The 72,089-nt window shown below is 43.4% G+C and overlaps 1 protein-coding gene across 1 annotated transcript; it reads left to right on the top strand.

Moving 5' to 3' along the window:
* Positions 1-59,496: 59,496 nt before the first annotated feature.
* Positions 59,497-61,193, top strand: LOC125540625 (tyrosine N-monooxygenase-like). Its single transcript, XM_048704225.1, has 2 exons — positions 59,497-60,423; positions 60,564-61,193. The coding sequence occupies exons 1-2, from the start codon at positions 59,497-59,499 to the stop codon at positions 61,191-61,193; spliced, it is 1,557 nt and encodes a 518-aa protein (XP_048560182.1).
* The last annotated feature ends 10,896 nt before the right edge of the window (positions 61,194-72,089 follow it).

Below are 72,089 nucleotides of genomic sequence, written 5' to 3'. Positions count from 1 at the left end.
GGCTTAGGTGCAGCCTTAGGAGCTTCCTTGGGCTTGGATGCAGCTCTCCCTGACCTTATGGCATCTCCCATAAGTTTGGCTGCCTTGGGTGCTGGTGCAGCAACCTCTTCTTCCTCATCCTCTTCTACCATGATAGAGGCTCTCCCAAGCACTTTGGCTACAGTTTTCTTTACTCTCTCTCTTTCCTCTTCTTGCCCTCAGCAGCAATGGGCTCAATGGGAGCAGGTGCAGGCTTCTCAGTTGAGGCTCTGGCCTTTGACATTGGCTGCCTGCCTGCTGGCCTCTTGATTTTCATGCCTGGCTTTGAGCCTTGAGCTGGCTCAACCCTCTTGGAAGTGGCCTCTTCCTCTGCCACATAGTCTTCATCCTCAGAATCAGAAGTTCTCTTCTTCCTTTGACGTGTGGCAGCCTTAGGCAGATTGCTGAGTGTGCTCCTGCTGCCATCATCAGAAGAACTTGAGGGGCTAGTGCCCTCACTCATCACAACTTGCTGCTCTGAGAGGTTCTGGCTGTCACTTTGATCAGACATGTTGCAAACTGACTGCTGACCCTGTGAATAGATTATAGAAGAGACAGAGTGGATGAGAATCACAAAAAAGCAGAGATTTTTGCAAAAGATTAATTCAAAAACTTGGTTTTAGTTTTCCACAGAAAGCATCTCGGATCTACCGATTTTCAAACTCGGTGACACCGAAGCAGTTTTGGCACCAGAACTGGTGAACTCGGTCAGACCGAGTCACAGTTCGGTGGCACCGAGACTGCTAGGGTTTCACAGAATTCCAAAATCGGTCGCACCGATAAGTTATTCTCGGTCAGACCGAGTTTAACTTGTGCAATGGCAAAAGCCAGATCGGTGGGACCGAGTTTCTCAACTCGGTGGGTCCGAGATGGTTTCGGCGGAAACCTAACCCTAAAATTTTCGAATTAAACCTAATCTACGAGCGTTTTGACTGGATAGAAGTTTATCAATCGTGGCAAGATTCATGATGATCACAATGTGCTAGGAATCAGATTGAGGAATAGCACAATGATCAAGTCCATACCCTAGTTCGGCGTGGACTTGCTACGGCGGCAACGGCGGGGCAGAAATCCGTTGACGGCGGCGAAGACCAGCGACAGGAGGCTGCTGGCGGCGAGGAGACGATCCGGAGACCTCGGGGGCAGAGCAGGCTATTGCGCGGGCGAGGAGGTTTCGGAGAAATTTCCAAAATTCTGCCCGTCACTATATATAGCCCGACCCTGTCGGTGTGACCGAGTGGAACAACTCGGTGGCACCGAGATGCAAAACTATGTGCAGTTATTGCAACTCGGTGGGACTGAAAAGTTCAAATCGGTTGCACCGAGATCGAAAACCTAGATCAACTTAATGAACTCGGTAGGACCGAAAATGGAGTATCGGTCAGACCGAGATTCATAAAGAGGTTTTGGAAGTTTAAGTCTATGACGAATCGGGGACTCCGAGCGCTCCTCACACAGAGTGGTTCGAATCTGAGTTGATCAAATTTTGTGATGCAGCATGAATAGAGTTTGAGACGAGAAAAGCATAGATAGCTAGAGGAGGTTTTTAGGCATTCTTGTCCATCCACTTAGCGAAAGAAGAAAAAGCCAAACAATCAAAACAACAAGTGGATGTCCTCGAATGAGTAAAATATGCAACCAACATGCTCACACAATAAGATAGCAAATGAAATATGTGGCAAAGCATGCACAACCAATTCTAGCATCTATCAAGCAATTTGCGATGACTAGGTCATCTATATATGAGTATATTGACTTAGGAGTCAAGTGAGAACACTTGATCGTAGGTCATACTCATCGTTTAAGCTCAAGTGGGGTTACCAATTTTACATAAAGCATTGTTTTGTTCACATCTTTAGAGTTGCTTTAGCTCAAGTCTTAGAGCAAAGCTCCCCCTAGATGTGATATCCCCCCTAAGAGGGATGAACTAACCTTGGGTTTTGTCGATGATGACTTCATGTAGATATTGAAGATGTGGATGCTCAATGTTGATGTAGATCTCTTGGAGCTATCCATTTGAGTGAATTGCACTTTCAATACCTACATGGGTTAGTCCCACAAGGAACAAACAAGGATATCCATAGACATAGAGTGATGCACACAAAAGATGATGTCCATGAAAACTTTAGGTTACCTTGTCTTACCAACAAGAGGGTTTGTGACTCCTTGAACTAGTGCAAGATGTGGAAGTTGATTGCACTTGTTCTTGCCAAAATGATAAGAGTGAAGTATGTTGGCGGAGTCACCCTCGAGAACTCTCTAGTTCTTCTTCTTTTGGATCCACATCATCTTGATGGGAATCCTTGGAGTTGTAGTCGTACTTGATGAAGTGGAACTTGAGGTAGTCTTGGGAATCCACTTGACTAAGGTCTTTGGAGCTTCTTCAAATGCATCGATTTCCTCTTGAAGCTTGTCCTTGCCTTTTTGCTCGTAGTCTTGTGGTGGAAGATCATCTTGAGCTTGTGTCCCCATGAAGGAAGTATACTTCTCTTGTTGAGGGACAAACTTCGTCTTGGGGTATTGATCTTCTTCCCATTCAACTCCATTGGCATTGAACTTTCGTTCAAAACCAACACCTTGATTCTTCCGGTGCATTCCTTGCTTGCGCACAATTTCCTCGAATTGCTTACTCCCGGCAAGACTCTTGTACACTCCTTTCTCTATAATTCCCTTCAATAAGCTATTTTCTTGCTCAAGTGTAACTTGGCTAAGAGAATCATTAGTGGAATCAAGAGAACTACTAGAAGCAACAATATTGGATTTAGCATAATCATTGTTACTACTAGAGGAAGAATCTTTCTTGTTACTATACTTGACTTGAGGCATGTAAGTGGATAAGAGTAAACTCTTGGCAATGTAAGAAGAACTTTTCTTGCGGAGATCATCATTGATTGCCTTTAAGAACTCATGCTCTTGCTCAACATTGAGCTTTTCAAAGCGTAGCTTCTCATGAGCCCTTAAAAGTTCTCGGTGATCTTCGAATATAGTGTCATGAGCTAACTTAAGAGTTTTTAGCTCTTTAGTTAGAGCCTCAATCTTCTCCTTATCATTGTCATTCGTTTTATCTTGATTAGCATGATTAATTGGTCTTTCATCATAGTATTAATCACTAGAGTTGTCACCAAGCAAGTCATCACCTAACAAGTCATCTTCATCACTATTGAAATCAACATACTCGGGGTGTGTTACCTTAGGACCTTTGGCCATGAAGCATCTTCCAATTCCTTCATTTGGTGAGTCAAATATGTCGTAGGAGTTGGATGACACAAGTGCTAGACCGGCAACACCTTCATCTTGAATATCTTCGGAGTCAGAGTGATAACTTCTCTCGGAGTGGCTGTCAGAGTCGGATCCGGATACCAACTCACCAACATGAGCTTGATGTCTTCGTCTTGTATAGCTCCTTGATGATTTTTCCTTCCTTTCCGAATCCTTGCTTCTCCGTGAGTATCTTCGTTCATAACGATCATCTCTACTCCTTCTCTCTCTTGGTGGTGATCCTTTGCTTCTTCTTTTTGGAGAATCTTCTCTTTTCTTGTAGGGAGCCGTACACTCATTGGAATAGTGTCCGGGTCTTCCACAATTGAAGCAGTTTCGCTCTCGACTAGAAGATATTTTGTCATTGTAGGACCTTGATTTGGAGCTTCTATCTTTGCTTCTATTCTTGTAGAACTTGTTGAAGTTCTTCACCATTAAGCTCAATTCTTCATTGAAGTCTTGTTTCTCACTTGATGATGTAGGGGCTTCACATGAGGCTTTGTAGGCACCACTTGACTTGTTGTGAAGTTCCTCTTTATCCTTAAGTGACATCTCATGAGCAACAATCCTTCCAATCACTTCCGTTGGCTTGAGATCATTGTAATTGGGCATCATTTGGATCAATGTACACACGATATCATATTTTCCATCCAAGGCTCTTAGGATCTTCTTGATGATGAATTTATCGGTCATCTCTTCACTTCCTAAGCCGGCAATCTCATTTGTGATGAGAGCAAGCCTAGAGTACATTTCAGCGACACCTTCACCATCCTTCATCTTGAACTTGTCCAGTTGGCTTTGAAGCACATCCAACTTGGATTCCTTGACGGAGTCGGTACCTTCGTGCATATCAATCAAAGTGTCCCAAATTTCCTTTGCATTCTTAAGGCGGCTGATTTTGTTGAATTCTTCGGGGCACAATCCGTTGAAGAGAATATCACAAGCTTGAGCATTGTATTGCAACATCTTCAACTCATCCGCGGTAGCTTCACGGTTTGGTTCTTTCCCATCAAAGAAGTCACCTTGCAAACCAACACACACAATAGCCCAAACGGCGGGGTTATGTCCAAGAATATGCATTTTCATTTTATGCTTCCAACTAGCAAAATTAGTACCATCAAAGTAAGGACCTCTACGGTGATAATTTCCCTCGCTAGACGCCATACTCTCCTAGGTTGTGAAACCAAGGCTATGACCACCAAACGCTATGGAGATCAAGCAAATGGAGACCAAAGCTCTGATACCACTTGTAGGATCGAAAGTATGTCTAGAGGGGGGGTGATTAGACTACTTGACCAAATAAAAACTTAACCTTTTCCCAATTTTAGTTCTTGGCAGATTTTAGCTATTTTAGGACAAGTCAAGCAATCATCACATAATTCAAGCAAGCATGCAAAGAGTATATTGGCAGCGGAAAGTAAAGCATGCAACTTGTAATAATATAAAGGGAAGGGTTTGGAGAATTCAAACGCTATTGGAGACACGGATGTTTTTCCCGTGGTTCGGATAGGTGGTGCTATCCTACATCCACGTTGATGGAGACTTCAACCCACGAAGGGTAACGGTTGCGCGAGTCCACACAGGGCTCCACCCAAGGGCAACGGTTGCGCGAGTCCACGGAGGGCTCCACCCACGAAGGGTCCACGAAGAGGCAACCACCCACAAAGGGTCCACGAAGAAGCAACCTTGTCTATCCCACCATGGCCATCGCCCACGAAGGACTTGCCTCACTAGCGGTAGATCTTCACGAAGTAGGCGATCTCCTTGCCCTTACAAACTCCTTGGTTCAACTCCACAATCTTGTCGGAGGCTCCCAAGTGACACCTAGCCAATCTAGGAGACACCACTTTCTAAGAAGTAACAAATGGTGTGTAGGTAATGAACTCCTTGCTCTTGTGCTTCAAATGATAGTCTCCCCAACACTCAACTCTCTCTCATAGTATTTGGATTTGGTGGAAAGAAGATTTGAGTGGAAAGCAACTTGGGAAGGCTAGAGATCAAGATTCATATGGTAGGAATGGAATGTCTTGGTCTCAACACATGAGTAGGTGGTTCTCTCTCAGAACAAATGAGTAGGAATGGTGTGTGTGTTCTGATGGCTCTCTCATCGAATGAGAAGGAGGTGGAGGGGTATATATAGCTTCCACACAAAATCCAACCGTTACATAGTTTTCCAATCTCAGTGGGACCGAATAAATAAACTCGGTCTGACCGAAGTAGTAAACCTAGTGACCGTTAGGAATTTCGGTGGGACTGACATGCAACTCCGTAGGACCGATTCGGTTAGGGTTTGGGCATAACGTAATCTCGGTGAGACCGATTACACAAACTCGGTGAGACCGAGTTTGGTAATTAGCTAACCAGAGAGTTGGTCAGGCATACTCGGTGCGACCAATTTGCTCTTTCGGTGGGACCGAGTGGAACTCGGTGAGACCGAAAAGTTACAAAGGGGAAACACTTAGTTTACATTGCAATCTCGGTGGGACCGATTCGCTCTTTCGGTGGGACCGAAAAGTTACGAAAGGGAAACAGAGAGTTTGCAACCCCATCTCGGTGGGACCGAGATACTTATCGGTAGGACCGAATTGCTAGGGTTTGGCAGTGACTAATGACAATTGAAACTCGGTGGCGCCGGATAGGAAAAATCGGTAGGACCGAGTTTGGCTTAGAGTTTAGGTCATATGTTGATATGGGAAAGTAGTTGAGGGTTTTGGAGCATATCATTAAGCACATGAAGCAAGAGGCTCATTAAGCAACACCTCATCCCTCCTTGATAGTATTGGCTTTTCCTATGGACTCAATGTGATCTTGGATCACTAAAATATAAAATGAAGAGTCTTGAGCTTTTGAGCTTGAGCCAATCCTTTGTCCTTAGCATTTTGAGGGTTCCACTTTCACATCCATGCCATGCCAATCATTGAGCTTTCGTGAAATATCATCTTGGAATAGCATTAGCTCAATGAGCTATATGTTGTTATGAATTACCAAAACCACCTAGGGATAGTTGCACTTTCATGGGTGGCCTTTAGTACCGGTTGGAGCCACAAACCGGTACTAAAGGGGTCCGCTTCCCGCCGCTTGACCTGGCCAAAATTGGCCTTTAGTACCGGTTGGTGGCTCCAACCGGTACTGCAGGCCCCTCCTATATATATGGCACTTACGAAAAATTTAGTTTTCATCCGCCACCCGTCTTCTATCCAACTTCATCGCGCGACTACTTCATCGCCGCCGCCGCTGCGCCATCGCCCATCACGCGCCGCCCTCGCCGCGCCCCGCCGCCCGTCATCGCCGTTCCCGTCGTCCCCGCCACGCGCCGTCGTCCCCGTCGCCCCCACCGCCGCCCCGTACTACGTCGCCGTCTCGATCGCGCCGTCGCCCCCGCCGCCCGTCGTCGCCGTCCCAGTCGCGTTGCCGTCTCGAGTCGCCGCCCGTAGGCCGCCGCCCAACGCTCGTACACACACGCATACACACACAGACACACACACATAGAAACACATATTTTTTTTACTTATTTTCTGTTTTCTGTTGTTTAGATTAATGTTAGATGAATTACGTAGATAAGAATGTTAGAATGTTAATTAATGTTAGATGAATTAGATAGAAAAGTTATTAAATATTAATGTCAATTGTTAGATGAATTAGCTAAATATTAATTAGGTATATATATGAGATTTGCACTAGTTGAATTAATATAACTAGTTTATTTTTAGTAAGAAAATTAATAGAACTAGTTTATTTTTAGTAAATTCTTATTTGAATTAGTTGAATTAATAGAACTAGTTTATTTTTAGTAAGAAAATTCAGGTGAGATTTGCTGATCTAATCAAAATATTACTATATAGAACTACCTACTTTTTTATATAGAGATTTGATCATCTAATTAACATTTTACTATATAGAACTAGCTACCTTATTTTTAGTAAGAAAATTAATAGAACTAGTTTAGTTAAATTAATTAGTTGAACTAGTTAGTTGAATTAGTTGAATTAGTTGAGCTACTTTATTTAGGTATATTTTTCGTAAGTGCTTATTTGAATTAGTTGAATTAATAGAACTAATAAGTGTTTAATGTTTCACCTATGAACATAGGAATGTCGTCTGACGACGAACACAATTTCATTATGTGCAAATACTGCGAAGACCAGCGCGGCAGAAATTTTCTAGTTGATGATAGGCGCTTCAACATCAAGCTGGATGAGAACTTCGAAGTGGATACAGTAAGTCACAATGACAAGTCTTTTTTCGTAATTAAACATGACTTATGCTTCATTTGCTTCAACTTTTAATTTTAATTTTTCACTATTCTACTAGCGTATCCCCTGCCATGCAAGAATTTTTGTCTTAGATAAGATAGGTTTCAGTCCTAACAAAACTATGGAGGTAAAAAAAGTTTACTTGAAGACCGAGCATGGTTATACCTTCAACGTCAAATTATACAATGCAGACACATACACCTATTTTGAATGCAAAACTTGGCAAGCACTATGCAAGGCTTATGCATTTGAGCCTGACATGGTTATCACCTTTGATATTCGTTCGGAAGATGATATTGAAGGTAATAGAGACATCTGGGTCGATGTGCAGACACCTCCAGTTCTACCATTATGTGAGTTTCTCAACCATATTTATGTCTTCGAAATTGTTTATTCAAAAATAGTTGATAAGTAATTTTTATTGACAGCTTACTTCCAATCAAGCAAACATGTCCGGCGCTTGGTAGATAGCACCGTCCACTGTCCCGGGGCTGAACTAAACTGCGAGGAGAGAAGTCATTATGTTTCATGGCTTGAGGATTTGATGCTGTCAAGACATTTTTTTTCCTGCACTTAGAAATGTTAGTACTCAAAACATGCGACCAATAGTGTTATAACTGAACTACAGTGACATATATTTAGGAAAGATGGTAAGATTTCTACTATTTCTCCTCCGTGCATCTTTTGCATACATTAATTTTTTAAACTAAACTTCATTGCTAAGTATGCTAAGTTTGCATACAATGTTCTTCAACAGGGACTCCCGATGAATGTTGTGCTTGATTGGATCGAGACTAAAGGTACCATGAATATTGTTAGCTTACGGCCAAGATATCCTACAATGCACTTTAGTGCATTCAGGATTTCTAATAGCGAGGAATGCTTAATAGTAAAAGACTGGAGAAAAATTGTGAACGATCGCAGAGAAGTACTAGGGGGCAGCAATCAGAAGCGCAACCCACGATTAGGAGACATGTTCATCTGCATGCTCCAATATGATGAATCAGGAAAGCTATACATGTTCTATGCTATTTTACCTGAGAGAGAGAGAGCAGCTAGAGTGATTAGCTAGTTCATGCTCTTAGTACTTGTCCTCTCATGTCCGTGGTCTTCGTTCTGAACTTAATCTCAAAGAGTGATTTGCTTTTGTGGTGTTATGAAGGCTTATAATATCATTACCATGTTGAACTCGATGATATCTTTGCTTCTGGTACAAGTGAATGTTTCTTCTTTAAGCTAGTGTTGGTGGTGATTAGATAGCGGTAATGACTATATGATGATTAAATAGTGGTAATGAGACGACTATGATGATTTTTAGCTAGCTAGTATATATACTGTTGTTGGTGATGATCTATATGATGCAGGAGTTTTTATATTAATATGATGATGATGATGAGTTATTATATCATTTTTGAAAGAAACCGCAGATTAGTTTCAACTAGATGGATCCTAGCTAACTGATCAAGTATATGCCATATCCATATTACCTCGATCACTTAATTAGGTGATCTAGTATAATATGGATATGGCATATACTTGATCACTTAGCTAGGATCCATGCATCGAGTCGAAACTAATCTGCGGTACTTTCACCTAATGATTTAACAACTCATTATAATGTAAAACAATCACTAAATTAAATTGAAAACACAAAATTAAAGTAAAAATAAAAAATAAAACCAAAACACCCCCAAACATTTAGTACCGGTTGGTGTTACCAACCGGTACTAATGTCCTACGCGAAACCGGGCCTGGCTCGTGCCACGTGGTGGCACTTTAGCGCCGGTTCGTGATGAACCGGTACTAAAGGGGGGACCTTTAGTCCCCACTCTTTAGTGCCAGTTGTGGAACCGACACTAAAGCCCCTTACGAACCGGCGCTATATCCCGGTTCTGCACTAGTGGTAGTCTCCGATGCCTTCCGACTTCATCTGCGAATTCCTACAGGTTGGATATTCGGAAGAGGAACTCGCGGAATGCATCGATGGGGTCGTGCCACCAACCGACCAGGCCTGGAACGGGCTTGGTGCAGCCAAAAAGGATGAGGTCTTCTGGCGAGTTGTTCACCGGCGAACTGCTCTGACGGTGGTGCGGCCATGGAAAGGGCCGTTGCAGAAGGTACGTTTGCCTGATCTTACACACGGTGATTTATTTGGATCATGGAAGACAGTACGGCGGAACAAGGAGTGGTCGGGGTCAGAGCAACCACCGCCGCCGTCACCGGCGGCCGATCCGGCCATCAAGATCCGAGTGGCGAGGAGTAGTCGTTTGAATTCTTTGTTGGGCTATGATGGGTCCGATCCGATCGAGTCCACGTCGTGTGCCAAGTATGTGGCCCAGTCATGGGACCGAGTCGGGTTGGCTGAGGGTTAGCTGGGCCGCGGTCATCTGGGTATTTGGCCCAGTTTCATCAGGACATACGTGGCCCAGTTCATGTTGACAATCGACATAAGGTTGGATCGGTCGATTCCCCTCGAGTTGATCTCGTCCCCGCCTCTCGGTCGAAGGGGGATAGGGCTAGGACTTCACCGCTCCAGGCTTCCCAATCAGATACGGGAGAGCGTCGCGGCTTCCGACGTCACCCTGGCCACGCGCACGGATAGGTGGCGGGGGAGACGGGACCCTGCTGCCTCGCGGACAGCAGGAGCCGTTGCGACAACAGGCCGGCACTCAGGCCGACGACGATGCTGGCCGAGGGGCCGCTGAAGGCAGCCAAGGCACGGCAGCCACGAAGCGAGCTAGGACTGGTCCCATTGAGTACCGGGGTGGCCATGGCGTAGGCTATGGAGCGGGCCACGGATACGATGGAGGATACTATGGACGTGGATGGGATCAATGGAACAACGATGGAGGGCGCGGTTTCATCAGAAACCAATGGCAGCAGAACTTTAATCCACCACCCGGCGAGTTCATCGAAGGCGCCACAGGACCGCACTACCGCCAAAGGGGTGGTCGAGGTGGGGGTACAGGGTTCGGTCGTAACCCTCATCCACGCCGCCCCTATGTGCCCAAGACGGCTCCTAAGTAGATACTCCCATCGATGGGGACTAGCAGCAGGGTGGCCAAAGCGGTGGACGTCGCCGCTTCTTCCTCTGCAACAATGCCTGAGGCGGTGGTTAAGGCATTGGCAGCGGTGACTGTTCCCACATCCATACCTTCAGATGACAGAGATGCTCAAAAAGTAGCGTTAGTATTTCCCTCAGTTGTTGAGAACCAAGGTATCAATCCAGTAGGAGACTACACACAAGTCGCTCAGTACCTGCACTAACAATCAAGAACCTTGCAACCAACGCGATAAAGGGGTTGTCAATCCCTTCATGGCCACTTTCAAAAGTGAGATCTGATAAAGATAATAAGATAAATATTTTTGCTATTTTTGTTGTATAGATTGAAAAGTAAAGATGGCAAAATAAATAAATAGTAAACTAGAATTGTAGATCGGAAACCTATATGATGTAAAGTAGACCCGGGGGCCATAGGTTTCACTAGTGGCTTCTATCAAGATAGCATAAATTACAGTGGGTGAACAAATTACTGCCGAGCAATTGATAGAAAAGCACATAGTTATGAGAATATCTAGGCATGATCATGAACATAGGCATCCCGTCCGTGTCAAGTAGACCGAAATGATTCTGCATCTACTACTATTACTCCACAAATAGACCGCTATCCAGCATGCATATAGAGTATTAAGTTCATAAGAGTAAAGTAACGCATTAGGCAAGATGACATGATGTAGAGGGATAAACTCAAGCAATATGATATAAACCCCATCTTTTTATCCTCGATGGCAACAATACAATACGTGGCTGTTCCCTTTCTGTCACTGGGATCAAGCACCGCAAGATTGAACCCAAATCTAAGCACTTCTCCGATTGCAAGAAAGATCAATCTAGTAGGCCAAACTGAACCGATAATTCGAAGAGACTTGCAAACATATCAAATCATGCATATAAGAATACAGAGAAGAATCAAATATTGTTCATACATAATCTTGATCATAAACCCACAATTCATCGGATCTCGGCAAACACACCACAAAAAGTATTACATCTAGTAGATCTCAAAGAACATCAAGGAGAACTTTGTATTGAGAACCAAAGATAGAGAAGAATCCATCTAGCTAATAACTATGGACCCGAAGGGCTGTGGTAAACTACTCACACATCATCGGAGAGGCTATGGTGTTGATGTAGAAGCCCTCCGTGATCGAATACCCCTCCGGCAGATCACCGGAAAAGGCCCCAAGATGGGATCTCACGGGTATAGAAGGTTGCTATGGTGGAAAAGTGGTTTCATGGCTCCCCCAGATGTTTTCAGGGTATAAGAGTATATATAGGCAAAAGAAGTAGGTAGGTGGAGCTACGAGGGGCCCACAAGGGTAGGGGCGCGCCTACCCCCTGGGCGCGCCTCCCTACCTCGTGGCCGCCTCGTTGCTTCCTTGACCTCCACTCCAAGTCTCCTGGATTGTGTTTGTTCCAAAAAAGATCCTCGCGAAGGTTTCGTTCCGTTTGATATTCCTTTGCTGCAAAACACTGAAATAGGCAAAAAAAACAACAACTGGCACTGGGCCTCTGGTTAATAGGTTAGTCCCAAAAATAATATAAAAGTGCATATTAAAGCCCATTAAACATCTAAAACAGATAATATATAGCATGGAACAATCAAAAATTATAGATACGTTCGAGACGTATCAAGCTGTTATCGATGTGGTTAGCCGGGTCACTTTGTGATGGCATTTGGCTCAAACCTGGGCACGCATCAGATAACTGTCCTTTGCTTTCGGTTCCTAAACTCGTGGTGACTATATATGGCGTTTGCAACAATAAACTTATTTTCTTTAACTCCATGCACAGTCTCAGTGACCTCTTGCCCGGAGTGCCTGAAGTTCGGTCTAGTTAAGGTGACTAAGGGGACACTGCCAGAGGAGCAGGTGTCTCGGGAGCTCAGACGGATGGTTTCAGAGTCCTTCCATTGGGCTCCTGTCCTGGTGGATGATCAGGTATGCAGCGTTGAGTTCCCCAAGAGGGAGGATCTGGATCGTCAGTTGAAGCTTCGGTTCAGCAAGGTGATTGGGAGCAAGTGTGTTCTCGGGTTTGATGAATGCAAAAAACCTGAGCCGACGGGATCACCATTGGAGCAGACATGGCTCATACTGTCAGGCATACTAGAGGAACTGTTGAATGACTTCATAATTGTTTGGAGTCTTGGGTCTTTGCGTGGTAAAACTGAGAAGGTTGATATGCCTTTTACCCATATGGATGGCACTGCGAGGATGCTAGTCAATGTTATTGATTTGGAGTATGTTCCAGACTCTGTTCCGTGGGTGTATGATGGAGTGGCGTATGATATCTAGGTTGTGGTTGAGGAGGGTCATGAGACAAATAATGGCTCTACAAGTAAAGATGTGGACATGACCGACGATGGTGGTGACAACGGTAACAAAGAGACTGAAGGGAAGTCTGGTGATTTTCTTGGATAGAATATATCGGCGGCAAAGCCCACTCAGTTAGCGCAACCGAGGACTGATAAGGGGTCGGCCCCTTCGTCCACTCCTATAGCTTCTCTGCGTTTTGGATCGTTTCAGGCGATGTCATTACCGAGTCACTTATAGGGTGACCGGGTGGAGACGGAGGTGGAGGATGACATCATAGCCACGGACGTGGTGGTTGAGCAGCAGGTGGAGGAGGAAGCAGTTCACATAGGGAAGGAGGCCCAAGGGACTACTTCGTCTTCCTCGTTATCTTCACCGCTCACTTATGCTGAGGGGGGAGGGGCGGTCTTTTGAGGGTGCTCCACCGCTGATAGACTGGCACGTCACAGGAGGTGGCTTCCCGGTTTGGAGCGGAGGACCGTATGTCTGGCTTCAGCGCATTGACCTACAGGGTGGATAGTGCACTAGAGTGGTCAGCGATGATGCTATCTCCCATGGTTTCTGTCGCTGGGCACATGGTAGGCAGCCAAATTTCGGGCAGAGTGACTATGGAGGATGTGATAGCTTTTGGTGGGATCCCAGATCTGGCGTCCGGAGACAGGCGCTTTAGTAACCGGATTCAGTCTCAGCCAGATGCCGATGACATACAGATGGGGCGAGCGATGAGGGCTGCCAAGCTTCAATATATTGAAGCAAATACAGACATGTCAGTAAATACTAGTTGTTCCATTCTTCACTTTTTGAAAATGAGATTTTAGATAAAACCCACAACCTAGGGATATCTCTTCATAGCAATGGCAAAGAAACCGCAAAATCCATTAATGATTTGTTAGACTTAGAAGCTGACAAAGCCATAGAGTTAATTCGAAATATGGCAACAGTCAAACCTTTGAATAATTCGGACATTAATATGCTTGGGCTTACCACTTTACAGTCCCTACGTGAGGATTTGGTTCCCACGGAGGCAGTAGAAAATAAGGATGAGGATGTGGTTTCAGAGGGGTATATGGCCCCTCTACAAACAGGTGTCAGTTCTACCATTGCCACAAGTCATGACGACACATGGATGGTGAAGGATAAACCAAAAAAGCCTGGAAGAGGAAGGTTTATCCTACATCAACAGTGCATAGAAGTGCTAGAGTTAAACAGAATAAAAACTTCCACGATGATCTATGAAAGGGATTTCTTGGAATAGCAGAGGTCTAGCGGACTTGGCTAAAAGAAGATTCCTTAGAGAAACCGTGATAGAGCATAAATTGGATTTTATGGCTCTATTAGGAAAGGGAAGAGATAATTACACTTTGCAATTCCTAAACACAATTTCTGGTGATGTTGATTATGACTGCAACGTTTTACCTGCAAGGGGTTGATACGTCCATTTTGCATCATGCTTTTATATCGATATTTATTGCATTATGGGCTGTTATTTCACATTATGTCACAATACTTATGGCTATTCTCTCTTATTTTACAAGGTTTAAATAAGGAGGGAGAATGCCAGCAGCTGGAATTCTGGGCTGGAAAAGGAGCAAATATTACAGACCTATTCTGCACAACTCCAAAAGTCCTAAAACTCCACGGAATACCTTATAATAAATAATGAAAAATCCTCGCCAAAGATGAAGACAAGGGGGCCCATACCCCTGCCAGGAGGGTGGGGGGCGTGCCCCCCCCCCCTAGGGCGTGCCCCTACCTCGTGGGCCCCCTGGTGGCTCTCCGATGACCATCTTCTCCTATATGAAGTCTTTCGTCGAGAAAAAAAAATAAGAAGCAACCTTTCGGGACGAAACTCCGCCGCCACAAGGCGGAACCTTGGCGGAACCAATCTAGGGCTCCGACAGAGCTATTTTGCCGGGGAAACTTCCCTCCCGGAGGGGGAAATCATCGCCATCATCATCACCCACGCTCCTCTCATCGGGAGAGGGCAATCTCCATCAACACCTTCATCAGCACCATCTCATCTCAAAACCCTAGTTCATCTCTTGTATCCAATTCTTGTCTCCAAGTCCGGGATTCGTGCTAGTAGGTTTCTAGTAGTGTTAATTACTCCTTGTAGTTGATGGTAGTTGGTTTAATTGGTGGAAGATCATATGTTCAGATCCTTTATGCATATTATTACCCCTCTGATTATGAACATGAATATGCTTTGTGAGTAGTTACGTTTGTTCCTGAGGACAAGGGAGAAGTCTTGCTATTAGTAGTCATGTGAATTTGGTATTCGTTCGATATTTTGATGAGATGAATGTTGTCTAGCCTCTAGTGGTGTTATGTGAACATCGACTACATAACACTTCACCATTATTTGGGCCTAGAGGAAGGCATTGGGAAGTAATAAGTAGATGATGGGTTGCTAGAGTGGCAGAAGCTTAAACCCTAGTTTATGCGTTGCTTCGTAACGGGCTGATTTGGATCCATATGTTTCATGCTATGGTTAGGTTTACCTTAATACTTTTGTTGTAGTTGTGGATGCTTGCAATAGAGATTAATCATAAGTGGGATGCTTGTTCAAGTAAGAACAACACCCAAGCACCGGTCCACCCACATGTCAAATTATCAAAGTACCGAACACGAATCATATGAACGTGATGAAAACTAGCTTGATGGTATTCCCATGTGTCCTCGGGAGCGCTTTTCCTTATATAAGAGTTTGTCCAGGCTTGTCCTTTGCTACAAAAAGGATTGGTACACCTTGCTGCACTTTATTTACTTTTGTTACTTGTTCCTCGTTACAAATTATCTGATCACAAAACTATCTGTTACCACTTATTTCAGTACTTGCAGAGAATACCTTGCTGAAAACCGCTTATCATTTCCTTCTGCCCCTCGTTGGGTTCGACACTCTTACTTATTGAAAGGACTACTATAGATCCCCTATACTTGTGGGTCATCAAGACTCTTTTCTGACGCCGTTGCCGGGGAGTGAAGCGCCTCTGGTAGGTGGAATTTGGGAAAGAAAAATTTATATTGTGTGCTGAAATTTACTGTCACTTGTTACTGTTGAAAGTAATCCTCTGAGGGGCTTGTTTGGGGTATCTTCAGCCCGACCAGTAGAGCAAAGAGTTGCTCCTCAACCTACTGAACCTATTGAAGATGAAATTCCTTATGCGTATCCTTCGGGTATGATAGAAAAACTGCTAGCTAATCCTTTTACAGGAGATGGAACAAAGCATCCTGATGAACACCTAATATATGTGGATGAAGTTTGTGGATTATTTAAGCTTTGCAGGTATACCTGATGATGTTGCTAAGAAGAAGGTCTTTCCATTATCTTTGAAGGGAGACGCATTGACATGGTATAGGCTATGTGATGATACGAGATCATGGAACTATAGAAGATTGAAATTGGAATTTCATCAAAAGTATTACCCTATGCATCTTGTTCATCGTGATCGCAATTATATATATAATTTTTGGCCTCGCGAAGGAGAAAGCATCGCTCAAGCTTGGGGAGGCTTAAATCAATGTTATATTCATGCCCCAATCATGAGCTCTCAAGAGAAACAATTCTTCAAAAAAATTATGCTCGGCTTTCTGATAATAATCGCACCATGCTCGATACTTCTTGTGCTAGCTCTTTTATGATGAAGACTATTGGATTTAGATGGGATTTATTGGATAGAATTAAACGCAACTCTAAAGATTGGGATCTCGACAAAGGTAAGGAGTCAGGTATGACACCTAAGTTTGATTGTGTTAAATCTTTTATGGATGCCGATATTTTCCGTAAGTTTAGCACTAAATATGGACTTGATTCTGAGATAGTAGCTTCTTTCTGTGAATCTTTTGCTACTTATGTGGATCTCCCTAAGGAGAAGTGGTTTAAATTTCATCCTCCCATAGAAGTAAAAGTAGTTGCACCTATTAAAGTTGAAGAAAAGACTGTCACTTATAATGATCCTATTGTTCCTACTTGTTATGTTGAGAAACCACCTTTCCCTCTTAGGATAAAGGATCATGCTAAAGCTTCAACTGTGGTTCGTAAAAGCAATATTAAAACATATACACCTCCTGAGCAAGTTAAAGTAGAACCTAATATTGATAATGTTAAAGATCTCTTGTCTGATAATATAGATGGGCATGTTATTTACTTCTGTAATGAAACTGCTAGAATTGCCAAACCCAGTGATACAAATAAACCTAGACCTGTGGTAGGCATGCCTGTTATTTCTGTTAAGATAGGAGATCATTGTAATCATGGCTTATGTGATATGGGTGCTAGTGCTAGTGCAATACCTATTGACTTATACAAAGAAATTATGCATGACATCACACCTATTGAGTTAGAAGAAATTGATGTTACTATTAAACTTGCTAATAGAGATACTATTTCACCAATGGGAATTGTTAGAGATGTTGAAGTCTTGTGTGGGAAAACTAAATATCCTGCTGATTTTCTTATTCTTAGTTCCCCACAAGATAGCTTTTGTCCCATTATATTTGGTAGACCCTTCTTAAATACTGTTGATGCTACCATAGATTGCACAAGGGATGTTGTTACTGTCGGCTTAGATGATATGACTCATGAATTTAATTTCTCTAAATTTAGTAAACAACACCGTGAAGAAGAATTGCCTAGTAAGGATGAAATTATTGGTCTTTCTTCTATTGCCGTACCTCCTAGTGATCCTTTAGAACAATATTTGCTAGACCATGAGAATGATATGTTTATGAATGAAAGGAGGGAAATAGATGAAGTATTCTTTAAACAGGAACCTATGCCGAAACACAATTTGCCGTTGAAATCCTAGGGGATCCCCCTCCACCTAAGGGTGATCCCATGTTTGAGCTTAAACCATTGCCTGATAATCTTAAATATGCTTATCTTGATGAAAAGAAGATATACCTTGTTATTATTAGTGCTAACCTTTCAGAGCATGAAGAAGAAAGATTATTGAAAACTCCGAAGAAGCACCGTGCTGCTATTGGATATACTCTTGATGATCTTAAGGGCATTAGTCCCACTCTATGTCAACATAAAATAAATTTGGAAGCAGATGCCAAACCAGTTTGTGATCCTCAACAACGTCTGAATCCTAAAATGAAAGAAGTGGTAAGAAAAGAAATACTAAAGCTTCTGGAGGCAGGTATAATTTATCCCGTTGCTGATAGTCAGTGGGTAAGTCATGTTCATTGTATCCCTAAGAAGGGAGGTATTACTGTTGTTCCTAATGATAAAGATGAATTGATTCCACAAAGAATTATTACAGGTTATAGGATGGTAATTGATTTCCGCAAATTAAATAAGGCTACTAAGAAAGATCATTACCCCTTACCTTTTATCGATCAAATGCTAGAAAGATTATGCAAACATACACATTACTGCTTTCTAGATGGTTATTCTGGTTTCTCTCAAATACATGTGTTGGCTCAAGATCAATCAAAGACTACTTTTACATGCAGTTTTGGTACTTTTGCTTATAGACGTATGCCTTTTGGTTTATGTAATGCACCAACTACCTTTCAAAGATGCATGATGGCTATATTCTCTGACTTTTGTGAAAAGATTTGTGAGGTTTTCATGGATGACTTTTCCGTCTATGGATCTTCTTTTGATGATTGCTTCAGCAATCTTGATCGAGTTTTGCAGATATGTGAAGAAACTAATCTTGTCTTGAATTGGGAAAAGTGCCACTTTATGGTTAATGAGGGTATTGTCTTGGGGCATAAAGTTTCTGAAAGAGGTATTGAAGTTGATAAAGCCAAGGTTGATGCTATTGAAAAGATGCCATGTCCCAAGGACATCAAAGGTATAAGAAGTTTCCTTGGTCACGCCGGATTTTATAGGAGGTTCATTAAGGACTTCTCAAAAATTTCTCGGCCTCTGACTAATTTATTAAAAAAATATATACCATTTGTCTTTGATGATGATTGTGTAGAAGCATTTGAAATACTTAAGAAAGCATTAGTCTCTGCACCTATTGTTCAGCCACCTGATTGGAATTTACCCTTTGAAATTATGTGTGATGCTAGCGATTATGCTGTAGGTGTTGTTCTAGGGCAAAGAGTTGATAAGAAATTAAATGTTATCCATTATGCTAGTAAGACTCTAGACAATGCTCAAAGAAATTATGCTACTACTGAAAAAGAACTTTTAGAAGTTGTATTTGCTTGTGATAAGTTCATACCTTATATTGTTGATTCTAAAGTAACTATCCACACTGATAATGCTTCTATTAAATAGCTTATGGAGAAGAAAGATGCTAAACCTAGACTTATTAGACGGGTTCTCTTGTTACAAGAATTTGACTTGCATATTGTTGATGGAAAAGGAGCTGAGAACCCCGTTGCAAACAACTTATCTAGGTTAGAAATGTTCTTGATGACCCACTACGTATTGATGATAGCTTTCCTGATGAACAATTAAATGTCATAAGTACTTCTCGTAGTACCCCTTGGTATGCTGATTATGCTAATTACATAGTTGCTAAATTCATACCACCTAGCTTCACATACCAACAAAAGAAAAAGTTCTTCTATGATTTGAGACATTACTTTTGGGATGACCCACATCTTTATAAAGAAGGAGTAGATGGTGTTATTAGACGTTGTGTACCTGAGCATGAACAAGAACATATCCTACGCAAGTGCCACTCCGAAACTTATGGAGGACACCACGCGAGAGATAGAACTGCACATAAGGTATTGCAATCCGGTTTTTATTAGCCTACTCTCTTCAAGGATGCTCGTAAGTTTGTCTTATATTGTGATGAATGTTAAAGGATTGGTAATATTAGTAGACGTCAAGAAATGCCTATGAATTATTCACTTGTTATTGAACCATTTGATGTTTGGGGCTTTGACTATATGGGACCTTTTCCTTCCTCTAATGCATATACACATATTTTAGTTGCTGTTGATTACGTTACTAAGTGGGTAGAAGCTATTCCAACTAGTAGTGCTGATCATAACACTTCTATTAAAATGCTTAAAGAAGTTATTTTTCCGAGGTTTGGAGTCATTAGATATTTAATGACTGATGGTGGTTCACATTTTATTCATGGTGCTTTCCATAAAATGCTTGCTAAATATGACGTCAATCATAGAATTGCATCTCCGTATCACCCACAGTCTACTGGTCAAGTAGAATTGAGTAATAGAGAACTCAAATTAATTTTTCAAAAGACTGTCAACAGGTCTAGAAAGAATTGGTCCAAGAAACTTGATGATGCATTATGGGCCTATAGAACTGCATATAAAAATCCTATGGGTATGTCTCCGTATAAAATGGTATATGGAAAAGCATGTCCACTAGTAGAAAAGGGGCCTATTGTCCCGGTTGGTGAGGGCCTTTAGTCCCGGTTCCTGAACTGGGACTAAAGTGTCGGTACTAATGCCTTGACCCTTTAGTCCTGGTTCAATCCAGAACCGGGACTAAAGGGCGCGGCCACGTGGAGCTCCATCTTTAGTCCCGGTTGGTGTTACTAAAGGAAATTTTATGATTTTTTTTGAAACTCTTTTTTTTAAAAAAAATTTGAAAATCTTTTTGAAAAAAAATTTGAATTTTTTTTTTGATTTTCAAATTTTTGAATTATTTTAACCTCTAGTCTGTAATCACCACCCCTCATCACTTCTCAATTTATCCTCTAATCACCCCTCATCATTCCAAATCATCTAACTTCCCGAACGGTCACCCATCCTCCCACTCCCCCAACCTGAGCACGCTTAACTTCCGGGTTCTATTCTCCCTCACTCCAAGTCTGCACTTGTTGTTTTCCTGACAATAGTAAGATGTCAATCCTATTAACCTTCAGGAATTTTGCTTGAGCATGAAGTGACATATTTCACTGTTTGAGTTTGAAACTATTGTTTTAAAAAACAATAATTATTTAGTAACACTAATATTTCTTGAATAATTAGTTTGACCATTGTTTGACCACAGTTTGACCACAGTTTGACCAGATTTGACCAAAATTGAAATAACTAAAATAATTATTCAGTAACACTAATATTCTAGAATAATTAGTTTGACCTTTGTTTGACCACAGTTTGCCCACTGTTTGAATATTTTTCGATTTTTTCCACTCTAGATCTTAAAAGCCCCGTAACTTTTTTTCTATTAGGTTTTTGAGGATTTTGCAAATGTTTAACGGGGTTCCCCCGTTAAATTCGTATGTAACTTTTCGAGTAGATGATTTTTCATATAAAAAACTTTTTCACCCAAGTTAGTATGCAAAAGTTATGCCCATTTTTAGAAATTTCAGAGAGATTTTGCAAATAAAGTCAAAATTCACATTTGCAAAATTTCCCAACAACTAGACCACAAATCACATGAGAAACTTATTTTCTTTTATTTTTTTGACATTTCCATCGTTTTCTTTTATTTTTTTTAAATTGAAAAGGCGATCCACCAGGGGGGTAGAGTTTGAAAATGGGACCTTTAGTACCGGTTCGTGGCACGAACCGGGACTAAAGGTCTCAACCCCATTAGTCCCGGTTCGTGCCTCAAACCAGGACTAAAGATTACACCTTTAGTCATGGTTTGAGGCACGAACCGGGACTAAAGGTCATCGCACCCTTTAGTCCCGGTTCATGTCTTAAACCGGGACTAAAGGGCCCGAGTGAACCGGGACTAATGCGAATATTGCCCCGTGACCATAGCCCTGTTTTCTACTAGTGGTCACTTAACTCTCGAACTAGAACATAAGGCATATTGGGCTATTAAAGAGCTCAACTACGATTTTAAACTTGCCGATGAAAAGAGGTTATTTGATATTAGCTCACTTGATGAATGGAGAACCCAAGCTTATGAAAATGCCAAGTTGTTTAAAGAAAAGGTTAAAAGATGGCATGAAAAAAGGATACAAAAGTGTGAGTTTAATGTAGGTGATTATGTATTGCTATACATCTCTCATTTAAGATTTTTTGCAGGAAAACTTCTCTCTAAATGTGACGGACCCTATGTTATCGAGGAGGTCTATCGTTCCGGTGCCATAAAAATCAACAACTTCGAAGGCACAAATCCGAAGGTGGTAAACGGTCAGAGAATTAAACATTATATCTCAGGTAATCCCATAAATGTTGAAACCAATATTATTGAAACCGTAACCCCGGAGGAATACATAAGGGACACTTTCCAGAATGTTTGTAGACTCCGAAAGGAATAGGTATGTGGCACGGTAAGTAAACCGACTCCAAAACAATTTTTAAGGCAATATTTCTCCATTTTGGAATATTTAGAAAAATAGAAAATTAAGTAGCAGTCCAGGAAGGACACGAGGGTCCCACTAGGGTGGAGGGCGCGCCCCCTACCTCGTGAGCACCACGTGTGCCTTCCGAACTCCGTTTTCTTGCACGATATGTATTGTGGTCGGTAAAAATTTACTATATAATCTCCCGGGGGTTTTGACTCCCGTATCACGCAAAAATCTCCTGTCTTTGTTTCGAGCTGTTTTCTGTTAGGGTTGTCAAGGCCAGGCACTATGTCGTCTCCCTCCTCCTCCAACCATGAGGGCAACGATGCTTGGCTAATGAAGATAGAGCTGAAGATAGAAGAACCTATGGAGATCAACAAGGATGAAGGGATTAAGAAGGCCATGGAGGACCAAGTTCCAGCAATAGAGGACACCCTTCAACTGGATCATAATCTTCTTACCCCTACAGAAATCGAAGCTTTCAAGATGATTGAGTTGGCTCATATACAAAATAGTATCTCACACGTGAAAATATTTTGTTGAAGGAGCATATCATCGCACTCGAGGGCATTATCCGCAAGTTAGAAGACCTCCTACACTCGATGTGCGACTATCCGTCATCAACAACTCCACCTTCTTCACCAACAAAGGAGATATAATCACATGGGTATGGGCACTCCCCTTGGCGCCCACCAAGCTTGGGGGAGGTGCCCCGGTATTGTATCACAATCACAACTCCTATCTTTACCGTTTTCCTTCGTTCGATCCTATTAGTAGTATTTTGATCTAGTAGAATAAAGTTTATGGAATGATCTAGTTTTAAGTTTTGCTTTATGATCTCTCTATGTAATCGAGTCCATGAGCTATATAATAAAGATTAGTGTTGAGTCAAGGGCTTGATTTTCTTGCTATGATCTTGGGTGAATAAAAGAAAAGAGGAAAAGAATAAGAAGAAACAAAAGTTCATATTGATCTTATTGATAGTAATGAATTCACATAGAAAGAGTGTGATGATTAAAAGTTGTTGGGAGTTGGCAGACATAGCTTTTGTCATCGTTGCAATTAATAGGAAGTAATAAGGAAAGAGAGGTTTCACATATAAATATACTATTATTGACATTTTTATGATTGGGAGCACTCGTCAAAATATAACATGCTAAAGAATTGATGTTGGACAAGGAAGACAACATAATGGGTTATGTTTTCTTATATCTGAGGTAAAGTATGTTGTCATGGATCATCCAACATGTTGAGCTTGCCTTTCCCCCTCATGCTAGCCAAATTCTCAACACAAGTAGAGATACTACTTGTGCTTCCAAATATCCTTAAACCAGTTTTGCCATGAGAGTCCACCATATCTACCTATGGATTGAGTAAGATCCTTCAAGTAAGTTGTCATCGGTGCAAAGCAATAAAAATTGCTCTAAATATGTATGATTAGTGTGGGAGAAATAAGATTTATATGATCTTGTGATGTGGAAGTAATAAAAGCGATAGACTGCATAATAAAGGTTCATATCACAAGGGGCAATATAAAGTGACCTTCTTTTGCATTAAGATTTTGTGCATCCAACCATAAAAGCGCATGGCAACCTCTGCTTCCCTCTGCGAAGGGCCTATCTTTTATCATTATCTTCTACCTTATGCAAGTGTCATGGTGATATTCACCTCTCCCTTTTTCATTTTATCCTTTGGCAAGCCCAGCATGTTGGAAAGAACCTGATATATGTATATATATATATATATATATATTTAATTGGATGTAGGGGGGCATGAGTTATTATTGTTGACATTACCCTCGAGGTAAAAGGTTGTGGGGCGAAACTATAAGCCCCTATCTTTCTGTGTGTCCGATTAAAACTCCGTAACCACAAGTATTGCGCGAGTGTTAGAAATTATGAAGGACTAGATGATAGTTGAGTATGTGGACTTGCTTTTTTAGCTCTGACATAGACTCTTTCTAATGTTATGATAAATTGCAATTGCTTCAATGACTGAGGTTATAGTTTTTTGGTTCTCAATAAGGTTTCTGATTCATACTTTTGCATTGTGAATAGATCATCACTTGAACATAAGTAATCATATGACAATATCTATGTATGTTGATGTTATGAGAATAATCATGATGCCTTCATGTCCGTATTTTATTTTTATCGACGCCTCTACCTCTAAACATGGGGACATATTTATTGTTATCGGCTTTCGCTTGAGGACAAGCGAGGTCTAAGCTTGGGGGAGTTGATACGTCCATTTTGCATCATGCTTTTATATCTATATTTATTGCATTATGGGTTGTTATTTCACATTATGTCACAATACTTATGGCTATTCTCTCTTATTTTACAAGGTTTACATAAGGAGGGAGAATGCCGGCAGCTAGAATTCTGGGCTGGAAAAGGAGCAAATATTAGAGACCTATTCTGCACAACTCCAAAAGTCCTGAAACTCTACGGCATACCTTATAATGAATAATGAAAAATCCTCACCAAAGATGAAGACCAGGGGGCCGACACCCTTGCCACAAGGGTGGGGGGCGTGCCCCCCCTAGGGCGCGCCCCCTACCTCGTGGGCCCCCTGGCGGCTCTCCGATGAGCATCTTCTCCTATATGAAGTCTTTCGTCGAGAAAAAAATAAGAAGCAACCTTTCGGGATGAAACTCCTCCGCCACGAGGCGGAACCTTGGCGGAACCAATCTAGGGCTCCGGCAGAGCTGTTTTGCTGGGGAAACTTCCCTCCCGGAGGGGGAAATCATCGCCATCGTCATCACCAACGCTCCTCTCATCGGGAGAGGGCAATCTCCATCAACATCTTCATCAGCACCATATCATCTCAAAACCCTAGTTCATCTCTTGTATCCAATTCTTGTCTCCAAGTCCGGGATTGGTGCTAGTAGGTTGCTAGTTGTGTTAATTACTCCTTGTAGTTGACGCTAGTTGGTATAATTGGTGGAAGATCATATGCTCAGATCCTTTATGCATATTATTACCCCTCTGATTATGAACATGAATATGCTTTGTGAGTAGTTACGTTTGTTCCTGAGGACAAGGGAGAAGTCTTGCTATTAGTAGGCATGTGAATTTGGTATTCGTTCGATATTTTGATGAGGTGTATGTTGTCTAGCCTCTAGTTGTGTTATGTGAACGTCGACTACATAACACTTCACCATTATTTGGGCCTAGAGGAAGGCATTGGGAAGTAATAAGTAGATGATGGGTTGCTAGAGTGACAGAAGCTTAAACCCTAGTTTATGCATTGCTTCGTAAGGGGCTGATTTGGATCCATATGTTTCATGCTATGGTTAGGTTTACCTTAATACTTTTGTTGTAGTTGCGGATGCCTGCAATAGAGGTTAATCATAAGTGGGATTCTTGTTCAAGTAAGAACAGCACCCAAGCACCGGTCCACCCACATGTCAAATTATCAAAGTACCGAACGCGAATCATATGAACGTGATGAAAACTAGATTGACGATATTCCCATGTGTCCTCGGGAGCTCTTTTCCTTATATAAGAGTTTGTCCAGGCTTGTCCTTTGCTAGAAAAAGGATTGGGCCACCTTGCTGCACTTTATTTACTTTTGTTACTTGTTGCTCGTTACAAATTATCTTATCACAAAACTATCTGTTACCACTTATTTCAGTACTTGCAGAGAATACCTTGCCGAAAACCGCTTATCATTTCCTTCTGCTCCTCGTTGGGTTCGACACTCTTACTTATTGAAAGGACTACGATAGATCCCCTATACTTGTGGGTCATCAGGGGTCAGTCCGGTGGCATCCTCCTCGGGGTGAAATGCGAATCTTTAGATGTGTTTAATGTGGTTTCGAAGATTTTACCGTCAAATTTCGAGTACGGTCGAAAGTTGCTGGCTTCAGATGGGCTTTGGTTGCCATAGATGGTGCGGCCCAGCCAGAGCTCAAATCGGATTTACTAGCGGATCTGTTGAGAATTTGTGGTGATGAAAGACTTCCCATTTAGGTGGGGGAGACTTCAATATAATTAGAAGACAAGATGAAGAAATAATGACAATTTCTAGGGGAGATGGTCATTCATGTTTAATACGATAATTGAAAGTCTTGAGTTGAGGGAGATTGACCTCACTGGGAGACAATTCACATGGGATAATTCTTTACCAGCACCTACTTATGAGAACTTAGACCGGGTTCACACTAGTATTGAGTGGGAACAAAAATTTCCTTTGGTAATGGTTCATGCCCTACAGAGGGCTATTTCTGATCATACTCCACTGTTGGTTGATTCTGGGGAAGCGACACATGTGGGCAACAAAAATAATTTCTCTTTTGAATTAGGATGGTTTGAGAGGGAAGGCTTCCTTGATCTCATTGCAGCCGAATGGGCCAAGGAGTCGGGTGGGATATCAAATATTGATAGATGGCAAAACAATATTAGACACTTGCGCCAATTTTTTAGAGGATGGGTCAAGAATCAAAGTGGTTTATATAAAGTAGAAAAGGAGAGACTGATACAAATTATTAATGAGCTTTATTTGAGTGCGGAAACAACACTTCTTAATATGTCTGACCAGAATATTAAAAATGAGGCGGAGAAGAAGTTACAAGCTCTTTTGCGAGAAGAGGAGATGAAATGGGCACTTAGAGAGAAGATATCTAAGATAGTCCAAGGGGAAGATAATACCCAATTCTTTCATCTCATAGCTAATGGGAGACACCGGCAAAAGAAAATTATTCAACTTTAACAAAATGAGGGTACAATTGTAGGGCATGAGAACCTCAAACTGTACATATCCAATTATTATAAAAATCTTTTCGGAGTACCAGAAGAAAATTCTATATCCCTAGATGAGAGCGAGATCGGGGATATACCTCAGCTTAGCTCCAACGAGAATGAGGTGTTGTCTGCTCGTTTCACAGAGAAATAGGTGTTTGATGCAATATCACAAACGAAAAAAAATAAAGCCCCTGGATCGGATGGGTTCCTGGCGGAATTTTATAAGTGGTGTTGGCATATGATCAAGGGAGATCTTATGCCTTTGTTCCAGGACTTGTTTGATTATAAATTACAGTTATTCCACTTAAATTTTGGAACAATAACATTGTTCCCAAAGAAGGTGGAGGCAATCCGTATTGAGCAATTTAGACCGATATGTCTTCTCAGTGTAAGCTTCAAGATCTTTACCAAGGTTGGCACGAATAGGTTAACGTAGATAGCTCATTCGGTAGTTCAACCAAGCCAAACCGCGTTCATGCCAGGATGACACATCCTCGAAGAGGTTGTCGTCTTACATGAAACTCTCCATGAAATGCACACAAAGAAACTAAATGGTGTTATATTCAAAGTTGACTTTGAGAAAACGTATGATAAGGTCAAATGGCCCTTCCTCCAGCAAGCCTTTCGTATGAAAGGGTTCAGTGAGTCATGGAGATCTCAGGTGGATGCATTCACACAAAAAGGTAGTGTTGGGATAAAAGTAAATGATGACACTGGGCATTATTTTCAGACTCACAGGGGGCTAAGACATTGGGACTCCATGTCTCCCATGTTGTTAAACATAGTAGTCCTTATCGGTCGGCCTAAAGAGAATAGCCAAGTAGGACGACTAGTTCCCCAGGAGCAGGGGGTATCCATACTACAATACAATGATGAGACCATTATTTTCATGGAGCACGACCTCGCAAAGGCCAGGAGTATGAAGCTTGTGCTTTGCCTATTTGAGCAATTTTTTGGACTAAAAATAAATTTTAACAAAATCGAATTGTTCTGTTTCGGGAGAGCGAAAGAGGTACATGATGAGTACAGAAAATTATTCGGATGTGAAATGGGTTCCGTACAGTTTAGTTACTTAGGGATCCGAGTCCACCATAGGCATTTAACGAACAAGGAATGGAAATGTATAGAAGATAGATTTGAAAAAAGACTAAGCTGTTGGAAGGGCAAGCTAATGTCATACGGAGGTCGGCTGGTTCTGATAAATTCAGTTTTGACGAGCTTGCCAATGTTCTTTCTGTCCTTCTTTGAAGTGCCCTTAGGGGTGCGAAAGAGATTAGACTTCTATAGATCCTGCTCTGTTTGGCAAAGTGATGAGACTAAGAAGAAATATCTATTGGCCCAATGGGATATCATCTGCAGATCCAAGGACCAAGGTGGGTTAGGGCTTGAGAACTTAGAGGTAAAGAACAGATGCTTGCTTAGCAAATGGCTTTACAGGTTATCGGAGAAGACTGAGGGTATGTGCGTACAAATTTTGCGGAATAAGTACTTATGCACTAAAACTTTGGCCTAGGTTACAGCTAGACCTATAGACTCACCTTTTTCGAAAGGGTTAATGAGGACAAAAGTCACCTTCCAATGGGTGAAGTTCATCGTAGGTAAAGGTACGACCACTAGATTCCGGGAGGATACGTGGCTGGGGAAGATGCCTCTAGCCCTATGGTATGCATCACTATATAATATTGTGCAACAAAAGGATGACTTTGTTGCCACGGTATTAAATTCGGTACTGCTTAATATCCAATTTAGGCGATCCCTAGTAGGGGATCGGTGGAACGCGTGGTTACACCTTGTCCGTAGGTTGATGGAAGTTCAACTATCGGACCACGAAGATACGTCTCGCTGGAAGTTTGCTGCGAACAGGATCTTTTCGGTGAAATCTATGTATCTGGACTTAATTGATTCAGGGTCATTGTCTAGGTCTTTACACATATGGAAAATTAAAGTTCCGCTTCGAATTAAGATTTTCATGTGGTTCGTTCACAAAGGAGTTGCTTAAAAGAAGTTGGATCGGTAGCTCCAGATGTTGTTTTTGTGAGCACTATGAAACAATTAAACACCTATTTCTCGAGTGTCCACTTGCAAAATTATTATGGCGCTCAATTCATATAGCTTTTAACGTACATCCCCCAACGAGTATAAACACGTTATTTGGGACGTGGCTCAATAAAGTGGACTTACATATGGCGAAACATATTCGGATAGGGATATGTGCACTACTTTGGGCGATATGGAATACAAGAAATGATGTGATTTTTAATGAGAGAAACTTCACGATTTTTTTGCAGGTAATTTACAGACCTACAACGTGGATCAGTATGTGGTCATTACTCACTCATGTGGGCTCCAGTGAGCTTTTGGTTATTGCGTGCAACCGTTGGGAGACGGTAGCACATGCTATCTTCAGCCGATTTGCATATCGTGTTGATAATAGACTAGGTGTAGGCATCATAGTCTGATCTGTATCGCCAGATGTGGCATTTTTCATTTGTTTTATTTCGTTTGGCACTTTGATTATGGGATCCTAGTGACCAAAAGACTTTGTTATTTTATTGTTAATAAGATGGCTGCATGCATCGATTGATGCAGAGACCGGGGGTTTTGCCTCCTTTTCCAAAAAAATACACTAATTAACACAAGGAACATACAATCATCACAAGGATGAAAAGCAACGCATCCTAAGTTGCGTTTGTCATTCAGGTGGATTAACCTAATAATGCTTTAATTTTCCAACCAACCCTTGCTTATTTTTTCATTTGGCTAACACAGTCTTTTTTTTGCTTTTGGTACCATTTTCTGATAGCAGGTTACAAAATACATTGAGTAGTGTAAGAACCGCCAAGCATAGACGGACACACTTACTTATTATAAAGAAATGAACACAAAACAAATTACACATCCAACAAAACATGAAGAAGTGACCGGTCATATTTCCAACCATTTGGTTTGATCACTGATATGCAGTGTACCTTGTCGGCACTCGGCACCAACATCAGTGTCGTCTTCTTTCGAATGGTCAGAGCCCCTTCCTCCTCCATGCTTAGATCCTCAATATTCATTCCAGGTGGAAGCTCCCAGTTGAAGCAGTAAAGCATGTTGGCCAGGATGAATTCTACGTTGGCCACACCCATGTCCATTCCTGGGCAGATGCGCCGTCCCGAGCCAAAGGGCAAAAGCTCGAAATGTGCTCCATTGAAGTCTATATCCGTGACCTCAAAACGTTCAGGGTAAAACTCCTCCGGGTCCTTCCAAACATTGGGATCCCTAGCAATAGCCCATGCATTTACAATAACCCTTGTCTTGGCTGGGATGTCGTATCCTGCAATCTGAATCTTCCGTAAGGTCTCCCTTGGTACCAGCAAAGCCGCCGGGATACGCAGCCGTAGGGTCTCCTTGACAACCATTCTTAAGTAGCATAGCTTGGACATGTCTTCGTTTTGCACCCTCTCTTTCTTCCCTACTGCAGTTCTGATTTCTTCTTGTACCTTCTTGAGCACCCTTGGGTGCCGAATTAGCTCTGCCATTGCCCAGTTTATTGTTATTGCACTAGTATCATTGCCAGCAACGAAAGTGTCCTGAAACATATGTATTCACGTGAGAAAAATATATTTGACTACTAGTTGCACAAGAAGATGAACCAAATATTAATTCTTTTCTTTCCGAAAAGGAGTTGCATGATGCATCTTCCACAACGAATGCGATAATTATTATTACCATGAGGATAGCCTTTACATGATCCTTAGTGATCTTATTGTGCTTTTTCCATAAGTCGATAAGTTCTTCCAGAAGTGCTGATCCACAATTGTCATCAAGTTTTTTCCTGGTGGGGTCTTCATTCACGTAATGCTCGATGACTTGTTCGAAGAATCCATCGAGCTTCTTAAAGATCCTGTGTCGGCGGGCCTTGATGCCTGTAACATGGTCAAAGAGGCTGCCAGTGGCGTTGGCAAAGAAGTCCTCGGCAGAGAAGCTGCTCAGCATGTCCACGGCCTCGTTCATCACAGGGACCAATTGCCCCTTGAATTTCTCTGCAGCGCGGTTTCCCCCCAAAACAAAAGAGCCAAAGATCCCATCCAACGTAGCAGAGATGTAGTCCGGAACCGGCACTGGTTTTGTCCTGATACTGGTGAGGTTATTCACCAGCTTTTCTACCTAATCATTGACATGTAGAAATTAATAGGATTACCACAGTCGTTTCCTGTTAATTCTCAATATTTTCTTATCCATGGACTAATAATTTATGTTTAGTTATGGACTACACACTCTCTCTCTACATGGCAAAAACTAACTCTATGTATAGTACTATGGCTAATATTAATTCTGAAGAAAGCAACCGTACTTAACTATCAGATGTGAATTATGCAGCTAGGTTGAACATGAGATTAGTTTGTTTTCTGCATTAGTTGTCTTAGTTTGAAACTAACTACCAAGGATGCATGTCTCACACATGAACTGTGCCAAATGGGCTCAAGGTGTATGCTTCAAAAGGAAAAATGAATTCATCGCCCAACTATTAGATAATTTTACTTAGGGACATGATACATATGTAACTAACATGTGTCCCCTAGAAAACTATAACACGTGTCACATCTCCATATTTTTTTCTTTTATTTTGTATTAATAAATGATTATGACAAAAGTTATAAACCATCAGCGGTTTGATTAGACTTTACGATCAAAATGTTGGAAGACTATAATTTAACTAACATATGTTTATAGTTGTCCTAAAAATAGATATATCCTTGAAAATTATACGTTGGCAGTAGAGAAAAAATATCTACTTCTGATAATTATGCCTAAGCTAATCTCGCTCATAAATCCCCATAACTTTCCTGAGAGAAAAACAAGTTATCTTCAAAATTAACCCAAAACGTATCAGAGAAGATAGATAACTATATCGTTAACGAGTATATATTTATATTTGTTGCGGATGGAAACAGCCTCTAAAATTCTGCAGTACATGAAAATATATAATCATGGTCTTCATTTAAATTAATCACACATGATAAATCTTAATAATTTCCCTGCAAGAAAACCTTGATAGCCATATACTATAAAGTATTAGAGACATTAAATCACTATAGACACACCTGCACAAATCAAAACTCCTAATCATCACGAATGCATGCCTCAGGCTCGAAGCAAATCTGTATCTGTCCTATTCAATTTCTCTGTATTATCTAGAGTATTCATTTCTATGTTTCCCATTTTATATTTTTACTTTTATTTTTATCTCTAGAATATGAACAAGCAGAAGTCAATGAAATATATTTCCAGTCTAGATTTTCTTGGACATACTTTCGTACAAGTAGTATCATATTTATGTGATTCTTCAAGTACATATGTAAACAAACATCTACTATCAATGAGCATATGTTTCTTAGTAGACTAAGAACTGGTATTGCTAAGTTTTTTCACATTTAGTCTTTATCTAATAACTAATTGAGTACATATGCACAAATCTGGGAGAATCATATTTGTAGACATAATGCTGCACAAAAGTATGCACTGTAAATAAATAAAAGCATATGGTCCATGTAAATAAGCCACAAACACTCGCAGATTTAGTGGACCCTTTTGATACCACATACGAACAATCGGATCGCTCACCATCTGAGTTATGTGTACTGAGTTAATATCATGTACTATGAATATGCTAACTTAGTACAAAAAATCTAGTAGCAGACACATCATCACAATTTAAAAGGCACAAACTGATTTAACTTCAATTACAATTGGTCCATCAATTAGTTTCAATCCAAACTTCTAGTGTGCATTATCAATATACCAAAATGCAAGGTTATCCTCAGCCAAAAAAGCTTCTTATTAGCTGCTGTCCGTCTCTTCCAGGGCAGTTTTTATTGTAATAAACTCCAGAAGGTATTTGTATAATTTTCAGTATTCTAATATTATGATATATAGATTTTCGATGCGTAGGACTGGAAGGCTTAACTTTAAATCATAAAACTTTTTGTAGAACTTCTTTTTTAGATGAGCACTGGTGTCTTTTAATTCAGCATAGTTCGGATGGTGGATATAAAAACACAGTATTTATAATCTCATAATATTCGTGTCTGTGTCACTCTTTCTTTCTTAGTCACTCAAAAATTTCTTAGTGTCCATATAGTAATTCTTGGTGCACATATGTGTGCGAGTAACCCAGCTTACTGTACTTGTTTTTCTCTTACACTTCCGATAAATTTAATATCGTGCATAAGTTCACATGGAAAATACAAGATCGATCTACATAGTTTCAATTTGGAAGTTTCTATGTGCGCGCTCCCACATGGGCGATAAGTTGATGACTAATATAAGATTTTCATACAATTTCACTCATTCACAAAACTAATCACGTACGTACCTGGGCATCGCGAGCGTAGCAAGCGGCCTGCACGCGACGCTTGCTGAGAAGCTCGAGGATGAAAAGCTTGCGCATCTCCTGGACATAGTCGCTGTAGGGGGAGAAGATGACGTCCTTGTAGCCATACGACAGCAACCGTGGCCCTGCCGAGGGGGACCGTCCGGAGCAGTCGACGTTGTGGGTCTTGAGAGCCTCGCGTGCGGCCTCCGGCGAGGACAGCACCACCGTCCGCACCATGCCCAGCCGCAGCATCATCACCGGCCCATGCCGCTTTGAGAGCGCCAACAGGCTCCGGTGGGCCAGCGGGCCGATCTGGTGCAGGTTGCCGAGGATGGGCAGCTGCCAGGGCCCTGGTGGCAGCCTAATGCTACCGGACCTGTTCCGGCTCCTGTGTAGGAGGAAGAGCAGGGAAACGAGTGGGAGGATGACTAGCAGCAGCTGCCATTGTTGGGGTAGGAGCTCTAGAAGCTGAGAAAAGAAAATCTTGCGTGATGTGTGGCTTTGGCTGAGGTCTCGGGTGGTTTAAATAACCCGGCCCAATCATTGAAAGAAAAGAAAATTAATGGTTGGAGTAGTAGAAGATGGCTTTAGACACCGGTTAATGGAACCTGCCACAGTTCTGTTAAACAAAGAAACAAAAAAAGACAGTAGCTAGCAAAGTAGTTAGAAGGGAGCGTAGTACTAATAAAATGTTCAAGGACTTGTCACTTGTGCCGTCTTGATGTGATGATGCCCACATGCACAAGAAAACAAACAAACTAGTGTCGACTGAAACTGGCATTTTTAATTTGCACAATGCTTAAATCAAAGGTGCACATCTCAAAGAGGAAAAAAACGAATGTAACAAATTCTTGCAAAGATGTTCAATGCTTAAAAGTTAACTCTTTAGGTACTATACATTTTTCCTTACAAACACATATTTATTCAGCAAAATGGTTTTTAACTTTAGTTGAACCTGCTGGCATATAAAAAACTCAAATATTTGTGTGTATGTTTGGATGGTGGATATAGAACCCAGTATTTATAATCTCATATATTAGTGTCTATGTCACTCTTCATTTCTTAGTCACTCAAAAATTTCTTAGTGTCCATATAGTAATTCTTGGTGCACATATGTGTGCGAGTAACCCAGCTAACTGTCCTTGTTTTTCTATTACACTTCTGACAAATTTTATGTCGTGCATAAGTTCATATGGAAAATGTAGGATCGATCTATATAGTAGGAAGTATTTTTTGTGTGCGCTCCCACATGGGTGATAAGTTGATGACAAATATAAGATATCGATAAGATTTATTCGTTCATTCACAAAACTAAGCACGCATGTACCTGGGCATCGCGAGCATAGCAAGCGGCCTGCACGCGGCGCCTGCTGAGCAGCTCAAGGATGAAAAGCTTGCGCATCTCCTGGACGTACTCGCCGTATGGGGAGAAGATGACGTCCTTGTAGCCATATGACAGCAACCGTGGCCCTGCCGAGGGGGACCGGCCGGAGCAGTCGACGTTGTGGGTCTTGAGAGCCTCGTGTGCGGCCTCCGGCGAGGACAGCACCACCGTCTGGACCATGCCCAGCCGCAGCATCATCACCGGCCCGTGCCGCTTTGAGAGCGCCAACAGGCTCCGGTGGGCCAGTGGGCCGATCTGGTGCAGGTTGCCCAGGATGGGCAGCTGCCAGGGCCCTGGTGGCAGCCTAATGCTACCGGACCTGTTCCGGCTCCTGTGTAGGAGGAAGAGCAGGGAAACGAGTGGGAGGATTACTAGCAGAAGCTGCCATTGTTGGGGTAGGAGCTCTAGAAGCTGAGAAGCCAGCATTGTTCTAATCTTGCGTGATGTGTGGCTTTGGCTGAGGTCTCGGGTGGTTTAAATAGAAGGTTCCTAAGCCCATTCTTAGTTGGCGTTTTAAAGGACCTTTGTATCAGTTGGTCTTGGTCAAGTCATTTTAACCCCAATCATTGAAAGAAAAGAAAAAACATTGGTTGGCGAAGTAGAAGATGGCTTAAGACACCCATTAATGGAACCTGCCACAGTTCTGTTAAACAAAGAAACAAAAAAAGCCAGTAGCTAGCAAAGTAGTTAGAGGGGAGCGTAGTACTAATAAAATGTTCAAGGACTTGTCACTTGTGCCGTCTTGATGTGATGATGCCCACATGCACAAGAAAACAAACAAACAACTAGTGTCGACTAAAACTGGCATTTTTAATTTGCACAATGCTTAAATCAAAGGTGCACATCTCAAAGAGGAAAAAAACGAATGTAACAAATTCTTGCAAAGATGTTCAATGCTTAAAAGTTAACTCTTTAGGTACTATAAATTTTTCCTTACAAACACATATTTATTCAGCAAAATGGTTTTTAACTTTAGTTGAACCTGCTGGCATATAAAAAACTCAAATATTTGTGTGTATGTTTTTTTTGAAAAGGGGAATATATTGCGAAGATACCAATTACACCCAGCCTCTGCACCAACAAGATGTTACAAAGACATCTAGGATTCACACAACCAAAGGAGAAAATAAAAAGAAAGGTCCCGCCACAGCGATCGCCTCCTTAGCAGCAGCACACATACCACCACGTAATACAACACACGAAAAATATAAAAGGTCTCCAAAAGCAACGCCTCCAATAAGGGAACAGTGCACAAGCACTGTCGTTGCCTGATCCAACATCTTAGACTTTCACCTTGCAGAAAGTCTGCGCTCTCAAAACAATTCCTTCAGCAAGACAATCGTCAGGCACACCCAATGACCAATGAAGGTCAGACCTTAAGTTTTCACCCAGAAAGCCCCGACTTGGTACCCGAATAGTACCACCAAAAATAAAATCCTCCAATGTTGCCTCCCCACTTATCACTGTTGCTCCTGAGAGTTATCTGACACCTGGCAAACTCCGTCGCTACCAAGGCTTCGTCTGTATAACTGATCCTCCGACCTCTTCCACCATAACCTTCTACACCGCTATCTCCACCAAGGAAATCAAGAAACCAACATGTCTGAAGGTTTCATCAACCAACAGAGCTTCGGGCCACAGCTTCAGGACCTCATTGGCTGATATGGATGTGCAAGACCGGAATCTAACCGATCCAGATATCCCGAGCAAGATCTTCTTAGGGCGTTCTCGAACACATCGATAGCCAGATTGAGGCAGACCGATCACGCATGACGTTGACGTGATGCGGAAAGAGCACGGGGACTGCGACCTCAATCATCACGGCTGTAGGCCCCAATGCCGCCCCGATCTAGCCTACCACAGCCAGGCCGGGTGACGGCACCACCATAGTGCCTAGCAGCCGGCGCCATCGGGGAACAATGCGCCAGCCTATAGGCACGTCCTAGACTCGTCGATCCACCCAAGCCCAAATGGGTTGCGCGAGATCGACGCTCACGTCCGTAGCCACAGGGGTGACCCTGCCGCGGAGCAGTCGTGCATCCATTATTAATGTAATCCCGCGCTCGCCTCAAGAACCTGTCGCTCCACTCAGCCCGCGGATCACTGCCAGATCACGATCCACCATCTTAGAGAAAGATAGCGCCGCCACGCGCAGGAAGAGGCCTCCGTCTCGCCCCACCTGGCCCGCAATCGCCGCGTGACAGATCCGATCCGGTGGCTAGATCGTTTGGCACCCAAGACCAGTGGCCATCCTCCTGCCACTATGCAAAGGGCCCACCACCCCCTTCACTGGCTATGCCCGGCAGTGGCCTCGGGGGGGGGGGGGGGCAACGAGAGGTAGTATCAGGGGAAGGCAGCAACGGCTGGGTGACTAGGTTTTATCCCCCGGTCGCCTGGAGGGAGCGATGCAAGGACCGTTTCGGGTCTATCCTTCCGCCTCGCGTGGGCAGCTGTGGCTCCTGCGTGTGTATGTTTTCGATCATGTTACAAATGTATTTGCTATTTTAACTTCTCACTCTATTAGCTTGTCAGAACCTCACATTTTGCTGCTCATGTATATATATGTTGTCACAATCATGGGGCTTAATTGAAATGTTTAGCATTTTGGCACTGGTCGTAGCATTGAACTGAATTTGTATTGCTCCTATTCTAGATACAACTAGTGTTCATAGTGTTATATGATTTATATGTTTGTAATGTGTCATGACTTGTTGTTTACACCAAGTAGCCATCGGATGGTTTGAGCATCTCGCGCGACGTCACCGCCAATCTTAGCACCTCCCCCTCGCTGGATGGAGCTCCAGCCGTGCAGGTTGCAGCTTCCGCCGAGGCCAGTTCTGCCATGCCTCCGAAGCCAGTTGCAGCTCTCTCTGAAGACCATTCTTATGTTTGGTGCTAGGTCACTACCCATCATAGCATCGCCCCCTCGCCGGATCCAACTCCCGTCATGCCGGTTGGAGCTCCCACCGAGGCTGATTCCAGCATGTCGTGCCACGTCGCTGCCCATAGTAGTACCACCCCCTGCCGGATGCAGCTCTCGCCGAAGCCAGTTCTAGCACCTCGTCCGCCCATCGTAGCATGACATAGCCGTCCTTCCAACACAACAGCATGGGCTGGCAGCAGCCATGCCTTCCGATTCTAGCTTTAGGTGAAGGCAGTTGCAACACCACGCGTTGTCGATTCTAGCATGACCCTCCTTCGCTCGGAGCTTGCAGCGCGGCATGGTTGCCGTCACGGCGCCGGCCAAGCATCCAACGAGGCAACACCTCGCTTCGACAGCTCTCGCATCAGTGCAGCGTGCAGGCAGTGATCACCGACTCCTAGCGCCATTGTATATCTCCACCTCGTCGGATCCATGGTAGACTTGCTGTGCGAACATGAAGGAGGGGAGAAACGTTGTGACAGTAAGCGGTGGTAAAAGCGAGAACTGGTTGGAGAATAACAAGCAGTGGATGCATGTCTCACTGTCTCCTTTTGCAGATCAGGTAAGCGGTGGTAAAAGCGGTGGGTGGACCCACCACGCATGTGCGACATGGCACGAGGCGACTGGTACTAGTGTTCCGCCAGCCGGCCCAATTTAATCATATCCCTTGTTGAAAAGAAATCAGTGTATTATTTTTTTAAAGAAAAAATTAGTCTATTCGGTACTATATAAAAGAAAGTAGGTCTATATTTCTGTCCTTAATTCTGACCTACACCAGCTCCATTCACCCTGTGACACTTGGCGCTGAAGTGAAGCCACATGTGGGCCCCCGGAGTTATTATCCAAAATTTGGGAAGCAAGCGCAATGCTTGTTGAAATGGCCTTTAAGTATATTCCTTAGGTAAAACTTCTTGGAGATAATGGTGTTGCTTATTTATTTCCTAAACTTTTTCATGCCAATAAGAACTTTACAGGATTTAAAATGACATTTTTAAGCACAATATTTTTCAAAGGTGCGTTATTGTTTTAAATGCTCGCCGTTTTATGGCTCTTAGATTGTGAGCTATTTTGCTGCTCCCATAGATGATTTCCTCTTTGATTCATGGGATTCTCTAAAGACATGAATAGAAAAAATATAGATTTGCAATGTCATAGTCATTTGAATTCCGTAGAAACTATTTATTTGATTGCATCACATGAAAAACAAATGATTCATTGCAAGAGATTTGAGTGGATACACAATTCCACGTGAAATGAACTGTAATGGAATCGATATTGCTTTTCATTAACATGCTACTCGTGTTCGAGTGCTATTTATGCATGCCTAGGAGTATTTCATGTCGCTGTTATGTTACCACTGACGACGTGTTAACACTTAGGTGGATTCGTTTGGAGATGACGTGACTCACTTCATGTTTTTTCAAGCACCAACAAATTTTCCTTCAGTGCATAGTTATCTTTCACGACATAACTCTTCACAGAAAACTAACATATGCAAAGTTTCGTCGTGGTTTTCCATAGTTTTTTTTTGGAAAAGGGGGGTTCCCCGGCCTCTGCATTAGAAAGATGCATACGGCCATCTTATTAACCAAATAAAGTAGTGCCAACATGGTTCCAAAGGTCTTCAAAAATAAAAAAAAAGCACAGCAAGCTCACACAGAGCCAATAAGGGCTAGAAACACCAACTAGCCAAGAAAAGATGCCACAACCGGCTGGCTAAAACTAGATAGGGAAACTAAATGCCTATCCTATTACATGACCGCCATCCAAACCGGTTGAAGATATCCCGAGCTACCATCTCCCAGCGAAAAGACCCAGTAAGCAAATGCTCCCTGGCCTCCGTCTGGGTGAGTAGCGACCACGAACGGATCAGTGCCGTAGTTCGGAATATAACCTGCAAAAAATGTATACATGATATTCTGTTAAAGACCAAATCATTTCTGCAAGTCCAGATAGTCCACAGCAAAGCACAAACTCCAACCCGAATATGTCTCGCTAAGTCAGGCTCAATCCCATTAAGCCATGTCCCAAATAACGCATTAACAGAATTCGGTGGTTTGATATTAAAAGCAATGTGGACCGTCTGCCAAAGTACCTTGGCCAACGGGCAATCAAAAAAGAGGTGTTTGATGGTCTCATCCCGATCGCAGAAACTACACCTAGTAGGTCCTGTTCAATTACGCTTTATCAAGTTGTCCTTAGTTAAAATAACTTGTTTATGGACAAACCACATAAACACTTTTATTTTCAAAGGAACTTTGACATCCCAAACATGCTTGGACGTAGGAATGGAGTTCGAATTAATAACATCAATATACATTGATTTAACCGTGAATACTCCAGACTTAGTCAATTTCCAGCGTAATTCATCGAGGTGTTGTGAAAGCTGGACTTCCATCAGTCTCCTAACTAGACGGAGCCATTCTTCCCAACGATTGCCCGCTAGCGTTTGTCGGAACTGAATATTAAGGGGGTAGATTGAAAGACCGATGCGACGAATACCTCACGTCGTTGCACAATGCGGTACAAAGACGGATATTGGATGGCCAAGGGTGTCTCGCCGAGCCAAGTATCCTCCCAGAAACATGTACTCGTGCCGTTTCCAATAACAAACTTCGTCCTATTAAACAAGGATTGTTTGACTTTCATCAGGCCTTTCCAGAAAGGTGAATCGGTCGGCCTGACTGTAACCTGGAACAAAGTTTTTGTCTGGAGGTACTTGCTGCGAAGGATTTGAGCCCACATAGCATCATTCTCCGATGAGAGCTTCCACAGCCACTTGCTAAGAAGGAATTTATTCTTAACTTCTAGATTCTTAATACCTAGACCCCCTTGGTCTTTCGGTCTACAGATGATATCCCATTTAGCTAGCCGATATTTTCTTTTAAGCTCATCACCCTGCCAAAAGAAACGCGATCGATAGAAGTCCAGTCTCTTCCTAACACCAACTGGGACCTCAAAGAACGATAGGAGAAACATTGGCATACTCGTGAGCACCGAATTAATCGGGATTAACCGGCCTCCGTATGACATGAGCTTACCCTTCCAGCAGCTCATTTTCTTCTCAAATCGGTCCTCGATGCACTTCCACTCTCTGTTTGTCAGCCTACGATGGTGGATTGGAATCCCCAGGTAAGAGAAGGGTAACTCTCCCAACTCACACCCAAACAATTGCCTATAAGCATCCTGTTCATCTTTGGCCCTACCAAACAGAACAGCTCGCTCTTATGAAAGTTAATCTTTAACCCGGTCAATTGTTCAAATAGGCATAACACAAGCTTCATATTTCTTGCCTTGGCCAAGTCATGCTCCATGAAGATGATTGTATCATCAGCGTACTGAAGGATGGATACACCTCCATCACTAAGATGAGGTACCAATCCACCTACTTGACCATTTTCCTTAGCCCTTCCTATCAAAATTGCTAACATATCCACCACAATGTTAAACAAGATAGGAGACATCGGATCTCCTTGTCTTAGGCCTTTATGTGTCTGGAAGTAATGACCTATGTCATCATTAACTTTAATTCCCACACTATCTTTTTGCATAAATGATTCAACCTGTCGGCGCCAGGCTTTATCAAAACCTTTCATACGCAATGACTGTTGGAGGAATGGCCATTTGACCTTATCGTACGCTTTCTCGAAATCCACCTTAAAAATTACCCCATCTAATTTTTTGGAATGAATTTCATGGAGTGTTTCATGCAGGACGACCACCCCTTCAAGGATATTTCTGTCCAGCATGAAAGCAGTTTGGGACTGTTGCACCACAGAATGCGCAATCTGTGTGAGTCTGTTAATCCCGACCTTGGTGAAAATTTTGAAACTAACATTGAGGAGACAGATCGGCCTGAATTGCTCAATTCTCACAGCATCCATCTTCTTGGGAAGCAGTGTGATAGTCCCAAAATTCAAGTGAAATAATTGAAGCTGACCAGAGAACAGATCATGGAACATAGGTAGTAAATCCCCCTTAATAATGTGCCAGCACTTTTTATAGAACTTTGCCGGGAATCCATCCAGTCCGGGAGCCTTATTGTTTTTCATCTGTGCAATAGCATCAAACACCTCCTTCTCCGAGAATGGGGCAACCAGAATATCATTATCGGCAGCTGATAGCTGAGGCATGTCCTTAGTCCTGGACTCATCGAGGGACACACAATTATCCTCTGGAGGTCCAAATAACTGCTTATAATAGTCGGTAATATATGTTTTTAGGTTATCCTGACCTAAAATAGTGCCCTCGTCTTGCTCAAGCTGAAAGATACGCTTCTTTCTGTGCTTGCCATTAGCTATCAAATGGAAGAACTGAGTATTCGCGTCCTCTTGGACCACTTTGCGGACTTTAGCACGCAAAGCCCACTTCAGTTCTTCTTCGCGAAGCAGTTCTTTCAACCTCTTCTCCGCCTCATTTTTAACCTGAAGCTCAGCTGGCGATAAAATAGTGGATTCGGCCTGAATGTCCAGGGCCTGTATAAGAGTAAGGAGTCTATCCTTTTCAATCTTATACACACCACTGAGGTGCTTAGCCCAACCCCGTAAGAAACTTCTCAAATGCCTAATCTTATTCTGCCAACGCTCTATCGCAGTCTTGCCTCCTACACCTCTATCCCATTCCCTGGCAATCAAGTCCAAGAACCCCTCACGTTCAAACCATGACATCTCGAAGGAGAAGGTGTTCTTGTTACCCACATGGTTCGGCTCCCCTGAGTCCACGAACAATGGGGTGTGATCAGATATTCCCCTCGAAAGAGCTTGCACCGTAACCAGAGGGAACTTTTGTTCCCACTCCACGCTCGCAAGAACTCGATCAAGTTTTTCATAGGTTGGGTTGGGCAGAGCATTAGCCCAGGTGAACTTTCTACCAGAAAGCTCTATCTCTCTCAGATCCAAGCTTGGTTTTCCATAGTGTTTCCCAAGCATCTTGGTAGCTGTTAATGTGAAGTTGTCCTTTGTATTTCCTATATGCCCTTTAAACAACCTTGTCAGCTACCGGGTTGTAGTGATTAGAGTTTGACCAGTCTTGCTGTATCAAGCCTAGTCTTTCGCAAAAGTAGTCTCAGCGGGGTTGGGATGGGTGGGCAGCACTACAAGCCAGCTCAAGAGACAAACCACTTTTACAACCTGCCACACTTGTGTCACTTGTATTGCCCCATATGTTAAGATACCCACGGGCCAACATCTACCTTGATGTGTCAACTGAGCAATACAGTAAATAATGTAGCTAACTCTGACATTTTTCTACGTGCGTAGATATGCTGCCACACTTTAATATTATGGGACGGAGGGAGCAGTTAGGATTTGTGCTGCTCCTGTTCTTGATGAAACTGGTGTTCATGGTGAATCTACATCTAGTCTCCCGCAGCTCGCCTGAGTCATTATCTTAAATTTAGCTAGCAGCTCAAAGCTTGCTGAAAAGACAGGATTAGGAGTTTACGATGGCCTTATGTGGTTAAAGATGACGTCGTGCTGCTTCTTTGAGATGACGTACCTCCTCTATGCATTAGCTAGCTGACAAAGCAAAACTCACATGCATGCATGTCTTTCTGCCGCCACACTTTAATATTCTTGGGAATAATGGAGGTTAAATTTCGTGTTTTGACCCTTTTTGCAAACAAAATCGGGATCTGACCCCTGTTCGAACTTGTTTTGAGATTTGACCCTTTCGCTACCGCCGTAGGTCATGGCGGTAGGCTTGCACAGCCTACCGCCACGGGGAGCGGCGGTAGGTTAATGGCGGCCGCCGTCAGCCCCGTTGTGTGAGGCCACGCGGCGTAACGGTCGTACCGCCACAGGACGTGGCGGTAGTACAGCTAAGGCTACCGTCAGCAGGCTCGGCGGTAGTGCCGTAGGCTGTGCCTTCGGTACTGTGACGAAGATGGCGTTTCCGCTGGCGGTAGGGTACCCCAACCTACCGCCACGTGCCTTGGCGGTAGGGTCCTACACACATGCCTTCGGTACTGTGACGAAGAAACCGTGACCGCTGGCAGTAGGGTACCACAACCTACCGCCAAAGGTCCTGGCGGTAGGATGCCTACACCTACCACCGTCCCATTCGGCGGTAGGGTATGTGCCAGTTAACTTCTAAACTGGTTCTTTGTCTTATCAATCAAAAATAAATAAACATCACAACAAATATTGTTTGTAATTCAAAATAGGATGATCGCACACATTGTAGATAGCAAATTAACATTTCAAATAGTTTGAACATAGTTTGAAAGTAGCAATTCGACATCACCAACAAAGCTTGAAAGTACCAAATAGACATCACTAGCATATCATACAAGTTCTTGCTCACAACTAGTTGCACTAAACGATATCACCAACACGACCTATCACTTGCTCCTGCCCCTCTTAGCGATACGCTCCTCGTTTCTCTTCGAGCGGGTTTCGTCCGGCTTCTTCGTGCGACGACGAGGAACCGGTTTTCTGAAACGGGGATGGGCTCAAAATATCCTGGTGTGGATGAGATACCCTCTTCCCCTGGCTTGGCTGCGTCGGTTGAGGCCCGTCATTGTCGTCGTACTCCTCTGCGTCCTCCTCCTCCTCTTCTTCTGCATCCTCCTCCTCCTCTTCTTCTGCGTCCTCCTCCTCTTCTTCGTCGTCCTCTGTTTCTTCCTCCTCTTTCTGCTCAACAACGCGGGATGACGAGGCAACATGAGTAGAGGAAGCTCCGCCGGCGTGGCTTGATGAAGCAATGGCACGCATGGACCCTTCATGAGCAGGATCATGGACGTTGGCCGCGTGAGCGCACCCAAGCATACCCACTATCTTACGACAACGGGTGATGAACTTCTGCAATAGTGAACAACCAAAAACATAATAAGGATCAACTCAAGCTTCTGCAATAGTATAACATGGCTAAGGAGCTCGATGTTACCTTCATTGTATCCCTCATTTTGGTGTTGGATTCCACGGTTCCGGCTTCATATGAAAGGGCGTTCGAGCCATCGATAATGCTTCTATTGAGATCTGAAGCCTGCACATGTAACCAATATGTTAAAGGCTCAAAATCGCTCATGGCTCAAAACAAATGAGATCACCACTTACCACTCTGTTCATCAGGGGTGCATACTCTCTGAAATCACCTTCGAGACCTCTGAGCCGGCCATGGTAAGCTTCGTCCTCGCTGTCATCCTCCTCCAATTCGGCGATATCGTCTTCCGTCCACTGCGGCCTCAGGCGTACACGGTACTTGACACCATCGTCATACCACTTCAGGTGGCGTTCACGGTAGGTGTCCCATTGAACCACTCTCCTCTCGCTGTCTTTGCGATACCTTCTCTCGTCCCACATTTTCATGTACTCCTGGTGCTCGTGCCCCCAGTCTGTGATGGACTGACAATTCTTTCTACTCTTCCTGCAAGGCATAGGAAGCAACGGACGTCATGACAACGTCAAACATAAACGAAAACACATCAAGTAGAGAACAATGTCCTCACCAGTGAAGGTCGGAACCGCCGGTGTCTGTGGGTTTACCCGGTGGGGTATGTTGCAAGATCCCAAACTGTGTGGCCACACGCTGTGGTAAGTGCCTCGACGGCATACACACATATCAAGGGCACAATGCACCGCCAGGCAAGCCGATCCTCGTTGCACATCGAGTTGAGCTCGAACCCCCATTCTCGGTTATGGTACGGAAACTAGTTCACCTACAAAAGGATCTTTAAGTAGAATGAAAGTTGCGGAACGATTGATAAGCTACTTGGTATACCTGGAAATCTGATAGGTTGTCCAGCTCGTTGCTGAAGAGCTTATACAGGGTAGTGGCCTTACCTGGAAATCCGCAATGGGGGGAGCATCTGTCAGAATGTAAACGAAATTGTTTAGTAACTAATTTTGTCATAATAAACAATACATCAAATTGACGATAGACATTACCACTCCGTTCTCCATAAAACGGGCGCGGTGACCGTTGTCGAAAGCATGATCAAGCATCGTGTACTTCACGCCGATTTCTGGCGCAAGGGGTGGCCGTCTATAACAATTAAACAATAAGAAATGATGTCATTTTCAACCAACTTGTATCATTTTGAACAAACATGAACATATCAAGTCCAAATCTAAATGAATCATATTCAACCAACATTCATCATTTATCATATATTCAACAAATATAAATGATCAATGTAAATAAATTATTCACCAACATTCATCATTTATCGTATATTGAAACAATTAGAAAATTGCATATACATCATTCATCAAAATCCATCATATGACCATTTGTTCAAAAAAATGCATATACATATTTCAATCACATGATATTTCAATCACATGTAAGCAACTACTTACAATCCCTCCAACATCAATCACATCACCACTTGTTCAAAAATAATGTTAATCTCCAACTACCTTCGTGATGAACTAGGGTTCATATCAAAACTACACATAATCTCCACAACTAGTTATTAGAGTTTATATTCAACTATATACATCATATATAATCAACCTAAGCAATCCTAGGGTAAAAACAAAGTAAAAAGATAGGTTTGTTTGCACCAAATAATGCATCAAATCGAAAGCGTTTCGAGTAGAACTAATTGGAGGGATTGAGAGAGCTTACTTTTCCCGTTTTGGAGCCGTCTCGATCCGCAAAAATGGTGCCCAAACGAAGGAGATCGGAGGGGGGAGTGGAGGGGATGAGAGAGAGCTTGTGCTCTCTGTTCTTGCGCCGCCCCGCGGCAAGGGGAAGAAGATGGGGGCGGGTTTGTGGGTGGGCCCCACGAGCCGGCCGCGCGGGCTTATAAGGTTTCAGCTCCTACCGCCAGAGCCTACAGCGGTAGGATTACAGAGCCTACCGCCGTGGGCTCTGGCGGTAGGGTGGACGGCAGGAGACGGTTCCGTTTACTTGGGGCTGACGTGGATAAGTGGGCTACCGCCGATCCCTTTGGCGGTAGCATGCACAGGCCTACCGCCGTGTAGCCTAGCGGTAGGCAAAAGGGTCAGATCCCGAAATTTTTTCGAACCGGGGTCAGATCCCGATTTTGTTTGCAAAAAGGGTCAAAACACGAAATTCGGCCTATAATGGACAGTAGAACTAGCAAGTTTGTCATTATTTTCTAGTATTTTCTAGCTGGACCTTCCATTCATGGATGTCTTTTTAATCCTTGAATGTCGTCAAGTACCCACTTTGCGGCCTATGGTGCCAAGTTTGTAATATGAAACAGAATTGTAGTTATATGTCCCACCGGTCACCAAGCAACTATATTCTGCCGGTCAATCATACGCAAGTTGGCATGATCAATCATCCCCGCCAAGTATAGAAGACACAAACAAGCCAGCAAGTTTGCACTAAGTTTTGCGGCCCATATTTCTACTTAACTGTAGTTGCCCGTGAGGGCGTTGGGCATCAAATTTTAATCCATTTGGTCTGAGCTGCCAGCCCTAGAAGCAAAATATATTTGTGGTGTCATGTGCTTCTCTTGCCTCTGTGTTGCTAGCCGTCTGACCCTTGGGTGTCTCTGGTTCCTCACCTCTAGTGTATGGGGGTAATTTTGCCAATGCAAGGACCTTGCCACTACGAACACATCTAAAAGGCAGGTGAGTGAGCTCACTGAGTCATAAAAGCTACTTACTTACCATTATATCGATTAGGGATATAGTGTTAATCTCTTTCCACAGCATATTAAAATATAAATATACCTAAACCATAAGCGCTGTCCTTGCTCTAACAAAATTATATAGCCCCTCCATTCTTTGTATTAGGTGTATTGACGAAGACACTTATCCGACAGTAATTTTGGACCAAAATTACCCTGGTTACAATGTTAATTAGAGAAGTAATTACCCGTGGCAGATTAATGATTTTTGCAATTCAGGGGAGTACAATTGGCATCTAGTGAAGATACCTATAACAATTCAATATTTATAACCAGAGTGCCCTTACATTCGTAAACAATTCAATTTTTACTTACAAAATACATCTAATGAAAAGAAATGCAGAGAGTACATTGTTAGCCGGTTATATTCTAAAAATAATGAAAAGCAAAGGTCAAACTTAAGTAAATTTAGACCAGAAAAAAATATACAAAATGTAGGGAATCACAAGGCTGCCTCAGGAACAGTTCGCACACTGTGTGCTCAGAACACCTCTCTCCACATGCCCCCCCCCCCCCCCCCCCCCCCCCCCAAATTTAGGAACAAATAGTAATAGCTCTGCTTCAAAATACATGCCATACATTGCTTTGCTAGGATCAGTCTTTGACCAAATATAGTATTAATATATTATACATGTGAGTTAAAATTGATGTCATTAGGTTTGTATTCAACCAAACATACCTGTGCGTTTCATTTGTATCACATAAATGTACATACTAACTTGTACCAATCTATCAGACGCTTGTCCTAATGAAATGAAGTAGGCAGTGTATTTTGAAACGGATTGTGTATGCTCACTAGGTTGCACCAAGTTTGTAGATCCACAATCTTTGCACACATTTATACAAAAAATTGTACTATGGTTTTAATAGTTTTTCTGTAGCTATGTATTCCACCTTCACCAAGAAATCATATTCTACAGTTCACTGTAGAATCTACTAGAAACAAAAAGTTAGCAAGTAACATAAATCTGACATTGAATATGCAGCTGGTGTTCAATTTAAAGTTTACTCTGGCCCTGTTGTCTTAAGCCATACTATACACTATGAACAAACTAAGGAAGCTACTCACTGCTTGCCGACTAGAAGCGTGTGTATTAGTGAATCTCCTATAAATCTTGTTAATAAAATGTCCTTGTCATCTGTTAGAAGGGAGAAAGGGATTTGGTGGAATCGTTGGTGTATTGCTTGAGCCTCGTGGGCATACATATAGGAGTACATGGTTAACTTGGAGTACAAGACAAGCCGGGACATATCTTAGTCTATCTCATATTTCCTAACTAAACATAATACTCAACATCCCCCCGCAGTCACAACGGTAGCGATGCAGACGGTGAGACTGGAGAAGAATCCGAAGGCAAGCCGACGGACACCCCCCACAGTCGTAAGGGTCGATGCATCGCTGAGTCGTGGCTGGAGTGGCAACCTGTTGCTCAAGCAAGGCGGTAGCCCTTTGTGCCGTTTGTCGAGGTAGTCGAGAGCGTATGTGGTGTAGCCGTAGTCGAGGTAGCCGTGCGAAGAACGCCGTGGTCGGGGTCGAGTCGGGGCTCGCCGGTGTCGAGGTAGTCGCCGAGGAGCTGCGAAAGAAGAGCAGCGGCGGCGGCGGCCTAAGGAGGCGGCGGCGGTGCTCGAAGTAGGCGATCGTGAACTCGACAGCATGACGAAGACCGGCGCGGAGGGTGACGTTCCCGCGCTAAAGGAGGCGGCGGGGCGCATATCAAGTGGAAGTCAACGCGCCTGGACGTCGGTGGACTGCGGGCCGCAGCATTACGACCCAAAGGGCCGATGCAACGGCGGCGGGCTGGTTGGGGCGACGGTGGGGAAGACCTCAGGGCGGTTGCAGGGATCGCGTGCCACGCTCGCTACGGTCCGACGGGGCGACGCAGCAGCACGAGGGTCAGTGCAGCCTCGGGGACGGCCTGGAGCGGACGGCCTGAGCGCGGCGGTTGACCGCAGGCCGCGGCACTACGGTCCGAAGGGGCGACGCAGCGGCAGCGCGCGATATGGTGCAACCACGGGCCGGAACAGCCTCAGGGCGGCGACGGAGACCACATGCCGCGACGCTACGACCTGAAGGGGCGACGCAGCGGCGGCGCTGATCGGTGCAGCCACGGGGAGAACCACGGGGCGGTGGCCCTACGGTCCGATGAGGCGACGCAGCAGCAGCCCGTTACTCGATCAGTGGAGGGATGCTGTACTCATAGACAATCTTCACGGAATCCGGCCACATGCATCACGCAGCGGTACAGGGTAGGGCCGGATATATGTGGGGCAGGCAAGCTGATGCATGTGCACACGTTGTGCAAAGAAGAAGATCCATGCACGCATGCAAGGAGCAAATCCAACACAGGCAACGATCGGCGGCCGCATGCGCGGAACCAGTCACGCGTGGCCATGCAGCACGCCCGCGCAGGCGCGCGACAGCAGGCCAACGCACGACTGCGCTAGCGGCTGCCTAGCAGCATGCTGACATGCAGCAGAGCTCGGGCGTTGTGCGGCTACCGATCCAGCAGAAGACGATGAAGTAGATGCGCATAAATGGAGGTGAGTGACGCAAACCGATTTTAGATCGGAACGTAAAAAAGAAACGCCAATCAATACAACCTGCGAGAGAGAAAAACCCCGATCAACGGATCGAGAAAACGACTCTCTAGAGCAGCCGGTCGACACGACCGGCAGACGAACCCTAGGTACGTGTGACGCGGCCCCCGGCGGCGGTCATGGAGGCCGACCGCCCCAGGGGTGGCGCGCGGATGTGGAAGCGGTGACGGCTGGGGTTTAGGATCGATTAGGCTGATATCATGTTAGAAGGGAGAAAGGGATTTGATGGAATCGTTGTTGTATTGCTTGAGCCTCATAGGCATATATATAGGAGTACATGGTCAACTTGAAATACAAAACAAGCTGAGACATATCCTAGTCTATCTTATATTTCCTAACTAAACATAATACTCAACATCATCAACCAATAAGATGTCGTACAATTACTTCAATTGGTTGTATCTAAGTACGACATCTTATTGATTGAGTATCTAATAGGAGTGGGAAATAAATGTGAGTTCTCTCAGTTTCACCTTGAAGCTTGTGCAAGGGCTGTTGGTGAAATACCATACAACTTTGCTCTCTTCTCTCATCTATTACGTGCCACATAATCGCTATGTCCTAGATGATAAATTTACCAACACCTATCTTATAACTGTTGGTGAATGCTCATAGTGTTTCATGTTGCCTTGGGTACCATTGATGACATGGTGCTGATTAGGTGGACTTTTTTAAAATGACATAGCTCCCTTCACGCATTGAGTCTTTCACAAAATAAATAAATCGATGGATTTAAGATGGGTGGGCGGCACCACATGATACTAGCTCAAAGGAGAACCCACTGACAAGACGGCAACCGTGATGTTTTAATTGGTATTACTCAAAGGTGCACTTCTCAAAAGGGATTTTTTTAATATAACTAATATGATAAAAATGTTTAATGCTTCAAATTTATGCTTGAAGCATATATTTTTCCATACCGAATAATATATTTGTTTTTAAATTTCTATTTTAAATCTTCAGGCGTATGTAGAACTTTTTTTTATGCATGTCTTTTAACTATTCACTATGCCAGCACATTATGACATTTTGCTGCAAGTGTTGATACATTGCCTGCTCTCATGGCGTGCAGCTAGCAAAGGGAAACTCCAGCGAGGATCACCATATCGCCTGCAAATGTGTGAACCGGGAGGTCTAGACACTTTAAGCCATACAGCAAGAGTCATCATATTTGTCCGGACCGGTCCGGACATCCGAAATCCCTCAAACCAGCACTAACCTGGGGTAGGTTCAGGAGAGTTTGTACATCCAGCTCGCCTATTGTTAGTTGGACCACATGTCCCCATAATCCATGTGTCTCACTCTCACCTCTCTTTCCTCTCAGTCCGCCTAGCCCACTGTCAGTCATAGCCTACATTCTAAATTTGATGACTACGGTTGGATAGCCGATACCCCGCTCATTATCCACGGAAACATCCGGTCATTTCCGCGGACATTTGTTGTCGTCTGTTTTGTGGTCCCCGTTGTAGTTTCCCTAACAAGTATAGGATTTGTGTTCCTCTTATTTGAGATGCAGCTCCCCTGAGTCATTAGCATAAATTTAGCTAGCTGCTCAACAGCTCAAGGCAGGTTTGGTATTTCCGTTGGCCTTAGGTGGTCATTGATGATGTGTTGTTGCTTCTCGGCGATGACGTAGCTCCCATATGCATTTGCTAGCTGCCAAAGCAAAACTCACATGCATGCATGCCGTTCAGCTGCCTTTAAATATCGATTTATGCTGGAGTTCCGTTCATGCATATCTTCTTAATCAATGCAAATTGACAAGTTGTTACGAGCATCATTTTTGTAAAACAAAATACTACTACGAAGGACTATGGACTACGAAGACACGGATGTGAATAAACTATATTCTGCAGTTCAATCATAGACAAGTTGGCACGATTGATCATCTCCGCAAAATCTAGGAGAAACAAACAAATTAGCGATTTTGTACTAAATTTTGTGGGCCATATTACTACTTATGTAAATAGTATATGAAGACGTCCGGTGTCAATACTTACTCCATGTGGATTGAGATACCGGCTCCCTAGATTCAGAATATCTACTGGGTATCTTGTCTCCATGTTGCTTGCCCTCCATGTCTTCTATCAATTGGGGGGGGGGGGTCTCAGCTTCTCGGTCTCATCATTGCTGTGTACTTGCACTTTATCGAATAGGGGTATGACGTTGAGTGCGGTGATTCGGTGCCAAGGTGCAGTAAATTCAATTAAAATATTTTTTGTGAATTAAATCTGAATCATTTTGCATCGAAGATGAAACAATGTGCTAGGAGCTAAAAAAATTCTTGGTAAAATGACATTCGAGGACCTTCTCCACAAAAAATAAATTTGGTCTCGGAGAAACTTTGAAAAAGAACACTATTTGGAGAAGATTTTAATTTTTTTAGGTGTAGAGCCCCTCGAATGTCATTTCTCCTAAAACATGTGCACGCACCTTGCATATTGGAGCATCTTCAATGCCAAAAAAAAATCTTTTTTTTGAACTTTTTGAATTTATTGTTCATCGGTTGCAGATGAGCCTGGGCTCAGACGGGAATACTATATGGCGCCAATCTTTCCACATCAAATGGAAATGGCAGCTCTACCTAAAATATAGGAACTATAAATCCTCAAACTGAATCCATGTGCTCCCTCCACCCCTTTTATCAGGTGTATTTGTGCATGGTAACCAAGACATTTATTTAGGGTAATTTGGCACGAAAATACCCTTGCCTGCAACATTGTTAAATGCCTGTCCTAAGTAGGCCTAGTTCTTTCTATAATGAGCATTCGCGTCCGGGGACTTTGATCCAACTTCAGCCGATGGGGAAACGGCAAGGGATGCACCGGTATCTGGACACGTGATGGACCCAGTAGTAAATATTCCTTTGTGGAAGGCTTTGGTTATACCTGGGTGGCAAAGCGAAGTTTCTGGTGGGTAGGTGTCTAAAACAACCCTCTGCAAGGAAGCACGCCGACTTAATTTACCATAAAATTGGACGGAAAAACTACTAAAAAGATCACAAGAAACCCAGCTCAAAGTGAATGGAGAGAGAACCCCTGCGCCTTGGAAGGATCTGAAGCTGTTCGGACACTCATAGACAAGTGAACTCCAATCCAGGATCCCTCGAAAAGTGAAGTGAACTAGCCAGGTAGAACAGTCAGGTTAGGAAAAGAGTCTTTCATGTCAAGGTGAACATAGACAGACAAGGTTAGTTTGTTTTCCTTAATTCTCAGAGAAAAGACTCGTTGCTGGAACCGAGAGCACTAGCGATTGCTTTCTTTCTGACCTTCAGCCGAGAAATTCCATACCTTCCACCGACTTCTCTACCAAATGAAGGAAATATACATCATTTGCAATTTCTCTGGGCGATACTTATCTGTACTTGGTTCATGCTCCCTGATACTTATGTGTACAGTCTTCTCATAAGTCATAACTGTTGTTTCCTCTACTAGAGCCTGCACACTTTACTCTATAATAGATCACATGCAGTTGTTGTGAATGGTTTAGAAGAGTATTATATATATAGCTGCAACATTTTTAACATTCTCTTCAATCTAGTAAGCTAAAATATTTGTAAGCGTTAATGTGTGGTTGTATTGATTTCTTATATCCCTATTTGTATATTTTGTATTTAGAATTCCAAATATATATTAATTTAATTGATCCATGGTTAAACTTAGTTGGCATCGTGCATGTTATTTCTCTCTACACAGAATTGTGCGGTGCATGCATGTTCTTGCAAAATATCAATTCTGCAAAATATTGTACTGAAAATGCAACTCGAATTAAAGGAGCTTGAAGAGGCACCATGCATGATAGTAAAAGTTAAGTGGTGCGGAAAGAACCATGACGAGATTTAAAACACGGAAGGGATATAAGGGGCCTTAGAGCATCTCCACTCGTCTGGCCCCCAGCGCACCGGCCGGGCACTTTTTGGGCCCTTCGGCCCGCGCTTTTCTGGCCCTGGGGGCGATCTAGTTTCCAGCCACGCCCCATGTTTCGGCCCCAAGACGCATATAAATTCAAATTTGACATTTTCCGCAACCCAAGAAAACGACACAAGTTTGGTGATCAACGGCTGCCACATAGTTCGGCGATCACCATGCCACAGTTTGGCGATCAATCATACTCGAAAGTTCGGCATTCAAAAGGAAGGACAATGCATCAAACAGTAGCGTTGTCCTCCGGCGTCGGACTGGCAGGAGTCGGCGTGCGCGGGCTGGTCAGCGTCGGCACGGCTTGTGTTCTAGCCTTTGTGGAGGCATCATCGCTCGAGCTTGGCGGCGTTGGGTCGGCGTGGGACTTGGCGCGGTGGTCGATGGCATCTGGTTCAATATGAGGTCGCGCTCCGCCAGCTACAACGCCTTGACCTCCACGTCCATCGTCGACTTGTCCGCCCCCATAAAAAACGCCAGGTCGGTGTTCCTCTTCTTCGCAGCGACGTTGGTCCGGAGAGGGCAACATTGGTCCAGAGCAGGTCGAGCTTGACAGCGCTGCTCGTCATCAACGCCGACCACCGCGCCTTGGATTTCTCTTCCCTCTAGGCGGCGTGGTTCTTGGCGTTGGCGATGCACTGCTCGATGGACGCCTGCAGCCGATCGGTAGCCGGTGCGACATCTGGCCGTCTTGGCTCATTTTTTGCGTCAGGGCGTCCCTCCGCGCTCCCGGTTGTGGGCGCGTCCGGCTTGTACGTATCCTTGGCCTTGGCGAGGGTGCGCCGGACATCCGCCCACTTCTCGCACTTCTCGATCCGGGAGAACACATGGAGGTACTTGAACTCTTTGTCGGTGCTGTTGTCCTGGCGGTACATGGCGAACATCCGAACCATCTGCGCCGAAGAACAAATGTCGGTGATGCACACGAGGAAAAAGGAGCGAGAGCCGGCGTCTGTGCATACCTGTCCCTCAAATTTGGCGCCGCTTTCCGGGCAAGGTGCGGCCTCCTCGACGATCACATGCCATTTGTTGCACGCCATTTGGATGAGCGCCCAATGGTTCGCCGTGGCCTTCGAGCCGGGCTGCGTATGGATGGTGGCGAAGTAGGGGTCGACCAACTTGCGCTCGTCGAACTCCGACTTGATGCGCTCCTAGTACGTGTCGGCGTTCTGTTTCGTGTCGGTGATCGGGTCGAGGCAGAAGGTCTTCCATGCTTCGGCGAGGCACTCGTCTTCTTTGGACGTCCACTTGACGCGCGGTTCGCCGGTCCTAGCCCCCCGCTTCTTCTTTTCCCCTTTCCTCGCCTGAGCATGCGCCGGCTCCTCCTCCTCTTCCTCCTCCTCCTCCTCCTTGCCATAGTCGAAGCTCGTTGTCCATGTCGCCGCGGAGGTCCATTGTATCGTATTGCGCCTGGAACCCGGGGGAGGCGGCGGCGGTGGCCGAACCGCTCGTGATGATCTCATCCATGTCGGCTTCCGTCGCGTCGGGGTTGCCGAAATGCGACGACGAGGCTTGTGAGAAGTGCAGGGCGCCACGGCGCAGAGGCGGCGTCAGGGAGGCAGCGTAAGCCGGCGGGTGAGTAGGTGTGTGTGTGTGTGGGGGGGGGGGTATCGGACGCCGGCGAACACCGGCGTGGGCGTGCGCTGGTCGGGGTTCAGACCGGAGGGCGAGGCGCGCTGGCCATGCGGAAAGGTGGTGTTGGGGTTGAATCGGCCGTGCGCGTCGCCGTCGGCGGAGCCAGGCAAGGGTGTACACCCCCAGGGCTGTGGCGACGGCGAGAAGCTGGCCGGCGACCCGACGCTTTGCTGGCTCTAGGCAGCTTGCGAGCCCTGGCCGCCGGGTGGATTCATCATCCCCGTGCGAGACGCCTCTGCCTGCTCCGCCGCTAACGCGGCCGCGTCCCGGGCCCTCTTGGAGTTGAGCCAGTTCCGTCGGTCGGTGGTGAAGGCCTCCCAGCGTTGAACCTCCGCCTTTCATTCGGCGTTCGACCTGCCCGATGATTTTGCCGGTGGCGCCCTCGGCTTCCTCTGCTTCGGCTAGGTAGCATCGGCAACAGCAGCGGCGCAAGGGACCGTATACTTCTTCGGCGGGATGGCGGCCGGATGGCGGGTAGAGGGAGAAAATTGGCGGGAGAAGAGGGGCAAAAGGGGGGAATGGAGGGAAATGTAGGGGGCAAAGCGGGGGATCGGCGGGAAAAAGGGCCGTCTCTCGCTGACAGAGCGGACCCAGGTGCCTTTTCGCTTCGGCCGGCGCCCCCAGACGGCCCCTGGGGGCTTGGGTTCGGCTCGGGTTCGCCAGCTGTTATTTCGGCCCAAACCGGCGATAAACAAGGTCTTGGGGGCGCGACTTTTAGGCGCCAGCGCTAAAAAAAGAGCCCTGGGGGCATGTTGGCGCGCGAGTGGAGATGCTCTTATGATGTTATGTTTTAATGATCATTATGTTTTTGATGCAAATTGGAAATTTCATGTATTAATAGCTGCAGTTTCTCCTATCTTATTTTCTGTTAGTTAATTGTATTTGGATATAAAAACTACTAAATCATTGTAAGGTTTATCTATTATTAAACCAAAAGAGCAAATATGCTGCGATGCAAATTGGAATTTTGAAAGTTCCACATGCATATATTCTCTATGAAAAAAATGCAATAGGATAGATTCATGTTGAGCAGCTGTGATCAATTGGCCTATTTCCTTTCAAAGCTTATTCCACTGGTTCACGGATTAATAAACACTGGCTTTGCCCATTTATGAAGTAGTTATGTTGGCCTTATGTGTTTACGTCTGATGACGTCGTACAGATGAGGCAGCTCCCTGATGCATTTGCTATCTGCCAAAGCAAGACTCACATGCATGCATGCCTCTCGGCTGCAACACTTCCATATTCTAGGGCAGGAAGAGAACAGAACGACTAGCAAATTGTCATTCTTTTTAAGCTGGTTCTTTCCATTCATACATGTCTTCTTAGTACATGCAACTTGTTAGGTGCTAGGTCAATAAAGCTTCCATGATACCGCGATGGAACTGATTCGCAAGTTTGTACTTGGTTAAGTAAGGGGATCCAGATTATCAAACCAGGGGCGGGGGTGGTATTGAAGAATTAGGTGCATCTGAACCCAATGAAATTCATCTAACGCTCGATTAAATTAGTCTATGGCAATGGAACATTAGGCAAACTTACATCAAAACCCTTACAGCAACCAAATTTAACCAATCACTCTTCGGCTTTGTTCCGACACATCTTTTTCCCATTCATAGACAAACTAATCCTAAGTCATCGTTTGTTTGGGCTTCAGCTTCATAGAATCAGCTGTGGATTCACTGTGACGGCAAAGCTGATTCGTTGAATCAACATTGACACTGAAGTAATCCGTGACGTGCTTCAGGAAATACACTGGAAATTTCCCGAATCAGATTTTGGCTGTTTTTCATAGCTGATTTGAAATAGCGGTTTTTTCTGCTAAATCCTGTCCTTAAAGCTGTAAAAAAATGCCGACAATAACGGAGACCGACACTATAACTCTGGAAAGAGTTTTGCTTGCTCAAAAATTGGAAGACGCTTGTCCTAAGTACAGGATTGAGATTAACTTAGGAAAGATACCGATGCATGGTTAAAGTTCGAAACATAGAACCTTGTTCTGTGGAACACTAGACGCACCGCAACATGTGTAAACCTAGCTCAAACACACGTTCAGAACTCGATTTACCACGGAGCCAGCTCTTTGGATAGCTCGAGCTGGATTTGCTCACTTCGATGTGTATTTCAAGGTACCCGACATTGATGTCTTTGGAACAAGTGTAAGAAATCTACCAGCTTGATGTGTGGGTGACTGGGGGGGGGGGGGCATCTATGTCTAAAACATTTCAACAGTTATAATGTAGGTGATGGAAGTAATTTACCTATGTCAACAAATATGGTGGCTTGTTTTGTTTGCTTGTTATTTTAATAATACAATATTCATATGGCGCACTTACCGAAAAAATTGAAGTGTATCAAATTTTTTCTGTCTCTATTTCTGAATTGTGTTACATACATCATATCTCTAAACTAAAGTTTTGTTATATACAAAGTCTCAAATTTACAAGGAAATTTTTGTACTCGGTTCGTAAAAGTGCATACATATATCTAAGTGAATATTTCATGTGTCGTTGTTATGAATTTTGTATGGAAATTATATATCACTACACATATGTTTATATACAACTAATTTGGACCGGTATACTTCGAATGAAGAAGTACGACAGGATGCGATCTCCCCGCGCGCCACTCCCGCGACGCGGCTGGGGCAACCCTAAATCAGCGCTGCCCTTAAGGCTCCCTCGCCACCGCCCAAGGGCGTGGATCGGCAAAGCCCATTCGTCGCTAATAGTGGTGGGGCCTCTGTGTCCTCCCGCTCGGTAGGCGCCGACATGGGCCGGCTCCCCGAGCTGGAGCATCGCGCTGGGGTCGAGCGTCACGGCGGCACGGTGTGTAGAGGCGATGCATGGGTACCTCTGCCTCCTCGCGGCGGGCCGCGAGGTGGTGCGGCGCTACTGGGTCATTGGGACGGTGGCGGTGCGGGCAGCGGGTGGCCACCTCTGCGATGGCCTTCCTGGCTGGTGGTGGGTGCTGGAGGTCGGGGATGGTGGCTGCATCGGCGAACCAGAGTAGGCATCAAGGAAAGACAGCAGCTCGGATCCGGCTGTGGAGTCAATCACTTGATCAATCCGGGGCAGAGCAAATGGATCTTTGGGGAAGGCTTTGTTGAGGCTGGTGTAATCAATACACATGTGCCACTTGTTGTTCTTCTTCACTAGAAGGACTGGGTTGGCAAGCCACTCTGGAAAAAACACCTCCATAATGAAGCCGGCTGCTAGCAGGCGAGCGATCTCTTCACCAACAATTCTTCTCTTCTCTTCTGACACGTGGCAGAGGGGTTGCTTCACCAGCTTTGCATCTGGCCTTACATGTAGCGAGATCCGGCTTCATAGTGGCGTGGGCGATTGGCGACCTGGTCTGCAGTCAGCCACGTTGACAGGGGCCTCCTTGGTTGGTCGCGGTGGTGGCACAGTGGCGGAGGTTCGGCCAGCCCTTGTTCAGAGCTGTGGTTGGAGGTTCTTCCGGCGGGTGGAGCACAACGGTTCAGCGCTTCTCGCCTTTGGCTGGCCTCGGTGGCAGGGGCGCTCCGGGAAGTCGGCAGGGGTGCCTTCGGTCCTACTGTTGCCAAGGGTGGCAACGGCGATTATTCTTATGTTTGAAATCCTTAGACAAGACAGAGTTATATTACATATGCACTTAATAATCATTGTATATATGTACTTATATCAACTTACGTGTGATAGATTTCAGAGGTTATAATTCGGACCCACTATAGAATCACGGTGAAGATAGTTTAGCCTGTACCGACGATGAGATGAACATGGTTGCATGTTTGCCTCTTGTTTTGGTAATTTAATTGTTGTTAAGTCACATCCTTATTTTATTTTAGCCATTTCGCTTACATCCAACTGTGGCGACAAGTTGAATGATGTGAGTTAATCTGGGGTACTGAAAGAGTCTCCGATCAATAAATAAATATTCATAACATATATATAGATATGGACAGGAGATAGCTCCCTTACGATGTTTAGACATCTGACATTTTTTTTAGTACTTGGGCCAGTTGGAGCCTAGCTAGCACTTCGTCCTATTAATACCCTCTGAAACGAGCTAGATGCACCAAGAGCAAGAGTGTCTTCGAACACAAATCTATTCAGTACATCCTATTCCACAACTTTCCATCTATATATCCTACTTCATAGCATCCGTACAGCTAGCTCATGCGCAATGAGTTCGCAAACAATGTACGGATTCTCAAGTCTTACGGCTTTTGCTACGCTGGTCATTACCATGGTCACCGTACTTTTTTTTGCACTCAAAAATAGAAAAATTCTACTGTCTGTCAAAAGTGAGCAACACCAGCTCCCACCCGGGCCTCCCACGCTGCCCTTCATCGGCAACATTCACCAGATGATGTGGAACAAGCCGGCCGTATTCCGGTGGATCCATCGCCTGCTCCAGGAGATGGACACAGACATCATGTGCCTCCGTCTCGGAGCCATTCACGTCGTCGCCGTGACATGCCCGCAGATAGCATGCGAGGTTCTGCAGAAGAAGGACGAGGTGCTGGCCTCCCGTCCGGCAACCTTCGCCTCGGGTTCGTTCAGCTTCGGGTACAAGGGCACCATCGTGACACCACATGGAGAGCAGTGGAAGAAGATGAGGCGCGTCCTCACTTCGGAGATCCTCACCCCGTCCATGAAGCAGAAACTCCATCATCTTCGGCAGGAGGAGTGTGACCACCTCGTGACGTACATCAACAAAACCTGCATGGCATGTCCAAACAACCTCGTCGACGTGCGACATGTCGCCCAGCATTTCTGTGGTAACATGATAAGAAGGCTCGTGTTGGGTAAGAGATACTTTGGCAGCGAGCTGCCGGGTTCGTCGGCTAGCGGACCCGGACATGATGAGATGGCACATGTTGCTGCTCTCTTCACGCTCCTCAACTACCTCTATAACTTCTGCGTGTCCGACTACTTCCCAGCCCTTGTAGGGCTTGATTTGGAGGGCCATGAGAAGGTTTCCAAGGATGCTATGGGAATACTCAACTGGTTGCATGACTCCATCATTGAGAAGAGGATCATCGAAAGGTCGAATCTTCGGAATGGTGGTGGAAGCAAAGAGGCCAGAGACTTTCTGGACGTCCTGGTTTATCTAGATGATGCAGATGGCCAACCATTGTTGTCCGTGGATGATATACGGGCGCAGATAGTGGTTAGTACGCATTTCAACCTCTATCAATATTCAGTAATCCAACAAACAACCATGCATGCATTCGTGAACTGCAAGAAGAATTTGATCCCCCAACTTTCTTTTGATAGAAAACTGACCATTTTTTTTCTATATCGATGTAGGAAATGATGTATGCAACAATCGATAACCCATCGAATGCTGTTGAGTGGGCGCTCGCTGAAATGGTGAACAAGCCAGAGGTGATGAAAAAAGCAACTGATGAAATCGACACCGTCGTCGGTAAAGATAAACTTGTCCAGGAGTCTGACATTCCACTACTAAACTATCTCAAGTCATGCATCCAAGAAGCTTTCCGCATACACGCATACCATGCTTTTAACCCACCCCATGTCGCCATGGTAGACACCACTATCGCTGGCTACACCATCCCTAAGGATAGCCATGTCATTTTAAGCCGGATGGGACTTGGTCGGAATCCCAAGATCTGGAACGAACCACTTGATTTTCAGCCCGAGAGGCATTTGAATACCGCAAATGTGCTCCTCAGTGAAACAGGACTACGTTTTATTTCATTTAGTAGTGGGAGGAGGGGTTGTCCCGGAATTTCACTTGGTACCTCAGTCACAGTGATGTTGTTTGCGAGGATGTTGCAGGGATTCTCCTGGACGAAGCCCCCTGGAGTTGACAGAATCAGTCTCCAAGAAAGCAATACCGGCGCGCTTGTCTTAGCTGAACCCCTGGTTCTGCAAGCTAAACCACGGCTGGCCGCACATCTCTATGAGAAAATTTAATAGAGTTAGTGCATGCTTTAACCGATTATCAGGAATATATATCCTAATAAGAATTTTGTAGATCCCATGTCCTCAGTGGTCGTGCATTCCTCGGTTCTTCAAAAAACAAAAGGGAACAACGTGTGTCTGTACAAATAAAGCAATGACAATGCTAATGTAATGTGTGTTGTTGGGTTGTGTGCACTGTCTGTGTGGGCAGAAGCCGCAAAAGTTGTTATTTTATTGTATTGTCAAACTAAATCTATTGTATGTACTTAGCATTATGATACTCTGCAAACAGTTCATGGAATTATAAATTTATATGTTGCCTACCACCTTCGCATCATAAATGTACAAGCTAATGTTTATTACAATGTGACAACCAGCGGAATAAGCTATAATTATTCACCTCTTAGTATTAAATACAATTATCTAGGAGAAAATAAGATGAAGACTGGTGAAGAAATACGTATGGAGGGAAGATAAATAGTTTTGTATCATTAAAAGGTATAATATGAATACAAAATTATATTTCCACATTTTCTAATGTTGTGGAAAGCAAAGAAGGACACACATATACTGGTAAAACACATTGTCATATGACATCTTGTATTCTTCAATGTTTCAAATTCCTTCATATTCTTTTTCGACACTTCACTTTCAGTATTGTACATGGTGCTCTTCCGGCTCTCTTCTTTCACTTCCACGTACTCTTTCTGTAAAGAAATATAAGTGTGTTTAGATCACTAAATAGTGATATAAGCTCTCTTAATATTTCTTTACAGAGGGAGTACCATATTTGCACCGTCAATATATATGGTGCAAGAAAAACATTCACATACATGATTGCTTCTAGAGACAGATGGTAGGATTCCAATTCATTTTAACCATGGAGTCGTGTCCAATTAAGATACAAATATTGGAATGCTTATTTACAAATTCAGTAATCCAAATAGGCATATAGAAAATCAATCCAAGCATACGTTAATGCTTACAAATATTTTCTTGTCAAGCTCGAAAATAAGCTACAAATGCAAAAATAGCAGGATTCCTATTAAGTTTAACCGTGTGTCAAAAGAAAAAATAAGTATAAGCATGGAATCATGTCCGATTAAAGATACAACTATCCAAATTATTGTTTAAAAGCCAATCTAAACAGGGATATAAGATAGCAATACACCCATGCATTAATGCTCACAGATATCCACACAGACAAGCCGTAAAGTAGACAAAAAATTGTCCAGAATCTATATAGTATAACAAAAGTGCACGCTCGTGTGGAGTAAGAAAAAATTATGAGACTGTAGGCCGTGGGGCATGAACCAACGACAGGTAGAACTAGAAGCACCCGTAAGATAACGTCGTCGACTATGAGTAGGACATGCACACGTTGTATATTCATTCATTTGGCAGTTAGAGATTCGTTAGATTTCCAATCTCCATTTCTCTGGACTAGTTTATCGTGACTTAGTAGTTGGGACTTCAACACATGCATGCATACGGACGCTTACAGAGAGTCTCTCTAACAAATGAGGCAGCGAAGGCTGTCAAGAAAGACAAATGTACAGGACCTGATAGGTATTGACGGCATGTCGTCAAAGAGTCGCTTGCATAATTCCTCACTTCCTTTGAACATGCAGCGAGCAGGTAGCTCAGGCCACATGGAATAAATTTTGACCCCGACCGTATGCATATACTACAAAATTTCAATAGAATATAGCCTACTAAATTTATGACGTGCTTGCTTGTTTGTTTCTCGTAGATTCTGCGGAGATGATCGATCGTGCCAACTTGTCAACTTGTGTATGATGAGCTGTATAGTATAGTTCAATAGCGACCGGTGGAAAAACATAGCTACAGTTTTGTGTGCGTCCTTGTAATCCACAATTGTGTTTTATTTTTACAAACCAGCCATGTCCCCATAAGCAGTTGCAGGTAAAAACATATCATTGAGCGCATTTAAATTTCAGATACATATCAGTAGATATTATTGTTATGTAGCCCATCCATTCACATATATAGGATGTTTTGGATATTTCAATATAGACAACGTAGGGACTTAAATGAGTGGCAAACACACTAAAATGTGTCTATATACATCCAATTCAGAAAAAAAGTTAGAACATGTTATATTATTGAACGGAGAGAATAGTTTATGAAAAAGAAGATCCATTCCGACTTGTGTTATTTATACATAATATGCATCGATACATACGTATATGTCAAGTCTTGATGGGAAATAAATTAACCATATTATTACTCACTGACATAAAATACTTCAGAGCGAGCTTATTACTATTATTTGATGGGACATTAATTATTGCCTAAAGTAGAATATTTTTTGTTCAAAGACTGATCCTTCAAAAAAGTACGCGATGTATTTCAGATCGAGCTTATTACTATTTTGCACCTAAATATGAACGGGGCCAGGGTTCACGGAAATTTCTCATTTGGGCCAGTAGGTAATAGTTGTCCTCGGGAGAGCCCGGTGGAGGTTGACATACTGAGCACACGAGATAATTTCCACCTATTTTCATTTTTCCTTCCCAATTTCTATTTTACTTCAGCTTCACCTTTGCTCTTTTTTTAATGTTTTTGGAATGTAAGTGGCCATCAATACATAATTCATCCTGTCCTTTTTATTAAATGTATTTGTTTCTGAATTTTTAGGTACCTTTCCTTCTTCCTCCCGTAGATTCTAATCTATTCCCCAGAAACTGTAAGACTCATTAATTACCTTTGCAAATCCAAAATAGAGCTCGAGCTCCATGGATCTCAGTTAAAAAAACATTTTAAAGTTTCAAAGAATTCTGAAAACAATAGTGCACCTTCATTAGGATGTATACTACATGTGTAATGTTTGATGATGATGTACATTAAGGTGAGATCTACACACAAAAAAATATGTGATTTCGAAAATAGGGAACAATACACAGACTATTCACTATAAAAAATGAACAATTTTTATGTAGCTCACATGTTAATGTATTTCATTGTAATTCTTTATACCCTTCATATAATACATCCATATAAACATGTAGAAAATATTAACGATTTTTTTGAAACTTTAAAGTATACATTTTGAACTTCTCAAAAAAAACTTCATGGAGTTCGGGCTTCAAAATGACTCACTCTAACTAGCTACCGTTAGTTACTACTTCAAGCAACATGTAAGCGGGGGAAATAATCCTCAAATAAATTTATTGGTAACCATGCACAAAATCAGAGTCTTGATAAAAGAAACAGAGGGAATATATGAATTCAACTTTAGCAATGACAGTTGTTAGGTTATAGGTAGATCAGAATTTCAATTTGTTATCGAAAGAGTATGACTTCATATCCCTAATAAAAACTTCAAGAATCATTAATTAGCTACTTGTAATTACTGCTCTAATCAACATTATAACCAGGGGAAATAATCCTCACAACAATGTCTTGGTCACCATGCACTAAAAAGATACCTGGTAATAGAAATGGAGGAAGTACATAATTCAACTCAAGAAATGATGGTGCTTATTGTTATAGGTAGACTTGACTTTTAATGTGTTGTGACAATATATTAACGTTATATCCTCTAACAGATATAGTGGCAGGTACATAGCTTTTTATGACACAAGGAACTCACACACCTGCCATTTACCGCCAAACCTAGGGACATTGTTCACGGTAAAATTACCCCCACCCCCTTATTGAACTCATGTTCTTTCAAGGAGACCGAGAATATGTGAATCTCTGATAAAGGAAATTAAGTATTTATTTCAGGGGCTTTGAAAAGCGAAAGGATGAAGATGATTTACATCCTTTGAAAGCACAGGAAGTGTGGCTTTTGAGCTTTTTCTCCACCCACCTCTGAGCATCCTGTTGGAATGGTCCTAGGAAAAACTACGTACGAGCACAACCATCTTTCCCCTTCTAAGCAAATAAATGTAGTATTTAGTCCAACCAATCATTGGTGAATATATGTATTTCATGAAAAGTGGAGTATTTGAGGCCAAGATCTTTCTATTAGTAGGTGCACACATCTAGAAGAAAGCTGAGACACCCAAGGCACGGGAAGGCAAGCAACGTGGAGACAAGAGAAGCACAAGGTAGGACAAAATATATTCTGATTCTAGGCAGCTCGCAGCTCAGACCATATGGATTAAATTTTGACGTTGGACGTCTTCATGTACTAGTATAATTAACTAGAAATTTGGCCCTCGAAATGCAGCACAAACTTGCTGCCTTGTTTGTTTCTCCTAAATTTTGTGGAGATGATCTATCGTGCCAACTTTTGTATATGATTGATCTGTAGAATATAGCTCCATGGTGAGCACTGGGACATATACTTACAGCTTTGTTGCGTGCGTCGTTGTACTCTATAGTACCATTTCTTTTTACAAACTTGGCACCATACCCGGCAAAGTAGGCACTCGACGACACTGGAGATTAAGGGCACATTCATGAATGGATGTTCAGCTAGAAAATACTATTAGGAAAATAATGACCAACTTGCTAGTCCTTGTGATTTCACCTGCTGCTCTTGAATATATAAATGTCTTGCTTTTAGCAGCCAATAAATGAAGAGAGGAGCGACGTCATCTCAAAGAAGCAATACGACGTCATCTATAACCACGTAAGGCCAATGTAAATTCTAAACCTGTCATTTCAGCAAGCCTTGCGCAGCTAGCTAAATTTAAAATAATAACTCAGACGAGCTGCTCGAGACTAGATGTGGATTAACCATGAACACCAGGTGTGCATGCCTACAATAGGAGCAACACAAATCATGAACTTGTTAACTATGGAAAATTAGTCGTAACAAAATATTTGAATTCTTCATGTGCCCGGTGAATTAAACTTCAAATTTTAAACATGAATACTTGTTTGTTCTTTATGGAATTTGTGCTTAAAGGTTAAATTTGAAGCATTAAACAATTTTGTTGGAATTAGTTACATTAAAAAAAATCCTCAATGGACCCTTGACTAATTATTATAGTTACCAATTGACACATCACTCTAGTTGTGGGCTTCTGTTTTTATGGTTAGATGGTCCGTGTGTATCATCTCATATGGGATAACACAAGTGACACGAGTGTGGCAGGTTCTAAAAGTGGGTTATCTCTTGAGCTGGCTTGTATAGCCGCCCACCCCATTGAACTTTTTTTAATCAAAGCTTGGGCTTAATACAAGACTGGTCCAACTCTAATCACAACACGGTTGCTGACACAAGATGCATATACATAAAGAGTAACATGCTATTTCAGTGATATATCATGTGCCAAATACAAACTAAGATCATACTATATGGGAGAACAAAAATGGCTCGCTATTCTGACGTGCAATCACTAATGAGTGTTAAAACAAAATATACAATACATGCGAAAGTAAAATGTACCGACCCGACCCGAAACGGTCAAGTCTCTGTGTATCTATGCCGTCCCAAGATCAGGCTGGCACACAGAGTACATTAATGTATATATCAAAGTTCAATCGTACACACAGTACATTGATGTATATATCAAAGTTCAATCACACGTGCTTTATTACATCAAATCTCATATAGAGTCTTTATTACAATAGAATAATTTCGGCCAAAGGCCAACTCATGAGATAAACTACTGCGGTAGACATAGAAGATAGCGAGTCCACACGACTCCAAGGGCATATCACCGAGCATAGATGGTAGCCTCACTCCTAGTCGGAACAAACCTCTGCATCATGACACGTTGCAGCCGTGTAGGTCAGCATTTTGAATTTGCGGCAAGTCACATAGAGGAAACAATAATAAAATCCTATCGATGTATGCAATTTTGGTTGTGGGGCTGCAAGTTTAAGTTTTTGCGAAAAGAAATTTATATACTACAACAAAAGGACTTGCTTTTAATTACTACAAAGTATTTGTTGTTAATGAGATGGTTCCGCCAACCAGTGTCTCATACCAAAGTCATTATTAACCCAGCATTTAATTAATTATTTTGGTGTTGAGAGTTCCAGATAAATCTAATTCCATAGGCTCAGATGTCCGTAACCGGGGATAGGGCTGATCAATGAGATTTCCACTCTGCAGAGTCTTCAGCACTTTACCCACAAGAATCGTTCCCTCCTTTTATATCCTCGCACTGCCTAATGTTTGAGGACGGGACAAACGAAACATGGCCTTCCGTAGAGTTCCTCTGGGCCACCACCGGTGCCCATCCATTTCCTACTGTTCTTCTACCTCTCCTGGCACCGTCCGTCCATAGTCACAACTAGGGTCAACCAAGCCAGAGTCCATATTGACTTGTGGCTCAACAAGTAAGTTTCCAGTCAAGGTGTATCCATTCGTTTCTTCGAGCCTGGGTGAAGCTTTCCGCAAGATGTCATGGCGCTTCTCCAAGCATCCCTGGGTTAACCACTGGGTACTCCAGGGTGCCCTTCCATCTGTCCTCGACCCAGTAGTGAAATTGAAGTCCGTCTTGAGAGCTAGAAGTCTTGGGGTTGTAGTCGTCAACCTAAATCTCACAATTCCCATGTAATTCACTCAACAAACCCTGTCTACTAAGCATAGCAAAATAACTACAACGTTCCTGGGCATTGGTAACAAGGTGATTTGGGTTCAACCTACCACATGATACTACTCAAGAACAGAAAATCAAATTCACCTACTTGCATGAAGTGTGGGCGGGATATCAACTAATGCAATAAAAATCATAGGTAATAAAATACATGATCAAATGACTTGCCTTGGTGACGATCTTCAAACTCTACAGACTCGTAATAACAAGCGTCACACTCCGCATAATCTATCAAAACAAACAAGACATACGTAAGCATACCATCATACAAAATAATACTATAACAGGAAGTAAATCTAATAATAAAACAATCAATGAAACACATAAAGAAACCTAAAAACAAAACCAAAGAAAACAATAAAACTCAATGCAACATCTTACTACAAGTAAAACAAGCTACAAATAAATTTTCGGCCACTAATAAATTTTAACAAAAACCAAAATAAAGGTTTTACTAAATAACAGAAATAAAATCAACTAAAAATTTCCATGCAAAAAGAATCATAGTAAAATCATTTATAAAACTCCTATAATGATCAAAACTAATTTTCAAGCAAGATAAAAGAAACAAAGTAATAAAAGTATTTTTTACTACAAATAATTGGTCTATTGTTAACTTAACAGAAATTAAATAGATCTTGTAAAAAAGGCAAAAGCAGATAATTAAAACAATTAAAACGAAAGAAAATAGCACTAATCCTGTAAAATACTAAAACAATACTGTTATGCTAAAATATAGATTCTAATATAAAGTAAAAAACAAAATCATAAGAGCTACTGAATACACAACTATTTTTATGACAAACTACAAAAAGAATTAACTTAAATGATATTTTCAAACACATGTTATTTCTAATCTAGTGTTTGAATGAAATTCATGCAAATTAAAATTTCAAGTTTTTAAACATAGCCAAACTTGTTCTCTATAGAAACTTCATAAAATTTCTAACCTAATGCGAAAAGAATAACTAAAAAAATACTAAAACTGTAGGAGATATGGATTTTCTAAAAACAGAAACTATTCTGAAATCTAAAAAGAAAATAGAGAAGAAAAAAACTACGGATCGGTTGATGGGCTACGAGGCAAAGCCCTATTGGCTACGGCTAGGGACCGAACTTAAACGCGGGTGGACGAGCGAGCGCTAGAGAAATGGTTCACACCTAAATAAAAATGCGTTCTATTATGGCCATGCGATTTAGATCCTACGGTGGAGGGGGCTCTGATAACCCACAAGTATAGGGGATCGCAACGGTTTTCGATAAGTAAGAGTGTCGAACCCAACGAGGAGCTAAAGGTAGAAAAATATTCCCTCAAGTTCTATCGACCACCGATACAACTCTACACACGCTTGACGTTCGCTTTACCTAGAACAAGTATGAAACTAGAAGTACTTTGTAGGTGTTTTTGGATAGGCTTGCAAGAAGATAAAGAGCACGTAAATAAAAGCTAGGAGCTGTTGTAAGTAAAGAAGCAATAAAGTAAATATAGCGAGTGTGGAAAAGTGGTGGTAGGAGTTGCGAAATTGTCCCTTAAGCAATTGACTACTTTACTAGACCGATAGCAAGTATTATGTGGGAGAGGCCACTGCTAGCATGTCATCCCTGATTTGGAATTCTATGCACTTATGATTGGAACTATTAGCAAGCATCCGCAACTACTAACGTTCATTAAGGTAAAACCCAACCATAGCATTAAGATATATTGGTCCCCGCCTTCAATCCCGTATGCATCAATTTCTATGCTAGGCTGAAGCTTCTGTCACCCTTGCCCTCCAATACATAGTCCTATCAACATACAACTAACCCTATGGTATGATCCACGCGCGCGCTCATATGATGGGCACCAAAGGACAGCAACATAACCACAAGCAAATTAAATAAATCATAGCAATTCATCAACCACCGATAGGACAACGAAAATCTACTCAGACATCATAGGATGGCAACACATCATTGGATAATAATATGAAGCATAAAGCACCATGTTCAAGTAGAGGGTACAGCGGGTTGCGGGAGAGTGGACCATTGTAGATAGAGGGGGAAAGGTGACGGAGATGTTGGTGAAGATGGCGGAGGTGTTGGTGAAGATCACGGTGATGATGATGGCCCCCGGCGGCGTTCCGGCGCCACCGGAAGCGAGGGGGAGAGAGCCCCCCTCCTTCTTCTTCTTCCTTGACCTTCTCCCTAGATGGGAGAAGGGTTTCCCCTCTGGTTCATGGTCTCCATGGCGTGGGAGGGGCGAGAGCCCCTCCGAGATTGGATCTGTCTCTCTGTCTCTCTTTGTTTCTGCGTTCCTCCCTGCTGCCCTTTTACCGTTTCCTATATATATGGAGATCCGTAACTCCGATTGGACTGAAACCTTCGCCGTGATTTTTTACCAAAAATTAGCTTTCTTGCGGCCGAAGAAGGGCATCAACCGCCTTACGGGTGGCCCACGAGGGTCAGGGCGCGCCCAGGGGGTAGGCGCGCCCCCTACCTCGTGGCCTGCTCGGGCACCATCTCAGTTGACCTTTCTCCCAGATTTTCCAAATATTCCAAAAATAAGCTCCGTCCCTTTTTATCCCGTTTGGATTCAGTTTGATATGGATATTCTGCGAAACATAAAACATGCAACAGAAAGGAACTGGCACTGGGCACTGGATCAATATGTTAGTCCCAAAAATAGTATAAAAATTTGCCAAAAAGTATATGAAAGTTGCATAGTATTGGCATGGAACAATAAAAAATTATAGATACGACGGCGACGTATCAGCATCCCCAAGCTTAATTCCTTCTCGTCCTCGAGTAGGTAAATGATAAAAAAGATAATTTTTGATGTGGAATGCTACCTAGCATAATCTTCATCATGTAATCTAATCATGGCAAGAATATTAAGACATGAGTGATTCAAAGCAATAGTCTATCATTTGACATAAATACAATAATACTTCAAGCCTACTAATAAAGCAATCATGTCTTTTCAAAATAACATGGCCAAAGAAAGTTATTCCTACAAAATCATATAGTCTGGCTATGCTCCATCTTCACCACACAAAATATTCACATCATGTACACCCCGATGACAGGCCAAGAAATTGTTTCATACTTTTGATGTTCTCAATCCGTTTCAACTTTCAAGCAATACATGAGCGTGAGCCATGGACATAGCACTATAGGTGGAATAGAATATGATGATGGGGGTTATGTGGAGAAGACAAAAAGGGAGAAAGTCTCACATCGACGCGGCTAATCAACGGGCTATGGAGATGTCCATCAATTGATGTCAATGTGAGGAGTAGGGATTGCCATGCAACGGATGCACTAGAGCTATAAGTATATGAAAGCTCAAACTGAAACTAAGTGGGTGTGCATCCAACTTGCTTGCTCATGAAGACTTAGGACATTTGAGGAAGCCCATCGTTGGAATATACAAGCCAAGTTCTATAATGAAAATTTCCACTAGTATATGAAAGTGATAACTCAAGAGACTCTATATGAAGAACATGGTGCTACTCTGAAGCACAAGTGTGGTAAAAGGAAAGTAACATTGCCCCTTCTCTCTTTTTCTCTCATTTTTTTGTTTTCTCTTTTTTTTGGGCCTTCTTTTTTTGGCCTTTCTCTTTTTTACACCAAGTAGCCACCAGATGGTTTGAGCATCTCGCGTGACGTCACCGCCAATCTTAGCACCTCCCCCTCACTGGATGCAGCTCCAGCCGTGCCGGTTGCAGCTTCCGCCGAGGCCAGTTCTGCCATGCCTCCGAAGCCAGTTGCAGCTCTCTCTGAAGACCATTCTTACGTTTGGTGCTAGGTCACCACCCATCATAGCATCGCCCCCTCACCAGATCCAACTCCCGTCATGCCGGTTGCAGCTCCCACCGAGGTTGTTTTCAGCATGTCGTGTCACGTCGCTGCCCATAGTAGTAACCACCCCCTGCCGGATGCAGCTCTCACCGAAGCCAGTTCTAGCACCTCGTCCGCCCATCGTAGCATGACTTAGTCGTCCTTCCAACACAACAGCATGGGCTTGCAGCAGCCATGCCTTCCGATTCTAGCTTTAGGTGAGGGCAGTTGCAGCACCACGTGTTGTCGATTCTAGCATATGACCCTCCTTTGCTCGGAGCTTGCAGCACAGCATGGCGGCCGTCACGGCGCCAGCCAAGCATCCAACGAGGCAACACCTCGCGTCGACAACTCTCGCATTAGTGCAGCGCGCAGGCAACGATGACCGACTCCTAGCGCCATCATATATCTCCACCTCATCGGATCCATGGTAGACTTGCTGTGCGAACATGAAGGAGGGGAGAAAAGCTGTGACAGAGGTAGGGACGAGAAACAAGAAGCGAGAACTGGGCGGAGAATAACAAGTGGATGCATGTCTCAGAGTCTCCTTTTGCAGATTAGG

This window comes from Triticum urartu, chromosome 2 (assembly GCF_003073215.2).
Source record: "Triticum urartu cultivar G1812 chromosome 2, Tu2.1, whole genome shotgun sequence".
NCBI lineage: Eukaryota > Viridiplantae > Streptophyta > Magnoliopsida > Poales > Poaceae > Triticum > Triticum urartu.
The sequence above is the reverse complement of the archived record's forward strand: the minus strand, read 5'-3'. Positions and strand labels throughout refer to the sequence as shown.

Bases quoted from the DNA above. Each gene is read 5' to 3' on its own strand.
- LOC125540625 (XM_048704225.1), top strand. From the start codon at position 59,497: ATGGTCACCGTACTTTTTTTTGCACTCAAAAATAGAAAAATTCTACTG. The intron at 60,424-60,563 runs GTTAGTACGCAT...ATATCGATGTAG, and splicing joins ATATACGGGCGCAGATAGTG to GAAATGATGTATGCAACAAT.